At 38.0% G+C, this 72,089-nt stretch overlaps 2 protein-coding genes and 2 long non-coding RNA genes across 6 annotated transcripts; 2 read left to right on the top strand and 2 right to left on the bottom strand.

The window, feature by feature from the left end:
- Positions 1 to 1,885: 1,885 nt before the first annotated feature.
- On the bottom strand, positions 1,886 to 16,797 carry LOC118162829. The gene is made up of 3 exons (XR_004748654.1): positions 16,692 to 16,797; positions 3,444 to 3,583; positions 1,886 to 1,993 (listed from the first exon to the last, which is right to left on the bottom strand). It is a non-coding gene; the product is annotated as an uncharacterized LOC118162829 (long non-coding RNA).
- Positions 16,798 to 20,721: 3,924 nt separating this feature from the next.
- On the top strand, positions 20,722 to 36,018 carry MC2R (melanocortin 2 receptor). Of its 2 annotated transcripts, none has more exons than XM_035319257.1 (3): positions 20,722 to 22,166; positions 29,349 to 29,489; positions 33,759 to 36,018. In XM_035319257.1, the coding sequence occupies exon 3, from the start codon at positions 33,913 to 33,915 to the stop codon at positions 34,870 to 34,872; it is 960 nt and encodes a 319-aa protein (XP_035175148.1). In that variant the 5' UTR covers positions 20,722 to 22,166; positions 29,349 to 29,489; positions 33,759 to 33,912; the 3' UTR covers positions 34,873 to 36,018. The 2 variants fall into 2 exon arrangements, with proteins under 2 accessions (XP_035175148.1, XP_035175149.1); XM_035319258.1 differs by lacking the exon at positions 20,722 to 22,166 and adding an exon at positions 22,440 to 23,075.
- A 21,876-nt stretch (positions 36,019 to 57,894) lies between these two features.
- LOC118162695 lies at positions 57,895 to 58,840 on the top strand. The gene is made up of 2 exons (XR_004748568.1): positions 57,895 to 58,444; positions 58,539 to 58,840. It is a non-coding gene; the product is annotated as an uncharacterized LOC118162695 (long non-coding RNA).
- An 8,037-nt stretch (positions 58,841 to 66,877) lies between these two features.
- On the bottom strand, positions 66,878 to 71,419 carry MC5R (melanocortin 5 receptor). 2 transcript variants are annotated; one of them, XM_035318957.1, is made up of 2 exons: positions 71,207 to 71,419; positions 66,878 to 70,370 (listed from the first exon to the last, which is right to left on the bottom strand). In XM_035318957.1, the coding sequence occupies exon 2, from the start codon at positions 70,286 to 70,288 to the stop codon at positions 69,311 to 69,313; it is 978 nt and encodes a 325-aa protein (XP_035174848.1). In that variant the 5' UTR covers positions 70,289 to 70,370; positions 71,207 to 71,419; the 3' UTR covers positions 66,878 to 69,310. The 2 variants fall into 2 exon arrangements, with proteins under 2 accessions (XP_035174848.1, XP_035174847.1); XM_035318956.1 differs by having other exon boundaries at positions 71,199 to 71,417.
- Positions 71,420 to 72,089: the final 670 nt, after the last annotated feature.

The following is a 72,089-nucleotide window of genomic DNA, read 5'->3' on the forward strand; positions in this document are numbered from 1 at the left end:
AGGTAGCTTCTGAATTCATTCAGAGCCAAACCATTCATTTACAGTCACCCCTGAGCAGGCTTAGTACAAAAGAAGCTTACTACCATGCAATGTACTACAGCGTCTTTTTTTTTCTTTTCATCTTCCTTGATGCTGTATTTCTACTTCCGCTGAAATCAGACCTTAAACAGGTGTTTTCTTCAGAGTAAGATAATGTAAATTGCCCATAAATTGCCATATAAATAAGCCTGGACAAACAAAGTGTAGTGAAAGATGGTCCATCTTTAACCCTTTAATTTACAACTCAATCCCTGATTTCCAGTTCAAGCAAACAAAATGCAGGAAGCAGATGGTATAATCAGAAATGCTATGGAGCATTAGTTGCAGCAAAGGTGCTAGGCAGTCTTAATCTTCATGGTCATCTGCAGGACTAATTGTGTTCTCAGTGAATTGGTAGTATCTACAAGCTATTGTCATGTGAAATTTGCTTTGCTGCCACGTGCCATTATATATGTACTGGGTGCATCAGATATATATAAAAATCTTTCTTTTCTCATGTGCAGAGAGAGGAGGAGGCATTGGTAGGGGGAACCTGGAGCAAACTAAGAAAGGAAAAAAAAATAGCAGAACATTTGGAGATAAACAGAGTGCTGGAATAGTGAATTCATTGGAGAAGGGCTAATCTTGATCATCCCGAGGTGAATGCACATTCACTCTGTCAGCAATCAACAGCAGAAGCTCTGGGAGAACTTTGAACCAAGGCACTACAAAATGAATAAAGTAATCAAAACTGTATCTGAGATTTAATCTGTGGCATAACAGTAAAAATGAGCTTGGTTCCCATGTCTGTTTCTGTTCTGCTATTTAGAAATATTGCTAAAGTATTTCTAAATATTTAAAAAAAAAAAAAAAAAAAGTGATTAACTTGCAAACTTCAGTTTGCCTGTTGCAGATATTAATGAAATCAAAATATGCACCAAGGAAAACATAGGAGTTAGTAAAAATGTACTTATTTCAATTGTGTCATATAATTAAAATAGCAATAAGCTGTTTGGGGGAAATCACTAACATAAATCCCAGAGATGCTAGAAATACTTTGCCTGGCTGATACTCCAAATATGCTTACAGGTGTACTTCATGACCCTGAAAACAAACATCTGCATTTGAACAATTTAATTACATGACATATTGGTAACAGGAACAGATCCTTGAACAGATAAACTTTATAAATTTTATTCTTGAGGTGATCACAGTAAAAATTGGAAGCATATCTAGAATTCGTAAAGTAAGATCTCATGGAAATTGGCTTTCCTGAAACAAAATCCTGTGGGATCCAACAGTTTCTTGTATATTTGTTTTACAGAAAATTATCTCATCACATTTTCAGCAGTTTTCATTTAATTTTGTGAAGAGCGTCCCAGCCACAAGCTGTGAGGTAGTACACATAAATAATTAGAGAAGCAGGTTTACATACTTTTGATTTAAATAAAGTGTCAAAAACTCTTCAAGACTGATGTGTTTGTCAACAAAAACAAATGAAGAGGGGAAAAAGAGAGAGAGAAAGAATCTTGTCCAAGCTCAAGAGAAAACATGATTTGAGACTACCTGTAGGATAATATTTCACTGGACATGTTAGGTTGCAAAGACTTGTTAAGTCTACGTTTGCCCAGAGCAGAAGTGCCCAACATCCTCACTAGTACTGCAAGAACAAGCTGGAGATACAGAATTAGCACTGCACAGTACTGCCATCAAGGCAAGGATAACACTAGTAGGTCCTGCTGTTCACATAGACATAACTTGGCCAGTCTGTAAAGCTTTGTTCTCTCATATTCCAGCATGTATTTCCATGTTTGTTTTCCACTGAGATTAATCAACTGATCACAATTCCTTTATTTTTATGAAAAGAAAAAAAGAAATCAGATTCAACTTTTACTTTTTCTCCATTGCTGCACTTGCACTTATTTTTGCCAGTAGCTACACATCTGCAATTGTTATTGACGGTAGTGCTGGACATCTGCAACATAAATGAGAAAGAGTTTCTCAGAAGACTTAAAATGCCTTTGTGAAATACTATTCCACTATATTTAACACCTGTTCATTTAAACTTGCTGGAAGGATAAATATTGCCCAGAGACATAGCCTGGTTTCTTCTCCTGCTAGTATAGCATTTCTAGCTATATCTTTGAAAAATATTCACAGAGAAGATTAATAGAATTTCTTGCTTGTTCTAGCTAAAGAAAGCATACCCCAAAATATAACACATCCAAGACGCTGATTTCCATTTCTGTCACAGCAAAAGTACAGAATAGATCTGGATCTGCAGGGGATTTTTTTTTTTTCATTTTTCTTTTTTCCTTTTTCTCTTTTTTTGTTTGCTTTTTTATAATTTTTATTTTTTTAATAATGACAGATTTCCTCTTCTATGTGTGAAATTAGTTCATCTGTAGATGTAAGTTTAGTGGAAGTCCTGTAGAGAGTGTTAATGTGATGTAGATTGCTCAGTTTAAATCACTGAGAATTTTTGTATTGAAGGGATGTGTTCATTTTATGTTGCTGAGCATAACTGAAGTTTTTGATGAACGTTTGATTCAATATTAATAAGGGCAGTCTGCATCTTTGTCCCTTGAAGAATAAGAAACTGTTCCCATTGCTGTACTATATGAAAAATTTTACTCATACCAGTACCCTACACCCAAGATTTCTGATTGAGTAAGGCAGTGTTCCTTTGTATAGGGCCAATCTAAACTAGAAAGTGTTGCTGTTAAAGCTATATGAATGTACCTCAGGGGGAAACTACCCTCTGGGGACTCAATTTGTACCTGACATGTTCTGTCATTCTGGGAGATAATTTAATTATCCTGTAGAAAAAATCCCTTTAATGGGTACAAGCAGCTGCTCTATTAAACATATAACAATTCTAGTATAACTATAAATCAGAGACTTTAAAACACAGGTAAGCACTGTGTTCTTAAACAATAATATTTGAAATAATAAATATATAGATAAAAGAGAAAGCATAGACACTAATGCAAAATATTTTTCCTTGTTACAAAAATAATACTTCTATGTTTGCAATTTTTAACAAAATGAAAAGTTTTTTTTGTTTCACAACACCATTCCTGAATATTTTAATCAACATTTTTGTATGTATTATTTAGATAATTTATTTAATATAAGTCCAAAATTGTTTTCCTATGGAATAAAAACACTACATCTGCAGATGAACTGTCCTAATGTCTATGGAATGTAGGGTCTTTCTTTTTTGGGGGGAGAGGGGGACAACATGCATACTAGGAAGGTTTTTTGCTCCATTTTTTGTTCACATTTTAAATAAGCAACTTTGGTGTCATTTTATTCTCGTTTACAAAGAAATCAACTTCTTACTGTGTTCTTACATATATTTACTGCACATAAAGATAATACCTTTTCCCACCATACAGATAACCTCTGTCATATCACCTTACCCTCTTAAACATGAAATGCCATTTACTATGACATTTATAATATCAGGATTTCATTTCTCCTGTACTTGACTGCTCTATCACTTCCAGTAAGTGCACACAAACAGGGACAGCATCATAGCAGAGGGAGTCGTACAAGGAACCTTAGTACTGAGATAAAGAATGAGTAACTTTAACGTGAAAAACTGCACATTAGCTGTTCTAATTAGCAACCAACTAAAATTAACCAGAATACAAGAAGTGGAGTCCCTGGGGAGATGTAGGACAAAACAGCCCATCGCCTCCTGTTTCATCCCAACCCCACGGCCCTTCCTCATGGCCAGACAGAAGACCCACTCCCTTCCTCGCATGACACTGGCTCTGGTGCTGAGTGGGAGTTTACTCAGCAGAGTCAGACCCATAATGTGGAATAAATATATGCATTTTTCAATTGCCAAGTTTGTTTTCTGACAGCATGGTTAGCTGAACCACTTTGGCATAGCAAAGGAGCATCAGGACCAGCAGAAAGCATAAGGAGGCACTGAGGTCAGATGAGGGATTTATTAGCTCAGGCTGCCAGGTATTACTTCATCCCTAAGTGCACTGCCTGCAGAACATACTCATACAGAGCTACTGTCATTTCAGACAAATCAGTCCCTGAAAATGAGCCACTGATAATCTGCTGAGAACATGGAAATAAAGTGCATTGTTAAGGGTACTGCTCTGGCTTCTGGCTGAGAAAACGTAAGCTTAACCTTTACATCATCTCTCTCTGCCTCTGCTCTGTCTTAGGTCCTCCTGAAGAGATCGGTGACAGCAATATTAAGGTCGGTATGAATGAATTATGAATGAAGGTCAGTATATGCCATTCATTCCATGAATGGCATATAAGCACCAACAGAAACAGCAGAAGAAAAAAGAAATAGAAAGCAACTCTGTGAGGATGATACAGATCCTCAGTCCCAGAGCACTAGTACCAGCAGCAAACCGAGGGCCTGTCATTTCTCCACAACCCATATGGCTGCACTCCAACAAGACCTTGTTGCAAACAACTCAGTGGAAGACCCTAGAGCCAGCAGCAGAATGGTGGCAACAAGTTTGCAGCATGTCACACCCTCTTCCTTTCCCTGTACAATAGAAAAAGCAGCTGTGAGCTTACACTTTAAATTTACGTCCCAAACAAGGAAACGAAAGAGGAAATGGGTGGTAACATAGCTTCAGATTTTTGGAAACCAAGGCAAGCAATATTCTGAGGCAAAAGACCACCCTATAACAGCTAATGATTCCTTCAGGGTATATATATATATATATAAATATATATATAAATCTGTTCAAAATCTATCTTATCAAAAGGAGCCAAAGGTACATAGTGAGAACTTTCTTATCAAAAGGAGCCAAAGGTACATAGTGAGAACTTAACAGCCAGTATCCCATCTTCCACAGCTGATCCAGGCCACAGAACTTCAAAACAAATATCTTGGGCCGTGAAAGTATGCAGGGGCAAGGGTTAGCAGTTTCAAAATTGTCTTGGAAAGTTTATACATTCTGGGAATCCCCTTCTACAATGTCTCACACTTAATCTTTCCCTAAAGATCCCAATCTCACAAACAGGTAGATAAGGTTCTGTGTGTTGAAAATGCTGCTGCTACGCAGAGGCCTGCTATGGATTTACTGGTTGCCAGGCCTAAGACAGTCAATTTTAATTTTCAAAATGATTGCTACAAGCAATGTCTAACTGTGATATAATTCAGAAGACTCAGATGGTCTTAAAGGCTTTTGGGGAAAAAAAAAGTTAGTAAATGAAATATGTCTTTAGTTTTGTTACATATAAAACCCAAAAGTGTTACTCTATTTTTAGCAACAGCCAGCAATTTACTCACATTATTGGAACTACATTGCTTCACTAGACCTTGCTCAAGCCCTTTCTTCTGTTAATACTAGTACAACAGGCTCTTTATGTCACAAATGCCAACACAAGTTATCTCAGGAATAATGGTCCTGAGGGGGTCCAATTCTCAGCTGTTGAACCAGCAAGAGTGGAAGTGTTGGACTAGGTCAGGCATAGAAATATGCTGAGAATCTGTGCATGCAGCATGCTGACACAGCCAGCACTCAAAGCAGGAATAAGATGTGTGCTGACCTTTCCAAGGGATGGGTGAGAGGCATCCCAGCCAAAGTGACTGCAACAGGAGATAGGAAGACACCCTGTCTGTGTATTCACCATAGGTGGGCTTCAGCTCCATTAGGCAGACTTCAGTTGCAAAGTCAGACATTTCAGTTTCAGCATTTGCACCACCAGCATTCATCTAAGTGTCTCCATGTTCACTACATTCAGTGGTTTGCCTAACATATTCTCACATGCTGTTCAGCGGTCCACTGGCAGCTATGTTAGGGTGAGCTAAATACCTCTTTAGGTCCCGCTGCGAGTGCTTAAGGGCTTTAGGGCAGGACCTAGCTGCCCAAACATGGGTGCTTGCTACTGTCAGGTATGCCCATCCATGTAGAACTGATGGATGTGATACAGGACCTGTAGCAGTCTGCTTTCTCCTGGAGTTGTAATGGGGGACTTGAAATAATGCTTTACACCACCACCTAGAGCGACACTAGGCACCTCTCTTTAGGTGATTGTTTCCCTTTTTCCCTTTTCCAAGCCTGAGATTGATCCTGATTCTTGCCAAACCTGCACCATCTTATATTTTAAGGGCTATTCTGGAACGAGATACCCATGGAATTAATAATTTATAGAGTTAGGATACATGCTACTGGTTCATGTTAGGATACATGCTACTGGTTCAATGATTGCTCACTAGGAACATCTTCAAAACAATAAGGCACAACAGCAGCCACTGTTTAATATGTTTTTCCTCTTTCTTACAGCTACCTCTGCCTGGTAAGAGAATACTGAAAACTGTAAAGTTGTCTTTCAGACTTGAAGCAGAGTAACAGGTCTCAAACTTTAAAAAACTGCCTAGTCAGTTGACAGCTTCTGCCTCCTTAAGCCAGAAACAGCTGGAGAATGACAACCAGCTAGACCTTGCAATAAAGCAGTGATATCAAAGCTCAGCTTTTTTCCTAGGGGAAGGAAAAAGGCGTCTAGGGACTTGGGCTAGCTGTTAATTTATTCTCTCTTTTTTTTTTTTCTTTTTTTTTTTTCACCTGATGGTTTGAATGGATAACATTCTTATGTAAAACAAAAGCCAAAAGAATGCATTATAAATCATACTGAAAGTTCTTGCTTAGTTAGTAATTTCCGGCCAGGCAGTTGACATTGAAATAATTCCCACAAGCATTTAATCATCAATTTATGGAATTAACAATATATTTAGAAATGATTGTAGGGTTTTCAGGATCAAGAACCAATGCAATTAGATTCAGCACTGTCTTGTATAACTGCTGCCTGACACAGCCTTCAGTGCAGTGATAATGACTTATAGCATGCATCTTCAGCAACCAGTGGAGCAGGAGTTAGCAGTTCAGCTAGCCAGCAGTAAAGTTCACAGGAAATGACAGGGATTAACTGGCACAACAAAGCTAGATATTTTTCAGGTGGGATATATGAGAGCTGCTTCCACATATCAACACCAGTTTGACAACAGTGGTGCTTCCCAGGGAAAATTATTCCCCAGTTCAGTCACAGTATATTTGGAAAAGGGAGATAGATACTTGTTGGATTCCCTTATGTTTTTCTTCGGCTTCTTTAGTTCCTTCTGTTTGTATTTACTTATAATTTTGTTTCCTTTTTTCTTCATCTTTCTTTGGAACAAAGATCAGACCTCTGTGCCACTCTTCTACCATGCAGGTTCCTGTCCAAGAATAGTACCATGTCCATTCTAATAAGAAATAATAAATGTGTTCCAAACAATTGTAATTGTTATTATTTCTGACTTTGAAATGTGGATTTGACCTAGTGATCAAGTCATATATGCTTGAATTTCTATGACCTGCTGGAAACTGTTCTGGAAATTTCCATTGGGGGGGAGGGGGTTAAGAAAAAAATATAAAAATAAAAATAAAAGTAATAGAGCCTGATATCCTGAAATGGTTTGTTGTTGTTGTTGTTGTTTCCTTATCTCTAATTCTGATGTTAGCGTAAATTGCCCCAGTAAACTGCATTGTTTAGGAGTTCATAAACCCTGATCTTAATTTTTAATCTAGTTTTCATCCATTGCTGTTTAACATTAAACACTCACTTCTGCTGCTTAATTGAGTCACAATGGGAGATAATGTGTTTCTGTCGTGGATATGACAACTGTAGACAAGCATCTCTTCTTTATGATTATGTTTCTAGCTAGAAAACCTTCATTTTTTTAACATTGTCTTATAAATTATAGCTTTTAAGTGTTTCAAGGGGCTTGATGCTCACCTATGAATTTTGAATCATTAATTAGTTTACCTTGAAATGTAGATTAAAAAAATGAATAATGGATGTTTTCTGGTGCCAAAACTATACTAACCCTAGCAAATTTCCCAATAATGATTTTACATTTTATAAACAGTCAAAAAAAAAAAAAAAAAAAAAAAAAAAAAAAGTGAAGGCTTTTATTGTATTACATTAACAGGCAGAAGATGAAACAATATTCATTTTCTCTTTACCCTGATATACACTTATGACAAATCATTGACAAACTCTGAAATTAGTAGGCTCAAATTAATTCTTTAAAATATCAAGTAGCAGATAAATGATATGCCATCTGTCATTCTGTCAGAGGTTCTTTTTAGAGTATCATTGTTCAGGAATGAATCATAGAATGAATCATAGAATGGCTTGGGTTGGAAGGGACCTCAAGGATCATCTAGTTTCAACCCCCCTGCCATAGGCAGTAATGCCACCAACTAGATCAGGTTGCTCAGGGCTTCATCTAACCTGGTCTTAAACACCTCCAGGATGGGGCATTCACAGCTTCTCTGGGCAACCTCTTCCAGTGCCTCACCACTATCTGAGTAAAGAATTTCCTTCTAACCTCTAATCTAGAGGTTAGTTTAAAACCATTTATTTTAAAAGCATTCCCCCTTGTCCTATTATTATCTACCCAAGTAAAGAGTCTCTCTCCATCCTTTTTATAAGACTCCTTTAATTACTGAAAGGCTGTGATGAGGTCACACTGGAGTCTTCTCCAGGCTGAACAGCCCCAGCTCTCTCAGCCTTTCTTCGTAGGAGAGGTGCTCCAGCCCCTTGATCATCTTTGTGGCCCTCCTTTGGACCCGCTCTAACAGCTCCACATCCTTTTTGCACTGGGAACCTGGATGCAGGACTCCAAGTGGAGCCTCACAAGGGCAGAGTAGAGGGGAACAATAACCTCCCTCACCCTGCTGGCCACCCCTCTGGTGATGCAGCCCAGGACACAGTTGGCCTTCTGGGCTGCAAGTGCGCGCTGCTGGCTCATGTTGAGCTTTTCATCCACCAGACCCCCCAAGTCCTTCCCCATAGGGCTGCTCTCAGTGAGTTCTTCTCCCAGACTGTACTCATGCCCAGGAATGCCCCAGCCCAGGTGCAGCACCCTGCGTTTAGACTTGGAACCCCAGTATACTCTGAATGAGGTATTGTTTAGTCCTAGAGATTTTTGACCTCCCACTAGGTGGACTGAGCAAAGTTACATGGGAGCCAACACTACTTCACAGGGAAAAACAAAAAAACAAAAAAACAAAAAACATTGAGAAAAACAAACAAACTCCAAAATAACCTGATAGTTTTTGCCACTCAAAATAAGCTGCCTGGACAAAATGCTGTCCATAATTAATGAGAGGCCAATTTTATATTTATGCTTTCAGCTAAACAAAATATGGACAAACATCACTGTGATTTCAGAGGAGCACACTTCCCATTTTCCATATTACAGAATAATTATATGAATAGTTTTGCAAGATTAACATGGCTAGAAACAGTGTTACAGAATTATTATATGATAATATGAAACAGAGTTACAGAATTATTATATGGCAAAAGAACTAGTCCCACACAAAAAATAGAATCAGTGAAAGGGTGCATTTACAGGGTGCTGCAACAGTCTCTCCAAAGCAAAATAGTTCATTGTCCTGTGTTTGCACTTATTTTTTTCTATTTTTTCTTTTATGAAAGGAAAAAGTAGAGTTATTATGAAAAAAGAAAGAAAAAAAAAAAAAGAAAAAAAAAATTGTTCTGTTAGAAACCTAACCTGTCAAAACACAATTTCAACAGAGAATTTTCAACTCATACTATTTTCCATATCACTCTGACTCTAATTGCAACAAAGGAAATTTAATTTACATATGAGGAAAAACCTTCCCCTAGCATTAGGGAAAAGCAACACTGAAAGGAAAGTTGGGACATATCCAAAAGCAAAGGTTTCTTACGAACCTCCTTAGAAGAGCACCTGTAGAAAACAGAATAGGTGAAGGTGTTTCTGCCCTGAAGTCAAGGAATAGCCAAGCTTACCCCTATTTTCTGATTATTTTCTGTAGTTTTATTGAGCTAATCAAACCAACTGCCTAATGCAACTCAGAAGCCTTAATTCTAGCCTTCATACAGCAGACTTCACAAAAGACGGCTATGAAAGGCCTAAGGCTATAAGAACCGTAAGAGACATATAGAGCTATAGAATCATAGAACATCCCAAGTTGGAAGGGACCCATAAGAATCATCAAGTCCAACTCCTGGTACCGCACAGGTCTACCCAAAAGTTTAGACCATGTGACTATGTGCACAGTCCAATCTCTTCTTGAATTCAGACAGGCTCGGTGAAGTGACTACTTCACTCGGGAGCCTGTTCCAGTGTGCAACCACCCTCTCAGTGAGAACCTCCTCCTGATGTTGAGCCTAAACTTCCCCTGCCTCAGCTCAGCCCCGTTCCCGCAGGTCCTATCACTGGTTTTCATGGAGAAAAGTTCTCCTGCCTCTCCACTCCCCCTCATGAGGAAGTTGTAGACCGCGATGAGGTGCCCCCTCAGCCTCCTCTTCTCCAGGCTGAACAGGCCCAGTGACCTCAGCCACTCCTCATAAGTCTTCCCCTCTAGGCCCTTCACCATCTTCGTCGCCCTCCTCTGGACACTCTCCAACAGTTTCATGTCCTTTTTGCACTGTGGTGCCCAGAACTGCGCACAGTACTCGAAGTGAGGCCGCACCAGTGCAGAGTAGAGCAGGACAATCACTTCCCTCGACCGACTAGCAATGCTGTGCTATAATCTGTCACTCTCTTACAATACAGAATGAATGTAGTATTAGGGCAAATTATAGAGGTCTTATGCAAATGAAAAAGTCAGCAATTATCTAATTATATTAATTTTCTAGAGGATTAGTATTCTCCATACTTAACTATTGTGACACTGCCTCAAAGAGCTTTTTTTCTTCTTCTGAACTATTTATATATGTTTACAATGGTACTTTTTATGTATCACAGCTTGACTACTAGATCTGAGAAAGGTAAGGAAAAAAAGGTGATTTTCATTATATATCATGAACATCTCAAGTATCCTGAACTGATTTACCATAATTACACTTAAAGAGAAAAAAAAAAAAAAAAAAAAAGGCATTCTAACATTCTATAAACAAACAGCCTCTGATTTTGATTAAAAGCAATCAATTCACCATAAGCTAATGGCAGGTTTCAGCAGGTGAGAGAAGCACATAGAAGAAGCAGTAGAAGAAGCAGTAGCTTTCTGTTTGCATATTCCACTTTGATTTCATTTGTGCAAAACTTGGACTGAAAGCTAAAAGAGTGGCGAAAAAAGGAAAAATTTCATTCAGTGTCATGTCTCCTCTGTCGATGCTGCAGATACTGTAGCATTGTACACACTTCCTCCCAACCCCACAGCAACAGAAAGCAATCAAAGCGTGTCTCTTTAATCAACACATGAATCTGTTTAGACATTATGGTTTGATTAAACAAATACTGCAATTCCATGACACAATCCAGCAGGGATTCTGACATCTGTAACAAAAATCTGTTTGGCAAAGAACAAGAGTGTATGTAGTGGAGGAGGAAGAAAACTGGTATTATCAGTAACTGCTCCCCATGCAATAATTGTTCACATTTACTACAGCTCAGAGAAATTCCCCAGCTCACCAGATCTGCATAAGAACAACTACTGTGTGAAATGTAAGCCTCTGCTCTTTTGGAATCTTCCAGAGTCTGCACGTACAGTCTTCCATTAATGGTACTGTCACTTTGTCTCAAAGCAATTAATAGAGCAATCAACCCCAAGAAGGGAAGGAGGCAGTTTATGTCAGTAGAAATGCTTTAAAATCTCATTTCACCTACCAAATGCTACATACATGCATCTCAGTTTGTGAGAGGAGGAAGTTATTGCACTTTACTATTTATTTCAGTTGCAACCCAGTCTTGCCACTGTGCACAAGTGCTACCAAAATGCTTGAGAAACAATTTAGACACAAACTAAGTCAAAATAAGTCATTTAATGCAATAAAATAGTACACAATTTTTCATCAAAGTAGCAATTCAGAAGTCAAAATTATTACACATTTGCAGGCTAGTACCTTGGGGAACTATGATTTTTGCAAAAGCAGACATCAACAGGACATAAAAAATATCCCTCAGAAATCCACCTCCAAAGGTCTTTTTGTAGATAGGTAAGAAAGTTATAATAAACACACCCAACTTCACAGATGGGAACTGGAAATATCTAGAATCCTTTTAAAGTAAATATTAATATTAATTTTGTATCCTGTACCTCAAATAGAGACTTAGGGAATGATCAGAGTAGTAATAAGTCTTTTCTTAACAAAAATTTAAGTGAAATGTGTAAAACTGACTTTAGTGCTAGAAGTAGTAAACTGTAATGTATTTACTTCACATCAAGGGCCTGGTACTGCAAACACTGTTTTCCCATCCTTGAGGAAAAAATAAAAATAAAAATAAATATAAATATAAATTGCTATACCAATGGAATTGCCCTGAGAAACCCAGAAGATTAATCCCAGCATGTGGCCATTACATGTAATCTGTTTTTCTATATCCTATTCAAAAGCTCCCAGAAGATTTGGAAAACACGTTTTTAAAATACTGTGCAACTGTAGGTGGTTCGTAGAAGTGACTGCTGCAGAGCAATACGTTGCTAGATTTGCATATTGCATAAGCAGTAGCTCTTGGAGAAATGCCCACTACAAACATGCCTGCAGAGCACTCTAACTCTGGACTCTTCTCTGCGTTGAGTGGGATGAACCCAGGCTCATATCCCCAATGAAATCAGTAGCTAAATACACTTATGAATATGGTGTTTATGGTTAACAACAGTGGTTGGAAAAATAGCTTGTAATTAATCTGGGTTGCTGTGGCCATCCATCCTGGCATCCTGTACAATACAGGCCATAGATCCTCTATGTATTAATTGTTTAAAGTCCAATATTTGTGCTCGAACAAGAATTTTTGTTTTCACATCCATTGTCCCTATTGTTGTTTTTAAAACAAATAAACAAATAAATGGGATCTGAATATGTCCATCTTCAACTTTCAATATTTGTTCCTTGGTCAGATGTTTTTGAATCTCCTACTTGTATTTTCCTATAGGCTGTATTCATATCACCCCTTAACTGCCTCTCTTGTAGTCAGAGTGAATTAACTAGTATCTGGTGTCACATTGTGCTAATAGACTCAACTCTTTGTAGGTAAGGTAAATTTAAAAAATATTTTGCACATATCTTTAGAAGTTGCATGTTTCAGCAAATACTTGACACATAAAACAGATTAGAAAGCAATGCCCATGTGTAGCATTGTGGATCAAATTTCAAAAATATTTGCAAAGCATTACTGTATTCAGGTTTCTTGAGCAAGCCCTGCACCAGCCCTGCTGGTGAGTATCTAATCCAAGGACAGTATGTGTTCTGCTTTCGTACAAGAACCTAACTGTTCCTGGAGGACAGTCTGTAGGTGCGACATGACTTATCTCCCTGTTTTTCATTATAGTTCTTGTAATGCCTTAGAGTTTGCATGCCCTTTGCAATGCTGCTATTAAAAAGTAAGTTTATAAATAGAAAAGAAAATTGCATAATGTATATAAATCATGATCTTGGAAGTATCTTTAAGCCTAGAAAATGAATGGCTATTTCACTTCTTTTTTTTCTATCTATTTCTTGCTGAGCTTCCTGTATATGCCCATTTAACACAGCCTCTTAGTGGGAAAATAAAATAGTTCCCTTGAATCCAGTTGTTAGCAAGTACCACTATTACACACAGATTTTTATTTTATTTTTTTTATTTTTTTTGTAGCTGTGCATAAGCATTTTCAGGAGCATGGATCTCTCACAGATAGTAAAATACAGTCACATACAGTCACTCTTTACTATATCATTATCCTAAAAGGTGATATTTAAAATGATTTCACAGTTCAGATTTAAATAACATTTTTATTAATTATGGACTGCTTATAATTGCCATATTTTGAAATATCTCATTAGCCTTATATTACATAAGCAAATTATTATGACTGCATTATCATTAATAACTCTAAATACAAGTAATTTTCATAGTCTATACACTGCATATATCAAACTGTATAAATCTTTTTTTTTTTCCTTTTACTTTCTGAACTATTCCATCTTTTCAGGCTTAATGTAATTATGCCCCTTCTTTCAGAATAAAAAGCCAGCTATTTTGAGCTCTGTTTAGAGCAAAAAAATAACTAGTAAGCGGACCTGAACTATATAACAGGATAAGATGAAAAGTTAAAGCTCACAAAGTTTGCTGAATAAAAATATTTTCTGATTAAAATGGGGAGAGAGGTAGCCTTCTTTAATTGTAATACATACCATTAGAGATGAAAAATTACAGTCAATGTGCAAGAATTCTGTATTAGCTCTCCAGATCAATGTGATCAATACAGATGTTTTCACTTTCATTTATGATTAGGAGTATATCACATTTTTTGTAATTTAGCTTTTGCTTATAATACCAGTAGGAAAAATCTTATGTTTCTTTAGGGTGATTCAGTTGCACTGCCCATTGCTGGAAAAGGGAGAATGAGAATGGTCTGGTGTCCCTTTTGGACCAGGAACTGCCCCAGATGTGGATGTGTGTCTTGTCTGTTAGGGAATGGGTATGAGAGAATCTCTCTCAGAGCAAGGTGTCTCCAAAACCATGTTTCTTGATTCATGGAAAATTCAGGTAGTTTGGGGTACAAAAGAGAAATTAAATAAATTCCATTTCCAGAGCAGTTATTTCTGGGAAAACTGTGAGGTATCTGCATGTAAGGAGTTTGACTGGTGCAGGCTTCAGCAAAAGTTTTTCAGGGCAGTTTTTCTTTCTCACCCTGCCTTGCAATCTGCATAGAACCCCAACAGGCAAGTTAACAGAAGTTGTACAGACTGCTGTGGCCCTATGTAATGGCAGCCTTGATCAAGAATCATTCCTTCAGACATCCTCACCAACTACAGTGATCATTCCTGTTACAGGATCCTTACCATCCTCTGTAGTTTATAGATAAATAAATACCTGTAAAAATCTGTGCATTTTTTTCATTTGCTACCTATAAATTTTTTTAGTATTGATGACTCATTATGTGTAACCGAGGAAGATTAAAAAACAAGAATCACCACATTTCCAATCTTTGGTTTCTTTGTTGCTTTTTAATTACATTTGGAATAGAGTTCCAAGGGCTGACGAGAGACCATAAACAACAATATTCATTAAACCTCAACAATCTTGCATTTAATTGGAAACAGCCCCTTGAGCAACAAAAAACACCAATGAATGCCACCAAATCACATCAAAGTATCTGCTAGTTATAAGACCACTGGATACGAAGGTGAAACCCTTGACAAAAACAAAAACTACACAGCAAGGAGGCCATTAAGAAAGAAAGGAAAAAAAAAAAAAAAGAAAAGAAAAGAAAAGAAAAAGGAAAAGGAAAAGGAAAACGAAAAGAAAAAGAAAAAGAAAAAGAAAAAGAAACAATGCACAGAGATATAAAGATCCTGCACCCCATAACTGGGCATGACAAAAATTCAAAGACGACTCAGGTGGTAGGTATAGAAGAGGCCAGAACATATTGCCCATTACTGAATGTCTAAAAGAGACCTATACATCAATTTACAAACAAAGATATTTAGATTAGAAACTATTTATAGGCTCTATATTTGTTTAAGCCTCAGATTTATTTATTCCTGGATGCTTAAAAAAGTACAAAATTCCTGGATATTCAAACAGCTTTAAAATGTGAAACCCTTAAAATTTACACTGAAGTTACGGAAGGTATTTCAAAACTCATCAGAAATCCCAAATCATAGGAAAGGCCTAAAAAAAAAGCAAACAAAAAACAAACAAATAAACAAAAAACTCATATGGCTCATTATCCAGCTGAGTGAGGAAAATAATTTACCCCAGCTGATATCATCCAAGGAAAAAAAATGGCTATATTTTTAAATATGCCATTATCCTTGTCTTCCTTGCCCAAAACATTCAACTTCTTCATAAATGAAAAAATCCATATTCTACACAATAAAAGCAGTATGTCTTTCTCACAGGAATAACTCCCACAGGTGATAAACCTGTAGAACTCATGGCAAAAGAAAGCACTGAAGACTAGAAGATTATATGAACACCAAGGAGGACCGGACAACTCCATTAAAAAAGAAAAAAAAAAAAGAAAAAGGAAAAAAGAAAATAATAATAATAATAAAAAAAAAAAAAAAAAAAAAAAAAAAGAAAAAGAAAGCTTACAAAATACCCCGAAGAGAAATCCTGTGAACTGAAACAATTGGAGCCTTGCTCTTAGGGCACCCCCCAGCGTTTACTGTTATGAACAAAATATTTCACCACCTGGACCTCTGGTTTGACCTGAGCTCGCTGTACCTATGTTGTTACATGCCCTCGTGGTGGTGCCACCTCTGAGGTGATTGGTCTCTGCCAGCTGATAGCCCCTGAGAGAAAAACCTGTGGTTGGTACTGAAAACTCTTGTTTCATCATTATCCTCCCATCCCCTTCCCTTTGTGCTCCCTGTTGTAGTCCTCGACAGGGAAGCAGCCCAATAAGCTCCAGAAGCTGGTGTGGTCTCATGCAAGCCCTTTTTAAATGAGCAATAGCAGGTTGCAGTGAAGCAGCCTTAAGGCTCAGGTGCCCGTGCAAGCCCAGTTTCCAGCATAATCCTGTGCAGCCTTTGCTGTTCACAGCAGCTGCACTAAAACTGATAACAAGTCTAAAACTAGCTCTGAGGGGGCTCTATTTCACTGTAAATAGGCCCAAAAAATGGCTAAAAAGCTGCTGTGTGATTCACCCATATGCAAGGGCAACTCAAAAAAAAAAAAAAAAAAAAAAAAAAAAAAAGAGTTAAAACAATTTTTTTACCTCAAGGGCACTGTGCAGGTAAACATGTTGAAGATGGTGGTGTGCAGGCACTGCAGCAGTAGACACCAAGCTAATGTCTGCTTCTTCATTTGCTTTACATTGACTTGGGGGAGGGGGATAGAGTCACTCCCTTTTTCTTTCTTTTGTTGCTTACTGAGTACAAATGACACTTGCAAAGATTAGTATGGGTGAAAAAAAAAAAAAAAAATCAATTTACTGATGCAAAGACTTTCAAGTTTTTGCTCCAAGACTTAATTCGTATACGTGGCCGAGAATGACAAATAAATATAAGAATCTTTTCAATTATACATAACAGATAACCAAACATTGCTTATGGGAAATGTGCTTAGTTGGAATAATAGACAGGTAGATTCAAACTAGATTGAGAACAACATGTGAGTCGTTGTTGATTTTCTGCCACACCAAACTAATAAAGTATTCAATAAAAGCATGCTATTAGTAGTCAAAGTCAATAGTCAATAAAAGCATGCTATTAATTGTCAAAATTAATAGTCAAAGGAAAAAAATACAAATGCCTCAAGAAATGCTCTCTTCCTTCTGTTTCTATCCTGAGCTTAAACCAAAATCTGAATATTAATGCCTTAAAAGAGAAAAAGCAATAGACAAATATGTTAAGGTGGTTATCTCTGTTTTTTTTTTTTTGTTTGTTTGTTTGTTTTTGCACATCAAAAATGGTATGTTACTTCAGTTAGCAGTCTTTCCACACTAAGCAGAATAAGAAAGGTACATAAAACAGCACCTAAAAAATTTCCTGTCTTTAATATTTCAGGGAACCTTCTCCTACTTACACAGGCACTGTATTAGAGGGATTGTAACACTGAGATGTTCATACTCCAGATTTCAGTCTTCCTCTCTCCAGTACTTCCCCTTCAGCTTAACTCTATTGTCAAAGCTTCCAGCATAAAGATAAATCAGCATTTTAAATAACAAATGGCAATACAGGTGGTCAGGTTAACTCCAGCTACAAACCAGGTATTATACGGATGCTGTTTCAGCCTGATACGAAGTCGTCACATACACCATTACCAGCAGTCTTCACAAAAGGAAAAGGAAGTAGGAAAAATAAAATAACTTCAACTAGCATTATCAAAGGATTGCACTCTTCCTCCTTCCCACCTCCTTCTCGGTACTAGCAAAAGACAGGCTGCTGCTCTTGCCCTCACATGGTCCCACTGAGGGCCCTGGGGCTCCAGTTTTTCTGAGAAAGAAGAAAAGTGAAACAGCTGAAACAACACCTCAATCTCTGATTCCTCAGCTAGACTTTTCAATAACCTGACTAATGATTTTACTGTGTAAAGTCTTTTAGTAATACTTATCCCTGTCATTACACATATTCATCTGCATGTTTTCATTTCCTAGCATAAATTAGAGACACTCAATAGAATATTCCCTTACATGAAACATATTTTTGCTAACCTTAGTGTGATGCATGTTTTACAATTAAGCAATAAAATACAGCTTTTCACCAGACAACAAAAGATGTTTTCAATAATGGAAAATTGTATGGAAATCATTTATCAAATGCCTCCTCTAGGTTTTTTTGTTTGGTTGGTTTTGTTTTTGTTTTTGTTTTAGTTTTTGGCTACAATTTCCCCCCAGAAGTTCCATAAAGGGAGAAAGCAGGGAAAGCAAACAGTAATTAGGAGAGAAAAAAGGTAAGATGATCCTAGACAGCCAATCACACTTAGAACATATACCCCTTTGGATGAATTTTATTGGCACTTTTGAAGAAATCAATAAAATAATATTGCAAGAAATAATCTTTCAGTATGACTTAAATTCCCTTGGCATACTATTGATTGAATATACTGAACATCCACAGAAAAAGCTTCATTCATCTTGCATACCAGTATTTGAGGAGTGGTGTCTGACCATTCCACTATCTGTGTGAAAACTGTCTTTCAAGGCAGAAGCAATGCCAGCTTCACATTTTAAAGCTATTCTAATCTTTCACATGAAATAGCAATATTATACATAAAACACTTGCTACAATACAACACAAAAATAACAAAGGCAAGTATTTTAAAAATTGGTATATGTTAACAGTAAAATAGATCATGTATCTGTAATTAACCCCGATGTGTGCTGAATCTAATGCAGTCCATAATTATGTCGTTGTCAGTTTTAACAAAATGTTATATACAATTCATTTTAGAAACATTGAAATGGGTAAAAAAAAATAAAAATTCTACTGCATGAATACACAGGAGGCATTTGAAATGAAAAGCCATTTAGATCCACAGTGCACTCTTGTGACATTTGAGCTGACAAAATTATCTGCCACTCTAAATGCAGGCTGTGGACTGGTCTTTACCGCAGAGGGATGTTAGAGAATCAGGAAACTAGGTCTCATTTTTAGTCTGAATGAGAGCACGATTACATATCCACCCTTACCTCCTCTCACCTTCTTTTATTACTCTTTCCACCACAGAGAGGGTGTTGTTCTCTCACCTTCAGGCTGCTGGTTCCCAACTTTGCCCTCTCCCATGCCTCATCAAGCAAGGGCACACAAGCTAGGAGGTCTCCTCTTTCTTTTACCCTCAGTCCAGTACACTAGGTACAGCTACTTAGTGCAAGAAAATAACACCGCTACATTTGATATTGCTGCATGTATTTATGATTAATGACAAATCAAGCTTCCCAGAGTGCTCAGCTGTGAGGTGCTGTCAACCAAGCAAGAGGTGATGGCTGGAGGCAAAAGTACAACAGTACTGAACCTCAGGCTTCTTTCTCTCACCCAAATTCATCCAAAAATTCCCTACTAGCATTTTAATACCACCTGTTATAAATAAACAAAATAAAACATGCTAACATCTGAAAAAAAAAAATAGCTTAAATCTTTCCTGTTGAAGATTTGTTTGACCATATGGCACTGCCTCAGTGATAAATTCACTACCAGCATGCCTCCAGAAATTCCTTAAAACTTAATTTTATATCATATTTGCCAAGTTAAAAAAAAAAAAAAGAACAAGTTTTTACAAATATTAGATTATCAACAATAAAAATGCAAATATTCACATATCCTTAATTTACAAGCCAATGACAATTAAGCTGCCTTCTGCTTAAGAAAAATCTGTTTTCCTGCTAATGTCTTCTCTAGAAATCTGTCCTCAAAAGATTATTTTTTGTTTTCTGATGATGGAGTAACTTAATAGTTTCCTTTTCTCCAAAGCTCCAAGTGATAAGACATTTTGCATGGCATGCTGAGAACGCTGTAGAATGCCATAGTTGATCTGTTGCCTTTCTACTACATGGAAAAATTGTGTAGACTGTGGAAATAGCACTTGTGCCTTTCTTTGCACATCTGAAGTCCCAGTTTTCATGTACTCCTCTTCCGGTCAGCATCACTGATGATGTCTTCTCCTTGAAAGCTCAGTTTATTGACAGAGCTATTAATTGCTACAGTTTCTGTATCTCTTCGTCTCTTCACATGTTGTGAAAACACTCTGTTTCCTGGTGTGCTCTCCAGAATTGAAACACAGCGGGATGAAAACAAACACATTATGAGTATTAAATTGGCTATAGTTTTGTAAGTGCAGAACTGGTAAAATCATTGTGAGATGATTTTCAGGTGATGATGTCTTTCTCTAATTACTTTGCATTGTCAGCCTTCAAACTAGAACTGTTTGATATCATAGCTCAATAGATAGAAATAATATATTTTATGCAGTGTGATAACACAGATTCACTTTTTATTACATGAAATTCTAGCTGTTTTTATTATAATTCATCATAGTACATTTGTTTTACATAGTAATATTTTATAGGAACAACATTGAAAAACTCTTGGCCCCTCTCTGATATGTTCTTTACTTTTTACACATTTTCCCATTACAAAACAAACAGAATTAACATTAGAAAAAACTGATCTTCCTAAAATCATAGAGTATTATGTTAAGGTAGATTTTTTTAAAGTAGTAGTTCAATTTATTTCTCAGCTCTGAGCCTCTGATCCCCTCTCTAGATGCTCACAGTACCCTCCAGAATCAATCTCTGAATACAAACCTCACTATTGCCATTAGTGCTTGTAGAAACATTCACTGAAAATTTAACCATAACATCATACATTTCTGCTGAGCAGCAGAGAGCCTATACAGACAGGTTAAAAGTACAGTAAATCCAGATGAATCTCTTTACTGCTGCAGCTTTTTACTTAATGTGCCTCCTGGAGGCTGAAAATAGTATTAGCTGCAGCTGGAACCAAAGGCACAATGTTGTCCCTTGCACACCCATGACCCCAGCTCTGTTGGGCTGGTAGGAATACCATTCTCATTACATCTGAGCACAGATATATGAAATATTAGTAGAGGCATACTACAGTGTTAGCATAATGCAGTCTGAAGAAGACTTCTCTAAGAGCCTTCTGCTCTTCTCAAAAGCTTTACAATAATAACACAATCAAAGGTCGTAGCATGTTCCCAATTCTTTTTAATAACCTGGTAAAACACCAGCATCCAATGAAATCAATGTAGAGCTGTCTTTGTTGACATCAAGTACCTTCTGACTTTCTAGACTTAAATAAAAGTAAAAATTGAATTTCTGTATTGTACATGGCCATAAACATAATTATTATGAATTCTGACTCTTCATTTTCAAAGTGGACAAGATCCAAATTAAATTGTTGCATAGGGCTGAGTGAAGAGGCTCTGTGCCTCCAGTGTGCCTCTCTGCAGCTGAAATAAAATGTAAGCACAGATTTACAGACTTTTTTTTATTAGTTGTTTACTACACTTTATGATATCAACATTTTTGTGCATGCAATACACTAGATTGCATATTGAACTTTTAGTCTAGGAAATAAATTTACAGCACAAAAAGAAGTGAAGACTTTCCACAACTAACTTCCAAGGCACTAACAAGTGTCTTCGGGTGCAAATAGTGCAAAGCACCTGAATGAGGGCCATCTGACATGATACAGGATGAGTGTTTCTGAAGCTAGTTCTCAGGAGCAAACAGCACAGGTGATTTTGGAAGAAGCTATTCAAATGATAGGCAGGGCAGGGGAAAAGAAATCAAAGAAAATATTCTGTACTCCTGTTACACAGTTGTGTTGACTGTGTCTTATTCTCCCATGTCATGCACACTTTCACTAATAATTTTCTTCATGTATTACAATTTCACTCAATAGGTCCAAATGTTCTAAAGAAATGGAATATTACAAGCAAAGATGAAAATTGTGTGCCATGGAGGGTGGAAAATGAGAGTAAGGTTTTTCTTTTTTCCTCCCTGGAAAAATGGAAGATTCTGGAGTATAGTGATGTATTCTGTTTGTTAAAGTTTTTTGTTTGTTTGTTTGTTTGTTGGTTTGTTTTTTCTTCATGTTCCTTCCCCTTGGATGTGATGCTAAAGATTTTCACCTCCAATTTTTATGTGCCAGGGACCCACGTGACTCTCACTGGAGCTGTCAGACTGCCAATTACAGACAGTTTGAATTTTCACCAGTCCTGCACAGAGGTGAATGAAAACCTCTGTTCCTAAGAATGAATTTACCTCTTCTATAAGGTTTGAGCTTTTGTTCACTTCCCTGGCAGCAATCAAATTTTCTTTGTTTATACTGTTAAGAATATGATTCTGCTTTTGGGCATTGCTGTCTCCAATCTCTATTTAATAGATCCAAATGTGAAGTCTTTCCCTAAGGAAAAAACACAGTAGTAACTTATTTATCCCCACCCCCAGTTTATTTCAGTAACAGGGACTGCCACCTCTTTAGGAAATATTGTTAAAGCTCAGTATATATATATATATATTTAACCTTCATGACCTTAATTACAGTTCCCTGTCGCAATCTGTTAATTTTGTCCAGTCTGGTACAGCTGGGTGTGGGTGCTTTCAACCAACACTTTCTCTACCTTGTTAACTTTTCATTTGTGCTACCAGTCATGTCTTTGGTAGAGGTCTTAGACTGAAAAGCAAACACAGTGACAATCTTCTTGATGGGCAGCAAACATCCTATGACATCTCGATCAAGTACCAGAGAATTTAAACACTATTTATACTATGGAACATGGTCTTTTTTGTGAATAGACTCTTTGATTTGCAGTCTCACAAATATTAGGAGGGAATCTTATAAGATATGGGCTGGTGAAAGATTAATTCTGTTGAAACACAGAGCATTTTCCCTTTGCCTTGTGCAACTTTACTTTCTTTTTTTTTTTTTTGTATAAAAATTCTCTGAGAAAGTGGATGATTTATTTTAAAAGGACCCTAATTCAAGGTTATACCAATGAGATAACTGTCTTTCACTTTGATTTAGATGTTCCAGGCTTTCCTTTACGCAAATACTATGTTGGCTTCATTTCCTTTATAAGTAATCTTGCTCCCAGCATTACCAGCACACTGGCTCTCAAGTTGTTTCACAAGCAGGTAAGTGGGAGCTTACTAAATCTATCTAAAACTCAGGAAGCCTGCTTGGATAAAGAAATGAAAGATGCAATATTATTCATGTAATGAAGTTCCATATTTGTAATCAACATCGTTCATTTTGCAATATTATTCTCTAACATAAAATTTCAGAAGTGGTTTTGTTCTGTTTTTTTTGTTTGTTTGTTTGTTTGTTTTGTTGTTGTTGTTGTTGTTTTTTCCCTCTTTTGTGAAGCTTGAGTAAGATTTTCCTCTTTACAACTTGAGGTTAAGCTACAGAGTAGGAAAGCTTCCATTGACATGTTTCTTATCTTCTGGATACTGCTTTTCTCAATTCAACTCATTTTTTTCACTCCATCAGCCAGAAGTCACACATCTCTTTCTAACTGGTCATAAATGAGTCTTCTTGGATCTGGACTGGAAATAATGCAAGGAGTCCTACTCCTGCTAGTTACAGCTTTCCAACATTCACTCAGCTGCAGAAAGACCAAATTCTGTTTTCACTTAGTCTCATGCAGGTATTGAGCAATTCCAACAATCTCCCTGATATTATTACAGATTTTCAGCAGTATAACTGACAGAAGACTGAACTTCAATGCACTCTGACTGCCAAAACTCTTAGATATTTAACCCTGTGTTAGTCTGCAGCACACAGCTGAGGAAGGCAGAGCATAGCTTAAGTTTGTCTTTGAAGGAGTTTTGAAGGAAAACCTGGACAGAGTAAATGCCTATATTTAACATACATTATTGCAGATACCTGAGTTAACAGTTATTCTTCTGCTGTCCTTGTAACTTTTTTTTTTTTTTAGACTATAAGCAGAAGCCAAGTGACACCACACATACGCACATATATACACTTAGTTCTGTGATACCTGTGCAGAAATGGAAATTCTTGTTTATCATAGCACCATTCCCATGGAGCTCCAGATTCTAATGCATGGAAAAGATAAACAACACCTAATCTGGGACATCTTTCTAAACTTCTCACACCTTTCCAGAAGAGAGTTCAGATAACAGCGCTCCTTTTTAAATGAGACTTTGGCTACTTCTGCCCATAGGAGAAGTTGCATCAGCACTGGATGCCAACACACAATCAGACTGAAGCTTCATGTGGCCACTGCTCCAAAACAATCAGATTTTTGTGGGCTTGCAAAATTGGGGTTTGACTCTCCCCATATTTGTTCTCTTATCCATTACTTCTCCCTCCCAAACAGACAAGCATGAAGACAGCTCTTAAAAGCAGCATCTCAAAGAGATATTTTCTTCACTCTGCACCCATCATATAGGTTTCCCAGAGAAAGTAATCACCTGTTGAATTAATTTTTAATCACTGTATTTTCATTATTTTTACTTTTTAGCATAAAGATATGTAAGTATATTAGTTCTGTGGCAAGATAAAAAGCACAACAGTATTTTTAAGTAGCTCCCAGGAAAGAAAATCTTGTTTCTTTCATGCATTTTCTCTCAGTAAGACATACATGGGTTTACAAGATGCTTAATTCCTCCTTAAACAGGAGTGAATGCAGTGTAAATCCACACTCTTGTATTCTGTCATTTAAAAATACAAAATATTTTTCTAGTAGCACTATCTATTTTAATCATTGCTTTATTTGCAAGACAGAGAAAAAGATGGATGGCTCCTAAAAAAACACCTTGGAGAACAGCTCTCTGTAGAATAGAAATACAGAACTTCTCTTTCAAGAAATGGTTAATGCTTTGTTGTATAGGAGATTTCCTTCACGTGTGTTGATAACAACATCTTTGTGATGGCACTATTGCTGACAAACTTAATGATTTACTGGAAAGAGTAAGAACAGAGCAGTGGCCTCAGAAATGTCACTTGAAGGCCTCTTGATTGATCTTTACAACGATCCCAGAGAACTACTTGTCCTGTATTCAAATTCACTACTATTTTTCATTCCTTGTAGAAAGTTATTGTTATACATAGGCTTAAAATTCATTTATTCTGGAAGTAAATAAGAAATAATAGTGTAATAAAAGCGGCCTGTAAAGTCTGAAGCACAGTAACTAATGCTTCAAAAAGAAACATGATTCACCCTACTACAATCTTAATAAAGAAACATATATTCAGGTGGTGTGGATCATTGTAACTTGTCACCAAATCACTCCAGTGGATTGACACTGATGTACTAGAGTGAAGAATGTTACCCAATGCTACAAGTGCATCATTTCCAAAGCAATTACCTGCACCAGAAGCATCAAGGGTTTTTGTTGTTGTTGTTGTTTTTTTGTTTTTTTCCATAGGTAGCTTATGTTGTTACGAATTATGATAGACATATTTTTTCTTTAAAAGATAAAACAATTTTAAAACAATTTAAAACAATTTTTAAATGTTAAATTTTAAAAAGAAATAGTGGCTTCATAGAGAGTGGTACTCCATGTGTTTCCAAAAATAATAAACTCTCATGATCACATCTACTGTCCAGCTGCAAAAATGGGAAAACCTTCACTGAATTTCATTTACTTCTCTTCTAGCTGTGTATTAAATGACTTGTAAATATTCCCCTCCCAGCACATTATGTTGTGTGTACTGATGGGAAGGTCCCTCCAAAGTACAAGTACTGGACAAGGAAAAAAACACAGTCACTAGCATATTCAAGCAATGAAAACCTTGATTTTGTACAAGTTTTATTTTTTCTCTCATTTGTTTACTCATTCTCAATAAATTGCCCATACACTTGATAGGAGGAGGGTTATTTCTACTAATGATCTTGTGGGCATTTTCCTTTTTTGCCTCATGGCAAGGAAAATATTTGTATATAACCACCAACATTTTATATATATTTTTTTAATTCTAGATACTTGAGATAACAGCATTGCTTACAGTCTCAGCAATTCTATGTGAAAAATAGTGCCTAAAGGAGTTAATCAATTAGGAAACATTTCCTGACTTTTCAGCTTTAATTTATTTTTCCCACTGTCATTTTAATGGTCTTTCTCATTTCCCTCATAAATATATTAAATAATTCCTTTTTCTTTCTACTGCAAAGATTTTAAACATATTGAGATCTCAGTCCATCTTTTCTTAAGCATTTTTATTTTTTTTTGTTTACAGCATCTTTGCTGAAATACCCAGGGCTTCCATAATGTTTTGAATGAGGCTGCATGCACTGTATGCAGAGAAATAGTCCTGGCCAATACAGTTTTTGCATAGCCTAGATGCATTTTTTGTTGTTGGCAGCAAAGTTATGGCATATCATATATACCTAAAAGTTTAAATATGAATGAGGAAATTTGTTTCCTGAAGTGACATTTCTTTTTATTCAGAATACAAAGATGTAGTTGTATTATTTCAAAGCTGATCATATGGGGAAAAGGAAACGATGTATCAGTAAGAATTAAACATGTCTTTTAGATTTTCTTCATCTGTATTCTTTGCAAAGGCCTTCAGTCTTTCCAGTTTCCAATCCAGTCAGAAAATTCCTTTGTACAGTTTTGAAAGTCAGGAAAATACAAATTATATAGAATTCTGTTCAGCATATACGTATATATCTGACACTTAAAATTCCAACAAGACTGATTTACAGCCTAATTTCACTCTAGAAATTCTTCTTATAAGCAAGCCACCGTAATAACTGTATAAGAAAAATTTTGCTAGTAATTAGTCCAGTTAGCATATGTGTATGCTTTAGGTACAACAATATTTTTTCTGTATTTAGTTTGTATGTTTGTACATTTCCTTTTTATTGTATCATTGCTGTCTCTTATGTCTATCAGTGTAAAGTTATTTCTATTAAAGTATTTGACATTGAAGTCATATGGAACATATTCCTTATTCTGATGCAGTAAATCTCCAAGACACATATATAACAAACATTTATCTAGGTCTGATGCCAGTTCATGAAAATGAAGTTAGGCTACATGTATTGTCCTGGGAACATGTGAGAAAGCAAGACTAGCTGTAATCAGCCATTAATATCTACTTTGTTGAACACTAGAGGGAGATCAAAGCAAAAGAATAAATGATCTAACAGCCTGTGGTTGTTAATTGGACTTGTTCATAAAATTTCAACTGATGATAAGATATCATCAATATCTTATATCAATATCTCAATTAATATATTCTGTATATAAAAAAAAAATCATATGAGACATATACTTCAATGAGAAGATTGAGATTTCAGCAGCTGCAAGATGAAACATAAGCACACAGTCCATTTGTCTTACTGCTCTCTGAACACACAGGACTTTGTTCTTGTATGTGCCTGCAGCAGCAAGCAGGGGGGAATTATTTTTCTACCTTCATCAGAGAGAGTTCTTCTCGTCCGACCTAAAGGTAAGCAACCAAGTCTGCTCACAGTCAGAACAGGATGGAAATTGATGCTGTCACTCTTTCACAATCATAACTTCCGTTTTGTTCAGTGTTTGCTGAACAAAGTTTGTAACATAAAATGTCTTTTAAAATGCAGGTATTTATTAGTTTTGTGTAAAAGAAAGTTATCAAATGCACACTTTTCTACTGTCCCGGTTACTGTTGGGAAATGCTAAGATTTTCCATAGAATTCCCAAAGGAAGGGCCTGTAGGGAGTTGAATAATTTCCTTAAAGGAAGGATCTGGTTTATCAGGCCCTAGCAGAGAAGACACTCTGGCATCTGAGCTTCAAAACCAAGGAACTATTCATGCTGCAACCTGCGCAAAACCTGTTATACTGCTAGGGATGCCTGAGCTAGATGCAGACAGCAAGGTGTTGGGACTGGTTATTGCAAAAAAGAGTTCACAGTGAGGTAGGCCACCTGAGTATTGTCACTGAGCACCACACTCCTACTGCTCCACCTCCTACACATGGTAATACACGTGTATGCACACCAAGAAATGCTATTGTTATTTAGGGAAGAAAAGGATTGTCTGGGCTCAAGGGAGATGACAGAAGTGAAAAGCAGGAGCAGAGAAAAGTGGAGGTGGGAGGGGAGAGGTGGAACTTGGTCTTTCATCACAGCAAGCTGCTACGGTGGCTCAGGGTTTGTTGTGAAACCATAACCACTCAACGTCACCAGTCATCTCTTCTCTATACAGAAAAAAAAAAAAAAAAAAAAAAAAAAAAAGAATGCTCCCTGTTTTGCTTCACAGCTCAGTTCAAAAAGAGCAATATTTATCCATTATTAATAACAAAACTGTGAAACCACCCACAAACTTCTTGTTTACAGTGCTCCTTATGCGTGACATCTGGGAGAGAAAAGTTTGCCTCTGCTGCTGCACTGCAGCACCAACACATCACATATTCTCGGTAGGTTCGGAAGCTCACGTAGGTCAGGCACTCACAGGAAGAACTGTGCTGTCATTAAAGTTAATCAACAGTTTCTCAGATGTTTCCTGCACACCTTGGGCCTGCCCAATAAATACTAAAACCCAGGCCATGCAAGGAAACTATTTCTTTCAAGAGTTTAAAAATAATAGAAGTTGTAGCTGAGAATGTTTACATATGATCTACTGCTGTTTCATTAAGCAGACATAGGGTTGATTTTTGTGTGTGTTTTTTTGTTTTGTTTTGTTTTGTTGTTTTTTGTTTGTTTTTGATTTTTCTTTTATTCAGGCTATGCTGAGATACTTTAATCATGGTCACCTAGAAGTCAGTAAAATACTTTAAATGCTTTGAATCAGACAGTAACCCTTTCTTCAGCTATGGCAAGAAAAGCTATTAGACCATAAAATCATAGAATCATTAAGGGTGGAAAAGACCTCCAAGATCATCTGGTCCAAATAGAGCATAGCCTTTAGGAATCAGTAAACATCATAGCATATTTCTCTGGCACAGTTACTTTAAACATATGTAAAGAACCGTGCAATGTTATTTGTTGCAAAACGAATGACAGAGTCGGACTCTGTGTGCTGTTCTTTTTTACTTACTTCTTGTTCAGGGCTAAGCACATCTGGTAGACAAAAGGAAATACCCATTAGAAAGTGTAGGGAACAGCTTGTCCTCATAGCTTGCCTTCTGATATTAGGCACAGTCCCCTTCATCACCATGAAAGCCATTTCTTACCTAATGAAGGAAACAAAACAAACAAACAAACAAAATGTTGGTCCTTCATTTGCTTTAAACACTGCATCTCCACATCAATGTTTTTAAGGGGCATGTTACTGTCTTTAATGCTTTGTACATAAGAAAAAGCTGTAAACAAGCAGAAAGGTAGATATCCATTGATTTATTTCAAATGTATTTTGACATAAAATTTTAATGGCTTGAACTGAAGTCACTGAAGATGTATATGGCTCCCATCCATGGACAAGCACATGACTCATACTGTTATTTTCAGAAAAAGAAAGCAACACCAGGCAGCGTAACCAGACACACACTCCTTGTCCAACCACCTCCACAAAGGATTGATGTTCCTCTATGACCAAGTTCTAGAAGGAGAACCATGCTGAACAGCTTTCCAGGTGCCCTGATGCCCAAGGTACTTTTACTTAAGCCAATGAGAGTTTAAACACCAGACAGCTTTCAGTATGAAATGCTTGAGATAAAGACATCAGTAGACAGTTGTTAACACCTTAAAGATTTTTATTATTTTTTTAATTGAGAAAAGACCATAGTATTTTAAGTGAAAAAAAAAATACCTCTGTATATACTGAATGAATTGTGAGGTATACTTTAGGTACTGTGTCTGAAACATATCACACTTGTTCTTTTCCATTCCTAATAAACGACTTAAGAAAAAAAAAAAAAAAAAAAAAAAAAAAAAGTCAAAACATAGAAACATGGTGAATTTATATATTTCATGGTTCTAGAAACAAATCATTGCATCTACATAATTGGCCAGTTATCTAAGCTGCATGTGGAGTTCAAAAGCTGGAGAACAATCAATACCCTTTCAATTTTCAGTTACCACCATCTGTTTAGAGAGCAAATACAGATGGGGTGTCTCCAATAAGGAGAGCTATGGTTTTCTAGTAACGAAGAGGGGGCAAAGAAATCTGTGAAATGATACAGTATTTAAAGTATGCAGTATATTCTCATTATGGTTTACAGCTGAAATTACGCTTATTGTTATTACTACTGACCAGACCAGTTTACTTAACATGTTGAGATTGAATTAAATGCATTGAAGAAAGTGCTTTATTTATTTATTCAATGAATAATTGTTTATACAATTAAAAAAAAAAAAAATCAGCTGCAGACCTGGTTACTCCCAGACCTTTCAGGTGCTAAGTCACTGCATTTCTATTGCACAGAAAATTGAATTTTTGTTATCAGTAGGCACTGGACACACAGGAAAGAATTATGCATTTTGCCCAAGGCTAATCCTGTACAGTGCTGAGACTGCCCAACATCCACTGAGGTTTTCTCAGCATTGTCTTAAGTTGAAGTACTGGTGCTGGCTCCTAGCTGTGCAATATATACAGTGCAAACATGTTTTGCAAGTGTCAGAGTGTTGTAAAGAGCTAAGCCATAATCACAGTGAATGAATATAATTGACAGATAATCCAAAATATTTGTTTCATATGTTTCTACAATACTGTCAGTATATTTTCCAGTCCTGGCTTCTAGTCCTTCAGTTCCCTGCTTCATGTTGCTTTAGGTAACTAAAAACTAAATAAAAATTGCTGGTAATATTATAGATGTATAAATTTTAGTAACTTCAGTATTGTTGCCGGCTTATTGACCATTAGCCTAGCTCAGACGACTGCTACTTTCTAGATAAAAAATGTTTCTGACTATCCAATATGACTGAGTTGTTGAATTTTCCCTCCAGGACCCAATTTAAGCATGTGAAGAAAAGGCCTGAGGTTTTTGTTGGTTTTGTGATACTTATCATTCAATTTGTAAATATGTTTCAAACTTAAAGGGCCTTTTTTATATTTATTGCTTTTTATTCTTTAATGCTTTTGCTTCAATCAGGGAAAATTATTATTGGATTGTGAATGACCTCAAGAAAGGGAAAATCCACATAGTTCAGCCACTGATGGGGAAAAAAAGATTATCTTATAAGTATAGCACTCTTTTATTCTTAAATTGCTGTGTCCTATTTTTAACAATTCTGACATGTAAGCACTAGCTGTGAGAAGTTGATTCTGCAGATACCTGCAAAAGATAAACCTGAGCTCTACCAGAGACTGATGATGGTGAATGAAATGAATCCTCTCTCCGGACAATACAATGATGTGGCAAACTGACAAGGCATTGACAGTGAAGAGGAAGTCGGTTGCATCCAAGCAGTCTCTGGTAGTGCAACCAACACAGGAAGGTGAACTATTTTCACCTGATCACATAGTTTGGTGTGAAATGACCTTGGCTCTAATTTCAGCTGCCTGTAGAAATACACATCTAAGTACCAAGATATTCCTGTGTCTTCCTTTTTTGTCAGCTTTTAGGACACACTGAGGTTACCAATCATGTTCACAACAGCTTTATGTCCTGTAGGTACTCTGTCTATCCTATGCTGCTCAGAAGTGTTAAACGACTTTACACACTGTCCAGTAGATTTGTAGAGGCAAATGAATCCCATAAATGTGGGACTTAGTTCAGAGGTATGATCAAAATATGCATTGTGTAGATCAAGCACTGGATTTACTATCCATGTACAACACTGTATATACATAGATGTTTCTGTCTGGGAAGTCTCAGACAGAAACAGTGTGACTATTTACTGCACTGAAGCATCAGACCAGGAGATAATTGGTAACATCCTTCATGGAGTCCTAGTAAAATAGTCTGCAATAGCATCATATGCATGCTGGCATGACAATCTCTAAAAGAGGAATGTCTTTTTCTGGTTTTCTATTAATTGCCTGAAAACAACATTAAGTTGTTTGTAATGTAATCATTCAGTTTGCCGTAACTGCTCACAAGCCTTTACAAGATCTCTTCACTAACAAAGTGCTGCACTCAACATCAAGTTATTGTAAACTTAACAATTTCTGTATTTGTAAAAAGCAGCAAATATAATGTATCATGCCATTCATAATGTCTTATTGTTTCTGTCAAGGAGCCATAATGTGGTGACTTCAGCAATATGATATATCAGTAAAGTAGCATTAATGAAAAAGTGTCCTGAGAGAATAGGGATGTAACAAAGGCATTTTTGCCAACTGATTTTTCCTGCTTAAATCCTATTGAAATGAAACTGTGTTTGGAGTATCCATGTTGACTTTCTATTAAGAGTGAAAACTAAGTTGTTAAACAAATTGCTAGATTATAAAACATAAAACTTAACTAGGACAGTAGCTCTAGGTGAGAATAGGAAAATCATACCAATACAAAGACGTTGCTGAGTCTCTTGCACATGCTGACAGATGTTGACCTAATCATCTTTGGGAATGTCCACATGTGCTTCAGTGAAATGCACTAAATTTATTCTACTACAGAGCTTTTGTTTTCAAATAAGTATGGGTACTCACTTGAATGCTTTCTTTAAAGAGAGCTAATAGCTTCCTTCAATCAAGTTCATATTTTCTGGTGGTCCAGGTCTCAGCACTCTTCACCACACATGAAGCACCTTGCTGGCTATCTCAGCAGATGATATTAGCAAACCCAGGTCACAAGCCTGTTATTCCTTAAAATGTCACTAAACACAGTCATCTGTATTATAGCTGATCACATTCAAGCAGTATTTCAGCTATGTCACTTACAGATAGGCACCATCACTTAGAGAGAACGTTGCATACAAAGTAGTTAAAACTTTTGACTTCGTCCTTTGAAAGGGTATCGTGGCATTTGGTAACCCTGACTATGAACAAATGTCCAAATGCACTTCAAGACCTGTTGTTAGGAAAGTGCCAAATATTTAAAGGCTGTTTTGAGCTTAGAAAATGGGGAGAATATACCAGGTCTTAAAAAGGGGGTCATTCCAAATAGCAACTGTATCTGTGCATCACAAATGGTTTCACAAATAAAAAATTACAAGATAAAATGAGTTTTATTGTCTATGAGTAATATCTGAGCCAAATTAATATCATATGCATTTGCACCTTAATGAACAGCCCAAAAAGTCTCATCTTTTGGAAAGATTCCCATACGCTTTCACATAATTTAGATCAGGATCACTACAGAGAAAAAAAAAAAAAAACTCATCTCAATGCTTATATAAAACATTTGTTCTTTTAGATAGTTGTAAATACAGCCAATAAAAGATTTTCATTTAAATTTTAGTCTGCATTAGAAATATGTCCAAATCAAAAGAATGTTTCAATTTGCAGGAAAAGGCAGCTTCTAGCTAGTATCTAACATGCTTCTGAAAAAACATAAATATTTACAAATGTTCACATCTAAATTAAGGGCATTTTGTTTCACTATCAACAGTGTGGTGGTAAATATGTTACTGCTCTGGACAACAGCTTATCTTGGCATTAGTCTCATTCGTATCTAATAATACTGCAAATCTTGTGAGAAATGCCAGACTTTCTCAAAACAAACAGCTGGCCTGTAAAGACTGCCAAATTCTTGAAGTCTGTGAAATCAGTTTCAGTAAACATGGGATGTTCATTAGTAAAGAAAACTATACTATACTATATTTTTAAAAACTTCTTTGAAGCTAACAGAGAATTTACACTTCATTTTCCTCCAAGACACTGTAAAGCTTGGAGCCACTCATTTTATCCAAATCAACTTTGCCTCTCTCAGACGATGATATATGTTCATTCCACTCCAATAGCTGATATTTCAAATGCTGATTTTTGACATGGCATTTTTCTTCTTGATGTTTATGCTTCTATGTGTTTTATTGTAGGAGAAATACAAAATATTTCAGTTAAGTCTTCAAATTGCACTAGTTGAAGGAGAAAGCTTTCGTCAAAAGAAGGATGGTCTGACTGACAGGTCAGCTTCTGAGTAAAGCCAAGCCTGAGAAACAACAATCCAGAATCTTTCCACAAACAGAAGAAATGAGCACTGAGAGACCTTCAAATCTAATCAAACACCTAGGGCAGACAAGTATTCCTTCCCTTGAAAATACAAGCGATTTTTCCTTAAATGTCACTGACTGTACCCAGATCGTTGTGCCAGAGGAAGTTTTTTTCACAGTTGCTGCTGCTGGCATATTGGAAAATCTGCTTGTCCTTATTGCTGTCATCAGAAATAAGAATTTGCACTTGCCCATGTACTTCTTCATTTGTAGTTTAGCCATTTCAGACATGTTAGGTAGCTTGTACAAAACTCTGGAGAACATCTTTATTATCTTGTGCAAAATGGGGTACCTGACACGTCGTGGGGACTTTGAGAAGAAGCTGGATGATGCCATGGATTCCATGTTCATTCTGTCTTTACTGGGGTCAATTTTCAGCTTGTTAGCTATTGCAGCAGACAGATATATCACTATTTTCTATGCTTTGCGGTACCATAATATCATGACACTACGAAGGGCTTTGATCATCTTGGCAATCATTTGGACGTTCTGTGCTGGCAGTAGCATTGCCATTGCCCTCTTCTCCTATGAAGCAGCTACAGTCATTCCCTTCACTATCCTGTTCCCTTTAATGATGTTTTTTATACTGTGCCTCTATGTCCATATGTTCCTCCTTGCTCGATCTCATGCTAAAAAGATCGCCTCACTGCCCACCAGTGCAGTCCATCAGAGAACTAACATGAAAGGAGCCATTACACTGACTATTTTCCTTGGAGTCTTCCTTTGCTGTTGGGCCCCCTTTGTTCTTCATATCCTTTTAGCAAGGTTTTGCCCACATAATCCTTATTGTGCCTGCTACATGTCCATATTCCATGTGAATGGGACCCTCATAATGTGCAATGCGATCATTGACCCTATGATTTTTGCATTCCGAAGCCCAGAATTACGGAGTACATTTAGGAAGATGTTCTGCTGTGCCAGGTATAACTGGAACAGGTAGACACTAAACAAAAAATAAAAATAATTAAAAAAAAAAAAATTACTGAACCACTCTCTCTGCGGGCACTGCGCAAAGCAAACTCATGGTTAAAAATACTAAAAGTGATGCCCAAAGTAATATTATGCTTGTAAAATGCTGCCAGTGATTTCAAGAGGTCTACCAAAGAATACCTATGAGTTAAGTATGCACATAAGTCTTTGCCAACCAAACACACAGAAATATTACTAATTAAGTTAATTCTGCTCATAATTTTCATGCAACAGTCTAAAAATAACTGTAACAACTATCTTCTGTCATTTCAGAAAAACTCAAATATAAATCCTCTGCAAGTATTGTGTAACCCAACAGATTAGTTTATGCCAACTCATTCTGTATCAGTAATTTCAAATTAAGGTGTATACTACTCTAAAATTCTGTTGTTTAAATCACAAATAAATGAATACTTGTTTCTGAACTTCACATTTATAAAAATGTCTGTGATAAAGCAGAAAATATGGACATGCGTATAGACTTTGCTGGCAAAGTGAACTCATTACTTTGTTCTTTAACATCTATTCTCCTCAAAATCATGCAATTAGTATGATCTAAGTGTCAAAAAAAAAAAAAAAAAAAAAAAGTTTGGGAGTGTGAGTCCATGTGAAGTGATTTTGGTTTAAAAGTTATTCTTAGTGACTGAAGAGTTTTTTCCAACATAAAAACATTCTGGTAGGAAATTATTTTGAAAAGGTTTTGAATTTTAAAACACCAAAGCCAGGTCTGGACTAGCAAAGAGAATTGCTGGCCATGCCAGCTCCCCACTAGAAGTCCCTGGGCCAGCTTCCTTTAATAAAATAACAGGTTTCACAGACAGTAAAAGAACTTTGATAAAGCCATAGTTTTCTAAACATGCCACAACAAGGAATTCAAAAGTAAAACACCAGACAGATAATTCAAAGACCTCCAAGGAAGTCAACCACCTGGATGAGGAACCAGCTAGGCAATCTGGAAGGATGCTACAAAACAGTTTGTAATTTGCAAAATCCTAGTGAGGAAATTTTGAGTTGTCCTTGCCAAAGTAATACTAAACTTCCAAAATTGTAAGGCAGAATAGCTTTCACAGCAAAATATCCTAAAGCAGTCCAGAGCATATGGTAAGGAATTAACCTCCGATTAATTCCGTAGAGTTATTCAGCTGTGCCAGAAACAGAATATTTAGTAAGAGACAGCCATGAAACTGAGGAAGGCATGAACAGGAAGGAGAGGAAAAGAGAAAATCTAATAGAATTCATAGATAAATAGAAGAATTTAATCTTCTGATACACTAGTAAAAACAGGAATTTCAAGATATATGGAATATGGACCAAAGCACAAGTATTCAGGGAGACTTAGGCTCACAGATAAAGACGTAAGAAAGGAACCAATACACCTGAAAGCCTCTCCAGAATTAAGCAAATAAAATATCTAAAGTGAGATATGGGATACTAAAATGAAAAAAAAATAAAAATAAAAATAAAAAATAAACCTATATATTTGTTACAGAAAATCATTTGTCAATAAAATGCAAGTTCAGAAAGAAGTTCAACTATAGTCAAATTTCATTCTAATAAGAAATTATTTTCTTTCCATCAAAAGCAGAACAAATGTATATCTGCACAGCAAGAAATGACTGTTAGAACATAATAAATAATTATTAATAATAAAATAAAAATAATAAAAATAATAATTATACAACATTAAAGACTATAAAAAGAGACTTACAGTACCATAATAGCCTGTATACACAGTTGATGAACTTCATAATGATAAAAAATATTAGAAAGAAAATAATGATTCAGGCAGACCTTACGTTAAATCTGCAACACAGGAAATATCTACAAAATGCACTTCCCAGTCAGTCCCAGGCCCTGTCCAGCACCTCTCAAACAGCCTGTGCTGGACACAAACTGCTCACCAAGCAGCTGGGCTCACTTCTTGACCTAAGAGCCTATGGGTATCTAAGATAAGACTTTAAGATACAAAATCAGTCCTACAAGAACACCTTTCATCCCATTCCTCTTTGCTGCACTTCAAGGGCTGAACAAAGTGGCCTCCAGTAATCCAGAACCTGTTTGCCCTTTGTCAAACTGTCCCATCCTTCACAATGCCACCTCCAAGCCTCCAGCCACTTTTAACCTGCAGAACATGGGCTGGAAAGTACATGAGCTCTCAACGTGTCCTGCCTGAAAAACATTTTCACTGTCCTTTCTGCCCCACAAATCTTCTCTTAGTAATACAAAAGACAGAGTAGAAATGGCCTTGCATTTCAGAAACTATCCTATATCCTATGCATTTGCCATAAACTGAAATCTGTGGCAGAATATTAGATCTCAAGATGAGTCTAAAAATTACATAAAATAGTATACAATTTTTTCTCTCTCACTTTGCACTAATTCTGTTGAACTGACGCATTCATTTGAAAATATTTCATTTCTGGGGAAGCAGAATCAGAAAGAGCATAAAACAATCTTGAATAAAAAAATAAAAATTAAAAAAAAAATTATAAAAAAACTTCCTTAGACAGATTTTCCTTTTCAAGTTTATCGGTTCTTGTTGCATGTCACCATATGGGTAAATCTCCGGATGTTACTTCCTAGTTGGCTGTAAATTTGGCTTGCATTTTAGTAGTTGAGCAGTCTCTAAGAAAACAGTTTCTCTGTTACACATCTTGATATCTCTATATACTTCCCTGTGTTGGTCTTTGAACAGATTCTTTAAGCCATGATTTGTGAAGCCTTCATTGTCTTGTACTGAAGTTGCTCTTGAAACTCTTATAATATTAATGTATAACTGTGAACACTTCTTAGGTTATGTGATTTTCCTTCATCTGCCCAGTGTTAATTTACAAGTATTTGGGAACCAGAACTGTACCTTAACTTTGAGAGAAATAAGTACATCTTGGATATCACCAGAAACTAATAAGCCTAGAAGGAAAAACGCTGGTGCCTGGAAGATCTTGTCTCTTCAAATCATAAGCAGTACTACAATTGATGTTTCATACAGAAGTGCCCAGAGAACTTCTCATGCCTGCGGCAAAAAAAACTTTTCCTGGTCACTTACTGCAAAACCAGAAGCTCCTCCTCTGTTTCTGTTGTTTTTTTGAACTGAACTTTATGTTCAGGAACAAAGTGAACAAATCTGATAAAGGCACCCAGGGGAATTAATTCCACTGAAGCAGTTGGTATGCCAGTGAGGGACAGACTTGCATAGCAGTTTAATTTTGTTCACAAAAGAGCAATAAAAATATAGTTTAACAACTGTAAGAAAAATCCTGCTTTCTTGAATTATGATCCTGGGCAAGACTTTCAGAAAAATAGGCATCTTGAACTCTTATTAGCAGAACATTATTTCATTTTTTCAAAAATATGTAAGTACTTGAAAAAGAAGTTTGCATTGAAGTGCAGAGAACCATCAGAGGCTAGCAATACTTATTTATAATATTTGTTTATAGTAAGAGTTACAAGGCCAATGTTAGCCTACTCTTTTTTAAAATCCCAGGCAGGAAACTTCACAATCAGTCAGCTAAAATTACAGGTGACAGGAAAACAAACAAACAAACAAACAAAGTATCTATTTATTGCAAGACCTAATATTGCTTGTAATAGTACTGAATTGTGATTATGTTCACAACCTTCCTAACTTAGTTGGTCTTTTCGATTTTTTTAGCCTTGTAGGCTTGGAAATAAAAATTTCAGTATTACACATCCACATTTCAAACTAATGCTTTCTTAAAAAGTCTTTTTGAGTCAGTTTGAACTAAACTCTTCAAACAATACATCTGTTCAAACAATTTATTCCCCAAAGAGGCATATTTCATTCTGTCAACATAATTACAGCAGATAGCCATCTATGAAGACATTAGATGTTCATCATTCAATAGCACTTTGATACAGCTTTGTTTGAAGTGTCACTTTTACAGAAGATGCAATGCCATTGTGAACTTCTGATTCAAAGAGGATGTCTTACGATATAAGTCTGGAGAAATGAGCAGGATTATTTTTAAAAATAATAATAATAAAAAAAATTCATATCCACTTGAAAGTAGCTTCTTTTTTCCTTGCAAATCCCCTCAAATTACTGCTATAACACTAAGATCATATTTTTGAACTGTCACCCATAGTCTAATGACTATTAGTTTGCAAGTAATTCTGGTTAAACCAGCTGGAGCACAAGTGTCTAGTGAGTAATAACAATTCTCTATTTATTTCCATAGCTATTTATATATGAAGACCATGAGATGGGTTTGTTACACCACTTTGTGCTTCAGCAGCACCTTCACAGTATCATTTAGTACAACTTAAGCCCTTCAAATGTTCTGCCCAAACCTCATATGAACCACCTCAATAAATAATAATAATAATAATAATTTTTAATAAAGTACCCAGAAACCATTTGCTAACAGGAGTTACTCTGCTGGCAACTTTACATCCACTGACACCCTGTTTGAGGTTGGAGCAGATAGAGAACCTGGCCTGGGCAGATACCTGTATTGACAATTTAGCTGTAATGTCAGATGCATGTTTTATGTAGATAAACAAACAAATATTTTATCAATGTTGGTGTACAGAAGGGTTTCCAGAATAAAAACACAGGGCCCCAGCCCACATGCCCAGGCCTGGGACCTCACATCACCCCCAGGGCCATCACCTCCTGCCCCAGCAACACTGCAGCAGGGCCAACCTCCAGTTCCCCACAGCCCTGCCCTGCCTGGCGGTAGCCCCTTCCCAGCCAAGTCCAGCCACAGGCCCATGCCCAGTCCTGTCCTCGGCCCTGCCCGGTGCCCAGGGCTAGGTCTGCCCCAGTGCCCCCTGCTGCCCCCGTGCCTCCAGATGCCCTGCTCTTGGTGGGACAGTTGTACTGAGACTGGCTGCCAGGACCTGCCCTGAGGGACCTGGGGGAGCTCCAAGCCCTCACTGCACCCTGACTAAGCTCTTAGTTGCGAAAAAGCAGTCATCTGTAAATTTACAGATCTTGCCTGCCCTGACCTCATCCACCCTAACACTACACACAGTTTGGCAAGATCCAGCACACCCAATGCATGAGCCAGCCCCACAGAGGAGCCTTTGCAGCATGCTGTGAGAGCTTTCAGCTCCACAAGGAGCGTTGGTGCCAGGGTAATGCTGAGTAGTTCAATACAATCTCTAAAGACAGAAAGAAATATCTCCTCAGCTCCTTTGAAATCTTATCACATTAGTTATTCTGGTTAATTGTCCCTTTCTGACAACTTAAATTTGGAATCACTTTTTGGTGGCATTGAAAGTCTAGGATAGATGTCTTCCAACCTAGCTTCACAGTTTCCAACACTGCTACAGCTACTCACTTTCAAATTAATTGATAATACCCGCCATACTAAGTATGCATTCAAGTTTTCACTTTAATTTTAAAAAATGATTTACAGACTCTGCTTCACTGGTGTACTGTTTTAGTCTAACAGTCTACAGCCTTACATTTTCATTTACCTGAGAAATGAAACCACAGCCAAGCAATTCGGGTAATCACATCATCTGGTCCAACAGCTACATTTGTCTCAACTGCCAGTCTGTTCAATAAGGAAAAAAAGGAAGAGAGAATAAAAAGCTCTTCATCCTGACACAGAGCAGTCCATGTCAGAGAGCAAGCCAAGAAGAACTGATGGAGACCTCAGGTCTCTCATCTGTGCTTAGCTTCCTCTCAGATTACAGCAGAGCCTTCAAAAGAGGGGGAAATTTGGATGAAAGGCAGCTACTGCTCCTGGATGATAAGGCAGATGAAAGAAACACAGCCTTGCAAGTGAGAGCTGGCTGGTTAATAAGGGGTTGAAATTGGCAGCGCTTCCTATTAGAGGAGTTGGCACCAGGGTTTGTTAGAAGTCTGGGAATAGGCCCAAGTAATAGAGTCATTGAGAAATACTCCTTTTTAAAAAATAATGGAGTTAAATGAACTATATCAATTGTTCAGTATTTTTCTGTACATAGGGGTCTTTACTGAAGGCTTTTTCTGGGAGACTCAGGAGTATTTGGACCATGAGAAAGCTTATTGGGCAGAGAAGACCTTGGTCCCTGGGCTCCCAGGCTGTGACTCTTGCCAGCAAAGGCAGGGCCAGGCTAGGAGGAAACAGGACAGTTCAGAGACCCTGGTGGGGAGAAAAAAATGTCTAGGATTGGGTGGGACAGCATGGAACAGAGAAAGAAATGAGCAGAGAGGACATGGGCATCTTGCAATGCCTGGGAACAACCCTAGGCACCAGTACATGCTGGGGGCTACCCAGCTGGAAAGCAGCTCTGAAGAAAAGGACCTGGGGGTCTTGCTGGACACCAAGTTGAATACAAGCTCTCCATGTACCCTTGTCTCAAAGAAAACTTATTCTGGGCTGTCTTAGGCAAAGTATTGCCAGCAGGTCATGGAATGTGATCCTTCCCCTCTGTTCAGCACTGGTGAGGCCACACCTGGAGTACTATGTCCACTTCTGGGCTCCCCTGTATGTGAGAGACATTTTATTTAGTGAATCTCAACCTGAAGCATCCTTAGTGCTCTTAAACTGACATGAAAATGCTAATTAGGCTAACTGACAAATACATCATAGATTATGATGTTATTCTGTGTTCTGTGCATAAACTTTCATTTGATCATCCACTTACCTGAAAACATTGGGATAAACTCAAAAAATCTCTCATCCCATTTTATGGGAGTAAATTTTGCAGGTACACTTGGTTTTGTGTGCTGAGCACCATCTGCCAGCTTTCTGCCATCAGATGGTGAAAACTGGAGGAAAACTCCTCTGACTGTTTGAAGACGATCTGAATTAAACAGAGGGGTGGTAGTAAAATGTCCTTAGAGGTCACCACTATTGCCTTTATAGTGTCAAATATCTTGAACACTCAAGAATAACTCTTTATACTGAAAATGGTTAGCAGTAGCTTTTTATAACAAAGTAATTTGTGACAGTTGCTTACAAGTGTTCAAAATGATCTATACTTTTATTGCTGGTTTAACTGTTGCTCAAACTCAAAACCTGCAATATTTCTAGAACCAACTTCAGTCTTGGCATGTCAAAGACAAGATCTTCAAGCAGTACTCACACAAAATATAGAAAAGAGGCAGAACTGACATAGCTTGTGAAGCAGTTATTTCTGTTTAGTATATTAATGCGGGAACTGTAGTACCACATGGCAAGTAGAGCACTTGCCTCGGAAATCCCAGTGAAGAGGTGGCTAATAGTGAAAAATTATCTTGAGGATCATCCACTGCTACTGCTGCCCAAGAAGAAGGACATCAGTGGTGGCAACAATTAGGAGTGCCTGGTGCCTGGAAGGAATTGGCAAGGCTGGAACTGATTTACCTATATCTCTTGGCTCTTCCCAGTGTCATGCTACAAAGGAGTTGAATGTATCTTCACAGATATACAGACAGATATACTTTCTTTATATTACTTTCTTCATCAAGGCTTTTTCAACTCAGCCACAGAAGACTCCAGTGTCAGTCCTGCATCCATTTAACTTAGTACCCAAAGACTTAGATTGCATTTCCTGTGTTATCAATTTGGATAGTTCCCTGTCAGTCTTCAAGAGGCATTTAAGGCCACTTAATAACATGCTTTAACTTTTGGTTAGCTGAGAAGTGGTCAGGCAGTTGGATTTGATGAGTTTTCTAGGTCCCTTCCAACTTTTTCCAGGAGTTCTGTGACTCTAGGCTGCTGATGTACTTCACTTAAAAAAAAAAAAAAAAAAAAAAAAGGAAAGGAGTTCCTTAGGAAGGCTAAACTACAAGTCCTACAGGTAAAAGAGAGACCAAAATCCATCTTTATGTACTTTTAGAGGGGTGGTTTAAACATTAGGCAATTACATGAAGATGTACAACCAAGACAATGACAGCATTTTCCAAGAATGGTATCTATTACACAGTACCTTCAAAAAGGAAGGGGCTGATCACTTGCTCCTGCAAGGGAAATTCAGTATGTAGTTCCATACCTCACAAGCTGATTTTAGTCCTCCCTCATCACTGTGCTCAATACTTCTACCCTATTTTGAGACACCTGCTCAAACCTATACCTAAGCAGTGCTCTGGATTCCAATCCAGAAAAGAGTATAAAAAAACTACATAGCCCCAATGTCCACCTGCAATCTCACCTGCAAAACAAATTTCTGAAAAGTGTGAGCAATCCTGATTCCCCCTTATTACAAGAAAGAACCAGTTAGAAAGTAGTTTATTTTTGTAAAGAGGCTCTCTCCATTACACTAAGTCTGTAATGGAGAATTTATCCCCTGGAAAAGTCAGATAAACTTAACTTTACTGAATGATCTCATAATGCCTGCAGTTAGCATCCTAAGTGCACAGAGTTTCAGTCCTGAAAGAAAGTGATAGGAACTGAGGGAAAAACAAAAGATCTTCTGATTTAAGTAAGTCTGCTCTACCAGCCCTTCTGGCTATCCTGATGACAAAGCCTCCTCCACAAGGAATATGATTTACCAACTGTCAGTGTTGTGAAACAAATGCCTAGAATAAGAGTCAGAAATGGCATCTGGTGGTTCAGAAGTGCATCTGTTCTGTTAATGATACTTTCAAAACAGTATTTTTGTGTCACAGATGAAGCTGTATGGAAATGAAAGTGTTGTTTTTAAATCAGTTTAATTTTTCTCACACTGATTTCCAGCTGAGATGCACTTATTTATTTATTTATTTTGTCCATTGGCAAATCTCTTCAATAAATATCTGTGCAGCTCTGCTTAATAAGTTCTGGAGATATACAATTGAGCTGTTTTGTGTACCTGACCAGTTACCAACTTTTCCTCAGCAGACTGTAAGACAGATTGTCCGGCCCATGACCTCAGGTGCCCAAAGCAGAGCTTTATTCATACAAGACAGAAGAGCAGCCAGTAGAAGAGGCCTTTCCTACAGATTAGTTATCTGGTATTTGCTAGCACCTGCAGCTTGCTGGGCGATGCCCTCCCAGGTTCTAAAAGTGGGCAAAAGAATCCATGCTCACCAAAATGCACAAGCCCCTGCAGCTAAGCATGGCAGCTACTGACCAGTAGGCAGCTACAGCTGAGTGAGTGACAAAGTGACAAAGAGCACCTGCAAAGAGCAAGTGAGTGACAAAGAGCAATAGCATAAGAGTTGCCTGCAAATGTAACCTTAGAGAAAGTAAAGCCAAAGAAACCAGCTGATGCATTTTAGTAGTGCATTCTAGCAACAGTAGAAATGGTGTTATGACCATCAAGAAAAAAATGTCAAGTACCACTGTGCCAAGGCCCCATGGTTTGTGAAAAGCTTCTTCTCACAGTATTCTCATAATATTCAAGTAATAAGAAATGAGAAGGGAGTAAAGATAAAATATTAGGAATTAAATTTAAAACACCATATAATTCAGTAGTGGTAAAAGAGGATAATAATTCCAACATTTCTGCTTAAAGCCTAGCAATGTATGAATTATGAAATGCACACTTATTTTTGAGATGTTTATTTTTTGAAGGACATTCTAATATATATTGCAGCTTGCATTTTCTGTAATCCTTTTTATCCCTCAACATTAGAGACATTTTGCTGCCCTTTAAAAATCATTATTTCAAGAATCATAGTGTACGCTTTCAGTACCTGCTCTTTGCTGCTAAATCTTCACTCCTTTTCTCGTGGCCCACTCAGCACTTTTTTTCAACTAGCTGCAAGATGATGCCTTAGTATTACTCTTTTAGACTAGTTACCTCAGAGTATTTTTTTATATGACATTACTTGAGTTCATTGCAATAGTGAGATACAGGGAAAGTCCCATGATTCAGTAACACAGAAACACATTGAGGAGCATGGAGGCTGTATTTTGACCATGTGGAGGAAATGTTCTCATAACAGGAGTAAAAGCTCCCTCATGCTTTCCTCCATAACAGCCAAGGAGGGCCAGACTAATAGTAATATCTTCAAGGATATACCAGGAATAGCTGCAGAACAGTTCATCCTATCCTCACCATTGCAGCTGAAGGACCCCAAGAGCTAGAAACTCAGTGCTATCAACATATGCACCCACCAGCTCTCCACAGCTGAAAATTTGTTCTTTAAGTGAATTAGTACATGAAATTAAAAGGCAAGATCCTAATTAGTTGGACAGGAAAGACTGTATCAGGTTACCTGCCAGAATGCAACCAGCTTCCATTTCTGAGGAGGGGGGAGAGAAAGCAGGAAGCCAGCCACCAGCCAGTATTGCAGGGAGTGAAAAAAACAACTGTGAGTCAAAACGCAGACAGTTCATCCCTGCAGGAAAGAAGCTAAAGGTAGAAAAATATCCCTACAACAAACACAGCAGTGAATTAATTAGTTTTAGTACTTTGTGGTGTAAACTGACCTCTGTGTGGGTGTTTATGGGATTTTGGTTCTTGTTTAAACCACAGGAGCCTTCAAATAAGATTGTTCTTTTTCTTAACTCTTTGGCTTTGACTCTTTTGTTTTTATCAAAGAGATACAACAAGAGTAGTGGATTTACTGTGTGGAATTTAACAGCCTGTACACTAGCTTCCCTAAAGGAATACTAGCATCCCTTCAGTGGAGAACTGCTGTAGCAAAACATAATGTCGAGAGTAAAGAACACATACTTTAAATAAACTTCCAAATATATGTTTCCATGGGAGCAAAATAGCTATAATATATGGAAGGACTGTATCCACACTTCAGCCATCGTGTCCTCCCCTTTCCCTGGCCACATCTTGCTGTCTGCATTTTAAGTGTCTGTGTACATGTTCAATATTCAGATGTTTGTCCCCAGATGACTTAAAGTAAGTTCATGAAGTATCTTTGACATGTTCTACAGACCATTTGACAAGTACTACATTACGAGAACCAGTTTCATATGCTTGAAATAGAATTTTGCTCACTCCTGAGGATGAGTAGGGCAACACCTGAGAAAAACAGTCTACAGCTGTTTTTCTCAGAAGAAAAAGGGATTCATCCACACGCCAGAAATTTTTCTTAGAGCAAACATCAGAGTGAAGAAATGAAAGTAGAGGCTGTTTTAAGATTGAGGAAAAGGGAAATTTATAATCCATCAGGATAAGAGGAAGAACTGACAAGGACCACCACATCTCTTCTCCTGATGCACAACTTGGTTAAGTCTATCCTTAGCTTTCCAGCTCATGACCTTTGGATCTGTATACAGACGCCTGTTGTTCAGTGCCCTTTTTGTTCTAGGAAAAATGGCTTTCCCAACTATAGTTCCCAGCTGGTTGCACAAGTTTCCTATAAAAGAATTGAACTATTACAGCAGTATGGTGTTTTATGTCCCTTAGGAGAGGTCAAAAGTTGCTGTGCCAAAGGGGGTGAATGAGAAGAGGCAGAAGGACACAATCCCATGCAGAACCTGCTCTGAACAGAGGCTCTCAAAGGAACCTGTTACAGAGAGCAATCCTCATGCCTTCATTTAAAGAGAGTGAGCTGTCTCTGCCCTGAAAACTAGTGAAAGGAAATCTTGGGTGACTTCAGCATAGAATCATATGCATATCATAGCATATCACTAGTCATCACACAGATTTGTCTCCATGAGACTGGCGGAGTTTTTAAACCTAGTATTCTTTGTTATCAACAGTCTGTACATATCTGTGATGCAGGATAAATTTCCACAGATCTGTTTGTACAAGAGGGAAAAATAGGAAAATAAGCAATAGCCACCCTAAAATTTTGATCCAGTGGTTCAAGTGTGTTTCACAGCCTGTTAGCATTTAGCTCATTAACATATAGCACTTGTCAGATGAGTAAATAAAAGAATATATAGATAAATAGATAATAATGTTATATCCTTATTATTCTCCTTAGCTACTTTAGAAGCAAAGTTAGCCACTCAGTACAGAAGTCTCTGAGATGGAAGTTGTCTGACAAGAAAAAAAATATATTTTGGGGGGAAGGACAAACAAAAACAGTCTGAATTAATGAGGCCTATATGATCAAAGCACAAAGAACAATGACTATTCCCACAAACAAGTATACATGAAGGGGTGGTGGTTTCCAATCAGGATAGGAGCTTCATGTCCTTGTTTTTAGTATACGATAGAGGAGAAACAAAACCAGAATTACTGTTGCCATCTACGGCACTGATGAGGTCTAAAACCTTAATGATAGAGGGAAACCTCTAAAAAAATCTGAAGCACTGATTCAAATGGAGGGAAAAATGTAGAAGTGTAGAATCAGATGCTTCTTACTACTAACTGTAACGGTAGTTTTTTTCTTACAGGGACTTGGTGAATGTAATGAACAATATTACTAAAGAAGATGGCTTTCATGTTAGTGCCAGAGAACTGCAGTCTAAGGAAAGGGCCAAAATGTCTCAAAATGGAAGTATACAGCTATGTCTTTTATTTCCCACCTCATTGGTAGATTTTTTTTATCTGTCAGACTGTAAGTGACTTGCTACGTCTTTTCACCTCTTGAACAGGCAGGACAGTTTCACAGTCAGTTACTGTAGTCACTGGTTTTAGCAGCATTGGCTTCTCTGGATGGAAAAAGCACCCATTTTACAGTTGAAGGTAAGCACAGTATAATTTTATGCATTCAGCCATGTCAGGAGCTGTTGACTTAAAGCCAAGGGAAAGATTACTGAAAGAAACCTCTAGAATATTTTGCAGACAATTCGCTATTTTGTCTGACCTCTGAAAGATCCACTTATCAAAAACTCATGCATCTTACAGAGAAAAAAAAAAAAAAAAAAAAAAAAAAAAGCAATTACATTAATTAACCGAGGAACAATATTAGAATCTCTGTTAAAGGGAGGAACGTATTCTAAACTCTTCTTAAACACACATCCCAGAGTGGCTTGTTAACAGATGCATAACATCTAGGGGAGATCTCACCTAGGGAAGCAGCCTTTTTTATTTTTCAGAGAAAGATTTATTAAATCTACCTAAATCCAAGGCCATAGGAAAACAGTAGGTTTTCCACTTCCTTTTTGCCATGTCAACTGAAGAAAAAACTATTTCTCTACCTGGTCATCTCAGATTGAACCTAAGTATTTACATACTGATTATCACCATGGCAGCTATATTCATCGTATTTTTCTTCACTTTCCCAGCCACTGTAGCTTTTGTTTTGACAAATAGTGTTAATAAAAATAAAAATTGCTCAAAAAAAACTTTGTGTCTTCTATACAATTTTACCTGTTTCTCAGCTAATTAAAACAGCATTCTGAAAGGAAATTACTTTTCTTTCAAAAAATACTCACTGATTTTATTTTAAAAAGATTATGGGAATGCTAAAATATTTCGATCAGAACCAGTCCAAAAACTGTAAATGTTACTTGAGACAATAAATGGAAAAAAAAAAAAAAAAAAAAAAAAAAGAACATTTTGATAATGTGAAGGCAGCTATCTTGGGGACAAAGGTTGGTAACTGCAGTCCTTTCCATCACTAGTAGTTGCATAACTAAAGATTTTGAAAGAGAGTAGGAAAAAAAGAAACAACACCTAATGTTACTGCCAAAAAAGAAAGGGGAAAAAAAAAAAAGCCTAAAATTACAGAGACAGAGTGAATAGTTACTAATTAGTCCCTTACCCAGATACAGATAAATATCTGTATTTCAGGGAAACAGGTTACAGCTTCTTTTTATTATTATTATAATTACAGTGACTAATTGAGGATTCACGCACAGAGTCTGTTTGTAGGCAATAGAATAAATACATGCAGTGAGCTCCAGAGAGATGACGGCAAAGGAGAAATAGTAAGCAGGCAGCTGGGAATGTCATGTATTTCACCCTAGCAGAGTGTTTGGCATGGTACCTTGCTGCTGGCTGATGACCAATTTTCTCATTAGAAGATTTGTTTTGTTTAGGCACAACAGCATAAATAAAGGTAATGTATTGTGTTTTCTGGTCCATGTTTGCCTTCCCATTTCTTCCCACTCCAGCCCAAATAAACAGTACATCCCAGACAGTACCTATTCCTCTAACTCTTACTTTTGGACTACCAGTGAGATTTTCTCCCAGTAAAACCAAGCTTTCTGACCTTCACAAACACTTGCTCAATGGGGGACAAGAAATTGTGTGCAGTTGATAGATGGTTCCTTTCTTTCTCCATGGACAGACTTGTCAGTGTAGTGGATCTACCTAACATAGCTAGAATGTTCCATATGAGTCCACTCTTTCTTGTCCACACAAAGCCAAGCTCAGAGTAGAGCCCAGAGTAAGAATAATCTTTAGTATCTTAATTCCTTGTGCCATTTCTACTTGCTGGTTTGAATCTTCTAAACCAGTGACTTACATGGTATAATCTTCTTGTGCTCTCTAGATCATAAGGAACTTACATCACCAATAGCTATCCATGCAGTAGCTGTCCATATGCACTCACATGTGAAATGACATATGCCACAGGTGCAAATTTAGTCATTCTGTTTCAACCCCATTCTTATTGATAGATGTTCTTATGTAGTATCTCAGCACATAAAACCAGAATTCCATGCTTACAACACCTGATCAACATGTGGAAAAGGTTATAACACTCTCCCATCTACAGGGAAGCAGGGAAGAAAACAGCATGCTGAGACACCACTATGCTAAGATAGGAAAACCCTTCCCAGGCAGACTTCCTCTCCCAGTTTGTCATCTGCCAGTGTCTGACTGTATCATTTCAAGTTTTGCATGTCTAGGAGGAGTTAATCCACCAGAACTTACAACTTTCAAACTTTCTAATATAAATTGGTTATTAACTCTGTGTTCTTTTAAACTGCTATAAGCAGTTTTGCACTTTTTGAAAGCTGAGGTGCCTGTCAAGGCTTCCTGGGGATCAGAAGAAGAATCATGATATTGTTTCTCCTGGGACTGATAGAAAGTGGAACACAAACAAACTTCTCTCACCAGCAGCTGAAGCACAGGCTTGCTCCTCCCATCCATTTCCTTTTCCCCAGAAAAGTTAATACAAGTTGATACTGTCTGTTGCTGGATTCTGCCACAATTGCTAACCTTAGAAATCTCTGTCCATGTCAACTGAGGTCTCAGTGATTTTACTTCACTATCAGGCTTAGAAGCCCTGCTTTTTTCCCTGTCTAATGAGATGAGAGACCTGGTAGGTAAGAAGTGGTGCAGTTCAGCAGGCTTGCTTGGAAAGAAGAATGGACAAATGCCAGCTGAGGAAAGATAGATTAATTTCCAAGAAAAGGTAGGAAACTGTGGCATTTGTAAGTGTAAAGTCAGCACAACAACTCAAGATCAGATTGATTGCAGTAACCTGACCACAACTGTGAATAAACTCACAGTGATGAGCTGTGATCAGCTAATAACCTCTAAATCCATGTAGCCCCCCTGAATTGTCATAAGCTTGCACAAAACCAATTCAAAGTATTAAAAAATAATAATATAAATAAATAAATAAATAAATAAATAAAAAGTGATAAAGAACTTGGCAAGCACAGTAAGGGTTGCCAAATAAGAAAGTTGTGGAAAAGTCAGCCAGTCTCTCAGCCTGTGCTGGGATGCGACCTGCAGCTATGCTTGCCATAGATACCCTAATTAAGAGATAACTTAGTTTTAAAAACATGTAGAGTTCTGATGTTGTAAGTATGTAATCCTAATTGACCTTGTCATAACAGGACAATGAAATGAAGAGAAGCAGAAAAGGGAACCAGTTCATTTACAATGTTGCCTCCATCCTTCCATGAAAGTTAAGTCAACCCAGTCAACACATTAACATCTCTGCTTCTCCCTGAACTTCTTGAATCATCTTTGACAGCTTCACCTTTAATCACAGAGCTGTCACTTGGATTGCTCAAGCTGATCAAAACTGCTTGAGGGAATCTTCCTCCTTTTCACCTTGCCAACAGAACAAGTGGGAATGCAAAGTCTGAATAAACTCCAGTGTCATACCTTCAGAATAACATGGGTCACCTGAGAACTGTGAAGTGCCTCTGTCAGTGTTTTAGTCTTGTGGCTGTGAGATTGTATTCAGCTTTGCATCTACCTATTTCTATGTCTGTATAATCCCCTTACCTCCAACTGCACAACAAAGGCTTTGATTAGAACAGAAACTCCTTTTTGACGCAGAGTGCCACAAAGAGCCAGAGAATTTGGCAGAGTTTTGCGACATATGCTCTCAGTGCCCTGCGATATTTAGACCTGCAGCAGCATCATTTGCTTTAGGAAATTTTTCTTTCACAATTTTGTTTGGAATTAGATCTTCAGAGGACCATAGTGACACCTGGAGTTCATGCATTGCACATTTCTAAGTAGAAGGGCAAGGCTGTTGTTTTTACAAAACACTCTTCTACCTCTGCCAATTATGAGTCAATCTTGTTCTATTCTAAGTAGTCAGTGTCAAGAAATGATATTTAACTATAGAAAATATGAGTAATTTAAAAAAAAAAAAAAAAAAGAACAAGAAGGAGAAGGAGAAAGAGAAGGAGAAGAACAAAAGAACAAGAAATTCTCAGCAACTACTACGAGTAAAACTGAAATAAGAAAATAACATGAACAGAAGATGGACATTTAGTTTCTTAAAATACCTAAAAGACCTTAAAATAAGAGAATACATGAAAAAATGTGTCATTAACTTTCAATCCAGAATTAGTCTCCCAGGGTCCTCCTTTGCTTTTAAAATTGGAATTTCAACCTTTAAGCTATCTATGACCTTTCCATGTGTATTTTTTGTACATACGATATTGCTGCGTAGTAGAATTGTACTGCTTTCCAAATAGAGCAGTAAAATATGTTAAAACACACTCAGAAAGGGGCAGAGTTATGGCTAAGTTTGTATACAGAACTTCGAGGGTTTTATATTTTGTGCTTATACATAAACATACTGTTGTTACAAATGAATGCTTCTTGAAGAATGCATTACACAGGAGAGAGCAAAAATTCTTTTTGTTTTTATGAACAATGCTTGCTCACTTTTTTTGTTCTAACTTCTGCCTCTGCTATATAGAAACAATTAACACTTAGCTGAAGTGAGCTTGCAGGAAAATTCACTGAGTGAAAGTGGAGAAGCAGGATGTACATTCTTGTTTTGGCTCCCACTCCTGTATCTCATTTTCAGCCAGGACATTGAGAACAGTCAAGGGCCTATACTTCCTAATTTGTCAAGTGAAAGAAGCTCAGATTTCTGGGACAAGACACTCAAATGCTCACGCAGAAAAGAATTAAATACTATCATCTTTTTCCCGTGACCCTTAAGAGACTTGACATTAATACAGTTCAGGCAATCTAGCAGGATCAACACTGGAACAACATGCATTTTTGCAAATTTGGATTAAGATATATTGGCAGAACTCCACAGCAATGCAGATATGATCACTGCTATCTAAAATCTTACCACATTCTTCTATAGCACCATTCCTTTTCAAAGTTGCCATTTGTAGGAAATTATATATATCATTATGTCCTCTTGGGAATTATTTTACAGATATTAGCTACTCACTGAAACAGAATTATTCAAAAGAAACAGATAGGCTTCATGTTTTGACTCTGTTTCCAGTCTTTAAAGAAAGGTTGATCTTTGTTGCATAATCTCTCTCTCCAAGTAAGTCTCCTAGATTCTTCCCTCGTAGCACCAAAGCAATGAAAAATCAAGTAACACCACCTCTCGCCTAATGTAAAAAGAGATACCATAGGAATAAGCCTGAATACATTAAAAACTTTGTAATCCATTCCTTTAGAACTAAAAAGCTTTGGATCAATTTAAAAATTAAATCCCAACTGGCTTCATTGGGCCTGTCATTATTGATTTTTCTAAGGATTTTTCAAATGCATTTGCAGATGAACAGCACTTCCCCATCTGTATTCCTGCAGAAGAGCTGTCTTACACACACACACACAGAAACCTCTCTAAGCTCAAAAGGTTCAGAAATACTGTTTTCTGCATATAAGACAGTTACTGGATGGAAATTTTTTATTCCTGATAATTACATAAGAAAGTAATTCAACATGACAGTTTGAGCCTCTCTTATTGGTATTTTGAATCATCACTTGGGTATGTAAAGTTAACACTCAAATTGAAAGTTCAAGTCTGTAAGAAGAGATCCAAGTGTTTTTCCTTTTGACAGCTGTTGTTCAGATGTTTGGATGGCTATTCTGATGTTCAAATAAAGCTTTTCAGTTATGAGAGTGCTTATTTTAACACAGGATGAGTTATAGCAATATAGTCTTAACTCCTGCAGAAGGAGCAAGCTGCTACATGAAACCCAATCATTTGGCCAGCTACAGCTGAAATAATTTTGTATCTTGCAGAACTGGTGAAAAACTAGCAAGTGCATTTAGAGAAAATAGTAGAAACATTTAGCCCACATAAAATATCAACTTTATTTAAAGAGAAAATCTTTTAAATAAAGCAATTCCTTCCTTTCCCATTCTTTTTTAATCTTTTCTTCCCAATAACATTGATTAAAAAAAAAAAAAAAAAAAAAAAAAAAAAGTGAGGCTTTGTAAAAGTATGTTTGAAGCTGAAATTTTAGTGGAAATTATATTAAAAAACCACCTTTTATCCCTTTTCAAGAAAGTCTTTTGCAGAACTTTTCTGTACTTCTAAAGCAAAGTAATTCTGTAGAAGTGTGTTCATTTCAATGGCATTCAAATGGGAATCCTGAAGCCAAAATGTTCCTGGTCACTTTGGAGGTGTGGAGGAAATGACAGGCAGAGTGTAGGACCATAAGCCCAAAACCTTAAGCATTCTCTTTAAAAATAACCAAAGAAGGGGATAGGGGAAAGAGGAAAGTGTTAAAGAGGAAGGAATAAAGATAAGAGGGAAAAGGGGAAAGGGGAAAGGGGAAAAGAGAAAGTGAAAAGTCTTTAGCAAGTCTTGTATCCTGGGAGTCTCTCTGAAGGTGCCACTTCAACAGACACCTGTGCCTGCACTGGCTTTGCCAACCCATTCAGAGAGTGTGCACCTCTGTGTAATTCTTGTCCATCCCCTCTGACTTCTTTCACCGGCTGTTATGCCCCCATTGCCTTAATCCCATTCTTTGTTCATTATTTCTCAGACAGACTATGTAACTGACTCTTTCCTTCTTCATGCTTAAACCAATCCATCTACTTCTTAATACAATGTTGGTTTTCTCTGTTTGGAAATGATTCCAGTGTATTAGATTCCCTGCTAATTAAGAGCTCAGAGAATACTTATGAGGTTGGTAAATCCCGAAAAGCTGCTTTCCAAAGCAAGAAGGCAACACGAACCTTAGAGGAGAAAAAAGCTTCTGAGCAAGTCTGTGTAAAACAATTACATTGTTTTAAATTCACTGTGAGCCTGCCCCATATATAGTAGCACAAGAGGCTGGCAGAGATAGCAGAAAGACCTGTATTGTTTTCTCTAGTCATGAAAGTTCTTTGATTACTATTTGAAATGTATTAAAACCTTAAGTCCCAGTTATCCCTACTCCTACGCTGGTTCATTGGTGGTTATGGTTTGTGTGTGAACTACTCTGTGTTTGCCCAGAAAAGCTGTGGATGCCCCATCCCTGGAGGTGTTCAAGGCCAGGCTGCATGGGGCCCTGGCAAACCTGACCTAGTGAGTGGCAACCCTGCCTATGGCAGAGGGTTGAAACTAGCTGATCTTTAAGGTCCCTTCCAGCCCAAGCTATTCTATGATTCTATGGTAACACATAAAGCAGGAAGGTGAAGACTGCAATAATAGTATTTACTGAATTATCTTTATTACAATCTTAATCCTGATCCCACTTTCCAGGCCAACTAGCCCAGTAGCACCAGATGGATAAAGGGGAGCCCTGGGAGGACAGCCTTCAGCTCAGTGCTCTTGAGCTCCTTGCTTGGCCATAACTGGGCAGAATTAATTTCCACATGACTCAACATTAGGAAATAAGGCAGTACTTCTGGTGTCCCTCCTCTGACACAAGCAGAGAATGCAAGAATACGGACTTGATTGGAACAAGAGAGAAAAGTCAGTCACAGTTTTTTCCTTTGTCTTGTTGGAATTGTGCAGGTGCCTATGGTCAGGTTACAAAGGAGGAGAAAAATCATGCTTCATATGCAATTGACCCCCAAGTTCTTGAACTGGAATACACAGAATGAGATATAGTATGTGGCACATCCCTTGGCATGATCTAAGTAATCTGCCTCTTCATCTCTTCATTTGAAAAGGCCATTGCACTCCCTAGAAATCTGTTGTTAGATTAACATGAGTGTTTTCAGATATTTTATGTCTAATGGTGTTCTGCAGCTGAGAATGTCTTCAAAAAAATTCCTACCCCGCATTAACTGCATTTCCACTCACTTTTATTTTGAGAAAACAGTCTGAGGCATAATGGTTATTTTCATTGATTCTCTTTTAAGTCCATTTGGGAAAAAATATATCTATTTCACACTGTAGTTAGAATTTTAAAGAAATAGACATAAGGAGGAAGAATATCCCCAGTGTCCACGGTGATGACTGGCTTTTATTTTGTTGCCAAACCATAGGCTATCTAATGATGTATGTAACATGAAGATCAGCATAATTCCATTCACAGAATCACAGAATTTCTAGGTTGGAAGAGACCTCAAGATCATCGAGTCCAACCTCTAACCTAACACTAACAGTCCCCACTAAACCATATCCCTAAGCTCTACATCAAAACGTCTTTTGAAGACTTCCAGGGATGGTGACTCCACCACCTCCCTGGGCAGCCTGTTCCAATGCCTCACAACCCTTTCAGTAAAGAAGCTCTTCCTAACATCTAACCTAAAACTCCCCTGGCGCAACTTTAGCCCATTCCCCCTCGTCCTGTCACCAGGCACGTGGGAGAATAGACCAACCCCCACCTCGCTACAGCCTCCTTTAAGGTATCTGTAGAGAGCGATAAGGTCGCCCCTGAGCCTCCTCTTCTCCAGGCTGAATAAGCCCAGCTCCTTCAGCCTCTCCTCGTAGGACTTGTTCTCCAGGCCCCTCACCAGCTTCGTCGCCCTTCTTTGGACCCGCTCAAGCACCTCGATGTCCTTCTTGTAGCGAGGGGCCCAAAACTGAACACAGTACTCGAGGTGCGGCCTCACCAGAGCCGAGTACAGGGGGACGATCACCTCCCTAGCCCTGCTGGTCACACTATTTCTGATACAAGCTAGGATGCCGTTGGCCTTCTTGGCCACCTGAGCACACTGCTGGCTCATATTCAGCCGACTGTCCACTATCACTCCCAGGTCCTTCTCCGCCTGGCAGCTCTCCAACCACTCATCTCCCAGCCTGTAGCTCTGCTTGGGGTTATTACGCCCCAGGTGCAGGACCCGGCACTTGGCCTTGTTAAACTTCATGCAGTTGACCTCAGCCCATCGGTGCAGCCTATCCAGATCCTCCTGCAGAGCCTTCCTACCCTCGAGCAGATCGACACATGCACCTAACTTCATAACATCATAACAGTTAATCAAGCCCTTTAAAGTTCTCCCTGTCTTTCATCTTGCTTAGAAGAAAAAAAAAAAAAAAAAAAAAAAAAAAAAAAAAAAAAAAAGAATCATCAGAGGACATCTGGAACATGGTTCTTCCTTCCAAACATCCCTGCCTGCTGCATAAAGAATGATGTTTTTATAGGTTTGCCAATCAACTTTTTAGCCAGATTGTATCACACCACCCCTCATGGCTCTATCCCGTGCCAAAGCAACAAATGCAAGGTGTTGGTAGGTCCTAAAGCCCCTGCAATCCCCGCTGTGCACACAGTCTGCATCAGGGTAGCTCAAAACTGGTTTATGAGGAGCCATTAAAAATAAATAAATAAATAAAAATAAGTAAATAAAAACTTGCACTCTAAAAGTAAAGTATCTTTACTAGCCAGTAAAGATATCTGTTTTAAAATAATTCTTAACCAGCTAGATTATGGGGCTATTAAAAAGATATCTGGCCATCAAATACATTCATTTTAAACATTAATTTCTACTCAAACCAAGTAAAATGCTAAACAGACATTTGAAAACTTCAGAACTTCTCTAGAACCCATAATTCATCATTAGTACTTATCCTAAAGAAGTCACCCGTCATAACCAGGAACTATTCTATTATTGAAGTTTTACAGTGTTATTTATACAGTTTACCATCCTGATGGCTGAATGGATGTCTAAAATGACAGTGTACCCTTTTTCTTGAGGAAATTTAAAAATTAACATGGGCAGGCATTAATTTGTGGTGTTTTGTATTACTCCCATGCATGTTACCTCCTCCAAAGTTTTTAATTCATCACTACCTATACTAAATATTTTGGAGGCAGCAAAAATACACAGGTAACCAAAGCTCTGGATGATTGGAGATGCAATTAGCAGAATTAATACAAAACTAAATAAGGTTAATCATTGCTGGTTCAAATAAGATTAAATAATTCCAGGAAATTAACTAGTGAATGAAAAGTGTCATGCCACTGCTAGATCTGGATAAATTATTCCATGAGCTTCATTCATTTTTCTGTTTTGTTGCCTTTTTTTTTTTTTTTTAATCAATACATTATTCCTTTAAAGCTGTATGAGGGTATTCCACTGTTCATGCTGTTCAAATGTAATGTGATTTCTCAATTCATGTGCTAAAATTCATATAGCTCTGATGTTCCAGTCTTAACCTGGTCTCATGAAAGCTTCTAGCATGCAACATATAATTGTAGGCAAATTTCTTTTGGTCCATATTGATTTACCCCTCAAGATGAACAGTTACGATTGTTCACTAGCTTTCTTGGGAAAGATTGCTTTCCATGAAACAATTCATATATATATATATATATATATATATTAATACAATCAACCAATCTATCATATTAAAGACCATAAAATATTCATTCTGTGATTTCTGCATCAAAATTATTGAGTTGTTAATACCACAATATTACCAACTCAGTTTCAGCAAGTTCTTGCTACAACTGTTTTCACAGCCTCACGACCCATTATGTTAAGACAACAGCGGCACCAAAACTCACATTTCTACATGCCTTGTGAAAAATTTACTCCATTGACAGTATCTACACTGTCCTTTTAGTTATGTCTTCTTGCTTAATTCTAGCTCCAAAATAGAATATGTGCACAGCATATGAAGAAGGGCAGAGATTAATGATACTTTGCAAAAATAAATATCTTAATGAGTCAGCTAGGATCATTAGGCACTCGAATCTGTCAAGTACAGAACACTGACAAAATGATCCAGCTCAACATTTCACTCAGAGTACATCCACCCCTTGCAATGGGCCACAGTGCAGACATTTCTGAAGCAGCCCTAAACACACTGGTGCCAAGACTGTTGGAAGGGTAACAGGCCTTGACATTGCTGTCAGCCATTGGCTGGTACAACTAGCCCAAACACAACACCACATTTAGGTGGCTAGATTACCTGGGAACCTCAGTTCAATCTTTGTGGCATATTTTGTTTTGTTCCGCAGAGATATTGAGTCTAGTCGTGGGATCTGTAGCATCTTCCTGTTGCATCCAGAGTCACCACCAAATGTGCTAAACAGTCCTACAACTTCGGGAAGAGAGTTTGCACTTGCAAAGAGCAGCCTGTTCTCATGTATTTGCTTGACTTGTAGACTAAATCAAGAGTGCTGCCATAAAGTTAATGAACAGCAAGTGCCAGCCAGCTACAGAATTTTTCAAAGGAAACCCTGCAAACTAAAAAAGATGCCCTCAAACCATCTGACTGCAGAGAGACTACGGGGATTTTAGACCAGATGGCTAAATATACAGTGAGTAATCAAAGACAGCAACCTTAGTAAAACTAAGGCATTTTTAAAAGCTTTACTTTTTTCATCCATCTCTGATTTTCTTTTTTTCCCACAGGAGGAACTCATTTTAAATATAGTCTGTTTCTGCAGTGCAGAGGAATGTTGCTGCAGAAAACACAAACAGTGCTTACCACTGGCTGCTGTGGAAGTCCGTAGTTACTTAAGGAAAAATTCTTATCTTAATGCTACTAGCCTGGAGCAATAGATTGGTGAAAGAGCAAAACTGGAAAGCTGCAACAAAAAGAAGTACCTCGCCTGCAGCACAAGCAATACAAAACAGAGGCAGAGGGTCACTGACAGTTTGTCAGCAATAGCCCTAATACCCCTAACAAACTGAGAGCCAAATCTGCCTTATCAAATAGAAAGGATTTTTAAGTGATTCTTACTCTATACAAGAAAAATAATTTCCATTCTTTAAAAAATCCTCCTCTTGGTTCTTACAAATACCACAAGTTTGGACAGAATATTACATTAAAAATACGGATCTCACTAGCTAACCTCCTATTTTTATGTGTTTGTACATTTCAAGAAAAAGAAATGGTTTTTCCTATTCTAGCTTCCCTTTTTAAGGAGAATTTTCTAACTCCCTCAGAAAATAATGGGAAAATTAACACAAGCTTCTGTCCCATTTGTCCTTGTCTTGGTTTTGTTTTTGCCAAGTTTAGACCACTTGAGTGCACAGTCCAATCACTTCTTAAATTCAGACAGGCTTGGTGCAGTGACTACTTCCCTGGGGAGTCTGTTCCAGTGTTCAACCAAAGTTTGCCAAGTGCTCTTAAACAATTTGAGAAATCCTCCAGACATTTTTGTGTCCTGCAAGTCATTGTGTTGCACTCACTATCATCAGCCCATGCTTTAGCAGTGTATTGATTTATTCAAGCTCCATTCATTGTAGTGATCACAGCTGCAGCTTCAGACTTTCTTATGTTGTAAAGAGGTTCAGGACCTGTTACAAACATGCCACTCATAGACCATCAGCCAGAGCCCAGTAAGGAGGAAAAAAAAAAAAGGGTGGGTGGGGGGGGGGAATATACTCAATCATCTTTATTGAGATAACAACCTCAGCAGCAAACACTGCACTGGTATCAAAGTGCTTCCTCCTGAGCCCTCATTGTGTCTGGGCTCCAGGGGAGAGGAGGAAGAGGCAGGGCTGGAGACCTGCTTTTTCTGCTGCCTGCAGACAGTAGGAAGAGGCAGGTGGTAGCAGGAGATGCCCTGCCTGTCCTGCAGCCCAGCAAGGACTCCAGAGTCACAGCCATTACTGCAGCACAGGGCACAACCCTTTTTTCTCATCTGTGCTACAGGAGGAAATTAAGCTTGGGAATATCATACTGCCCCATGTGACACTGTGGATGTCTTTTTTGTGTCTTGAAGCTCAGTTCTTCAGACTGTGTGATGACTTCAGGGCAGTACCATTTAACACCAAAGAAGCCAAATCAATATCTTTTTAGCTCCACTTTCAAAAACAACTCACTTCTAGCTCAGGGTGAAGCTATGCTTCTGCAAGAAGTCTCACAGCAGTGGTTTGAGATTTCATTCATTAGTGTTTGCAAAATACTTTGAGATTCTCAGAAGGGAGATGCTACTGAATTCTAAATATCTGTTTAATTAGCTCTGTTCAGAAGTTATTTTACCCAGCCAAGCTGAAAGATCAAAAATATCATAGAAACTGCAGAAGGTAACAAAACACAAATCAGTCTGGAGGTGGTTAACTACTTCCCCATTTCTCCATGAAGAGGGCTCATTATATCTCCTTCAAAGTGCATGACCACCCGGTCCCCATGGATAGCCTCCTCCCGGGCCTGGGGTGGGGGTGGTGGGGCCACCTCTGCTCTGAGGTGGTGGTGACCTGGGACAAGGTCTGTGAGCTGCCTCTGTGGGGCCCCTCCTCCTCTCATGGGGGTTGTACTGTAGGGGTGCCTGTGTCACACCACCTCCTTGCTGGTCTGGCCCCTCACCTATCCATTTGGCCAGGCATATCCCCAACCCCATCCCCACAGCCCTGCCTGGACATCCCAGGTCTGTGCCTAGCACTGGAGCTTGGAAATATTCAGCTCCTGCTGCCACAGCTGAGCCAGGTGCTGCCTCTCACCAGACAGAAGCTTAGGGGTTGATTGTGAGCAGTAATTGCTCTTCTTTACCCCATTTCCTTTTTTTTTTTTTTTTTTTTTTTTTAAAACAAATCAGTCATTCAAGAGGCAAAGTCAACAGGCTGCTCTTTCTTGCAGTCCAGATTTTCCCACCTTATCAACCCCATTACTTCACCACAGATTTCCTTCATTATTATTAGCCATATTCTCATCAGTGGATGCTTTTTTCACAGCACTAACAAGCCTGATTCATAGTGCTTGACTGGCCTTTGTTAATTCAGCAAAGTTTTAAGGTAAGTGTAATGTCAGGTGTCCGCCCCCCCTGGATTTGCACTCCAGTTCTCGCCAGAGCATTAAACCTTTTTCATTATTCCATCCAGTTATTTATTACCCTCTTTATAAATTCAGTACAATTTTCTAACTGACATTTTCAACGAAAGGTCATCTGAAATACACATGGTGTTCCTTGTATTGCCTGCCTTCCCTTCTAAAGGTCCACCAGAGCTAATGTTGTACTTGTCATCTATTTACTCGTTACGTTGTGCAATAGGCCTTTGATCCCCCGCTCATCTGCCTGCCAGGGCTATCTCCCATGAGGGAGCTCTGGGGTGTCTCTCCTATTTTCCATTCCCTTCTAATCAAGCTGGACATGTGTTCAGTATCCCGCCCCCCTCCAAATACAAGCTCAACGTATTGCTTAAAATGCCATGGCTCAGATCAGTTATTAGTCACACGTGGCAGGAGTGCCAGGTACGTGGCCAACAAAACCAAGGGGCTGAATGAGAAGCCAGGAGCCTAAAGGCACCTGTCACTTGTTGAGCCTAAAATCCCTCCACCTCCTAGTCTACTGGAAGCTGAGCACCTCTGCTTTAAGTGGATACTTCTAGAGGCTGCAGACCACAAGTCCCATCTTAAAAGTAAAGGTAATCAAAATTCACCAAAAAAATAAAATAAAATAAAATAAAATAAAATAAAAATAAAAAGGTGTTTCTCTCTTTCACTGGAGGCTCGGAGATTGTCAGACTTTCCCACAGTGTAAGTGTAACTAAAATTGCAGGCTACACACCAAATACCATTTTTTTCTTCACAAAGTTTTCCTTCCAAAAGCCACCTCCAGATGCCCCTTTTCATAGTGAAAACCTGAATATTTAGCAGCTTTGCCATGAGATGAAACACCTGGACTTCATTCAATGACTTACCTCCTGCTTCTTCATTTTTAATGCACTGTATGCAGGGACATGAACTGTCATTGGAACTGCACTTCAAAACCAAGTGATTCATCTCTTTCCTCTGACATTTGAAAGAAGGGCTTTTTAAGCACCTGCTTTACAAACTGTGATTACCCAGCAGGGCACTTAAGCCCAGGAGAGGCTGAAGGTTTAAACCACCTGTCCCCAGTGGTTTAGGGACCTTCCCTGTGAGGTGACTTTGCTGAGATTCCCTTGGTCAGAGCCCCGGATCCTGCAGGCCACCTTCTGGAGACCTGACCCAAAATGAAGAATGCAAGCTCATAACTTCCACCTGTGGATGGGACTGAGGGGCTAATAACAGTAAAAGCACCTGAACTTGGCCACTCAGTATCATGGAGCCCACATTCAACTCAAGCAGCAAGCCCTTTCCTGACAGAAATTTGCACCAAAACCCATGAACTTGTATCTGTAAATCCAGCCATCAAGTAGAAATAAATGTACTTGCTGACACACTGTTTTTCCACCAATGGTTCAAATATTGTTTCTTTCCAGAGGAGGAAGGAGCTAGAGAGCTATCACATCCTGAATTCCTGCTATACATCTCTGTGAAGAGAAGTCTCATATAGACTTCAGTGGAATGGGATCCATTTATACCTGGTGAGGATCTCACAGAGACTTTCGGTCAGGTTTCCAGTGCTTGCTGACTTTCTTCCTCTGAAACTGAATTTGGCATTAGTTCTACCACGACATTTTTTCATACAGCCCAGTCCTCAAAGCAGGAAAAGGCAATCCATCCTCATCCTCTGTAAGAGTGAGCTGTGAACACAGATTGAAAATGCTTGCTCCCAGGCTCTACCACCTATACGACCACCTTATAAGCAGAGAGCAGGAAGTCTCTCTTTACTATACCCAGAGCTCTTTATGTCCTCTGGGGAGAACTTTGGGGAAAGAGCTACTTTTGGTTTCATTGATGTATCTCAGCGCTGAGGTCAGTGTTGTCAGCACTAATAATTATGTTGCTGTAGATTTAAAATCAAGGTAAAGTACAGGAACATTTCCTTCTAACCTTTGAAAAAAAAAAAAATATCCTGGACATATTCCACTAACTATAAAGGACACAAGGAAACTGTGAAGCAGAAATAGTATATTCATTATGAAATGCTGGGGTACAGAAATTCAGAGATTTTGGTCCTTATTCAAAATCCATGTAAAGCGTCCCAGAAAACAGTTCAGGGGAGAGCTAAGACAAATGAAAGACATAATACAAAAATGATAGGTATTCCTAGGGTCATCTTTTCAGGGTGGGTGAAGCAGGCACTAATTTTCTGTGCAAGATACAAATGCCAATGAAAAAGTCAACTTGCAGACAACAAACTCATTATTTCATTATTTGCCAAAAGTAACTTTCCTGTTAAAAAAAAAAAAAAAGGCAAACTGGGGAGAAAAAATAATCCATTTTTGTGTTTTATTTTGTTGTTGCTAATTAAGGTGTTCATGCAGCAGGCCATCAAAACAACTCACTTGATACCTATGAAAATCATCTGGAACCAGCATACAAAGCTTATAGGTCCAATTCTTGACGTTCTTTAATCAGGCATAACACCAGCCTAATTGAAAGGAAAGGAGTGACAAATCACCATCTGGAGACAGCTGTGCAAATGAGGTTCTTACCACCCTGTTCAAAGAAATGATGGGTTTCCAGACAAAGTTTGAGTCTGGACTGGGGGTCCCTGATCCTCTGTCACCCAAAGCATGGCCTGGACATGCTGCAAGCCCCTTCCAGCCACTGTGGCCGGGCTTAACTCCCAGCAGAAGTGGGGGAGGTGGAAGCTGTGTGTCTCAGATGAGTTCTGTTACAGAGCTGGGACACAGCCAAAGCGTGTACTCGGGCCCAGAAACACAGAAGCACTCTTAAGCTCCATATTTTCAGCATATGCTTTATATGCTGATATATGGCTGAAGCTTTAGCCATTGAAAATATAAGCTTACTTGGAGAACAGAGAGCAGATGTTCCCGTGAGCACTTGCAGGGAGGTAATTCATTAGAGATCCTGCCATTTTCTGAATTATGAAGCGTGCCATGCTATATGAAAGTATATTCCTAAATACTGATAAGAAAAGAACAGAAAACAAAACATGCAGCATCATTTGACAGTGCATAAATCTATTGTTCACCTATATCTGGGTTATACAGTCATTTGGTCTCCTCCAAGTCAGAAGAATGTAGCAGATCTGGGAAAACAACATAAGAACAACAAGATATAAAATACCAGGAGAAAGTACATAGGCCAGGATCCTTGGCTGGAAAAGAGAGACTTTATAGGTGGATATGAGAGAGTAGGATGATGAATGGCATAGGTAAATTGAATGGGGACCTGTTATTTCTCTTCCTTACAGCATAAAGATTCAGGGGAATTGAAGAAATCTCCAAACAGATGTTTTAAAAGAGAAGGAGAAAAAGAAAGGGGGGGGGGGGGGGAACTTCCACATAAAATATCTAAACTGCAAAAGTTAGTGATGAGTATAAAGAGATCCAAAAGCGATTAGATAAATTCATATAAGAAACACTCAGAGAGAGCTACCAGTCACAGAGCTATAAGCCCCAGCCATAGAAGTTCCTAAACCATAGTTTGCTGGAAGATAAGAGGTTTATCTTGCACATATCCAGCTTTTGTATAACTGCCCTAAACAGCTGCTGTTTGTTTTGATGGAGACCCTTCACCCTCAGCACTCAGTACAGCCAGTCACACATTTTTAGGGGTTTTTAGACAAGCAGCTAAAGAAGAAACTGTCCTAGGGATAGTACTTAAGGACCATAAGATTTTTAATTTCACTGGGTCTTCGGTGTGGCAGGCACTGAGGGAACTCTTTGTTCTGACACACTGATTCACTGTAATTTTCAAAATCTCAGGATGCAAAAAGCACTTGAGTTTTTTTTTCTTTGTCTTCAGATTTATATTTCTGCTAGTTTATTCACAGCTGGAGGAAATATTTGAGAAAAAAGATGCAAATTGGAAAGCAGTGTAAAAAATAACTGGATGAGAAAGAGCAGAAAGGTTAGGGGAAAAGTAGAAATTATACATCCTCATATATATTTCATTTTTTAATGTTGATTGTGACTGTAGTCTATATTTAGGAGTAGGACCTCATACATACATAGGCATGTATGCAATTATAGACACGCCTCAGATTCTCCTTTTCCATCCTGTATGAAGACCCAGCCAGATCCAAGATGCACATAGCTCAAGTTGCAAGGCATAATGACAGAAACAGAGAAAGCACATCTTGCCTGGAGAAAACCTAGCACAGAAACTTATGCAGGCGATTCCATCTCTGCCTGCATGACTGTCTATCTCTGATGTGGGGATCGCCATTTCCACATCCCCGTTCCCTGATTTGTTCACTCACCTCACCTGACAAGAAGGGCACTGTGCAAGCAAAGTGACAAGAAGGGCATTGTGCAAGCAAAGCATGGCTGAAGACTGGGACTGTCCATTGCAAAACCTGTATACCGTAGTGGTCACCATGAGCTTGTCTTCTGTGCAAGAAGCTGACCAGCAGGAAAAGAAGGATTTACTACAAGAGAAAAAGGAGAACTCCAACCAAGGCTTTGGAAACAAAACAGAATCCTTTGAGGTTTTAGAGAGCGGGCTGTGGGAGAAGGTTGGCTGCATTCCCACGGATGCATATAGTTTTTCTGCCTTCATAAAGTTTGTATGTGCAGGAAATTCCGGTGATTTCTGAACTCCTTTTGCCCAGGATTCCTGACAAATACAACTGCAGTCTCCAGAGAGTCACTTGGAGAAGGTGTTTCTAAGAGGAAAAGCGTAAGCAGCAGGAAGCTCCCAAAATGGAACTGGGCTCTGGTTGCACACAGGGCACAGGCAGGTCAGTCATAAGGCTGAGAGCAGTCATCACTCCCAGCTCAGATGCAGAGACAGCAGTACTCAGTAGCGAGAGCCCTTTGTGACAGAACGGCGCCCATTTGGGAAGCTGGGTTGGCCCAGGTTTTGATAGCCTAAGCAGAAGGATCATAAAACCCCCTCTTTACTCCTCAGCTAAGACTGTACCATGTTACAGGAGATGACAAGGCTCTTGGAAAGCTATTTTTTCCATGTACTTTAGAGTGGCCTTGGCCTAGAGAAAAGATTCAGGTTTTCCTAATGCTAGTATAGGAGCATGAAGGATATGGGATTATGCAGACAACACTGTTTTTAGCAAAAAACAGTCATCCTCTTCAGTCTACTGAAGCAAGCAAAACTTAGATCAACATTAGAAGTACCTCAGTGTAAGCTGGGGAAAGAGTAATTTGCCTACCAACAACCCCACTCTGCATTATTTTGGGGAACAAAGGTATTATTATTATTTTTAAAAAAATAAAGTAGTGATACACACTCTAGAAGCAGTGAAGTGTTTGGTCATCAAATCAGTAGCGGGCAAAGGAAGTTGGTTTTGAAGCTCTGGGATAGAAATAGTGCGATCTGAACCTCTTTCCAATGACTGATAACAAACCATAAATATCTGGCAGCATAAGAAGAGCAATACCATTATCTGTAGGAACATGGTGCAACAACATGAAGCTAGAAGCTATTTTTTTTCATGTCTGTCCTCTGACAGCAACTTTCATACATAAACTGTGCTTGCTTCTATCAGAATGCTTAGTGTTTTCCAAGAAGTGAAAGCATGCTAAAACATTGCTTTCATTCTCTAGTTAAGTAGGAGGAAGAAACCAATTAAAATATGCCATGGCCTCACATGTGTTTGATATACATTTCTATACTGTAAACAGTTTTGTTTGTTTGTTTTGTTTTGTTTTTCCCAGAAACTAGCCTGTTCTTGAAAATGCTTTCATTTACCCCTTACACTTGCACAGTTCCCACCTGTAAAGCTTATACTTGGGATATGATGCTGACACCTATAGGAACATAGGTATGAGTGTAACCACATATATAATGAGTGTAACCACATATATGAGCCTATACTCTTTCAGAATGTGTTTTTTTAGCAAGGCACTTGTTTAAATTGAGAAGTGAAAGCCTAGAATGCAATATCCCTTCTGTGAATAAACTACGAAGTATAGCAGACATGTTAACAATGAATAACCAGCAATAGTGGGTTTTCCAACAATCCAGTTTAATAATTTCTTCATATGTCTGAGTTTTTACATCAAATAAATTTCCAAGACAAAAAAAAAAAAAAAAAAAAAAAAAGGTAATATACAGTTCAAGAAAATACCCAAAGCCATTACAGTTTTGGCTTCCTATTTCTTGATTTACAGTTATGTACAAGAATGTCTTATTTGTAATAACCAGTGAAGATTTAATGATTTATTTACAATGTCAGCTGGTCCCTTTTGCTATGCGGTTGAATTGTCTCATTTTTGATATTTACATTCATAGTAGCAGGAGACCATTTCCAAGTCCCATTTATGGATAAGGTTAAGAGGTGGACTGAAGCAAGGCAAGATTCTTACTACCAACAACAAACGTACCTCTGAAATCCCATTTTTATATAAAACTGAAGGAAGAATCCAGCACCAAGTGCACTGATATAACCATTATATTGACAGTCAACATAAAGCGTCTCCACTGAGAATAATATTCCCACTCATTTCAGAGGGAGATATGTGCAAGCTGTAGGCAGTATATATTTCAAGCTGCAGCAGACAAAATGTACAACTGTGGTGGTAAAGAGGTGCCCTACTTATCCTGCCAGAGACCTCCAAAGCAAATGAAGACATAGAGTATGTTACCTTTTTAAATATGTGAGGAGAATATTTCAAAGTTCTTACACAGGAGATTAAGTTGGGAGAGAAAAAAATAATAATAATAAATAATCATAATACACAAGCTGTTTCATAGAACCACAAAATATCTCAGATCAGAAGGAGCCAGGGAAGGTCATCTGAACGAAATAATTCAAAGCAGGGCCAAGGTCAAAGTTAGAGTTAGAGCGGGTTGCTCAGAGCTGTGTCCAGTAAAGTTCTGAGTATCTCCAAGGATGGATATTATGCAACCATTGGGTACCCATTCTCATGTTTGACAACCCTTATGGTAAAAAAGATGTTCATAACGCCTAATGAGAATTTTCTACCTTAGAAGGATAATCTAAGGTCCACTGAGTCAATCATAGTCTTTCTATTGACAAAGACACTTTTAGAGCACCCCTAGATCAAGTATAATAAGGATTATTCTTTCAACTTTCTGAAAGAAATAATTCATTTTTTTAAAGCTGTTTTGTTATATCTAGTCAGGATTGTATATCACTGCTTGAAATATTTTCCTAGTACATATCTCAGTGCAGGATATGTATCCATTGGCATTAAGAAATCAATACCACAGTCACACTTCCTTCATCTGTGACAAATCCAATACTTTGCACATCACAGAGCTGTTGCAGAACAGCATGCTTATGAGAGCATGACGAGATGTGAACTGCTCACACACAATGCATGAGGGGCTTCACCTCTGAATCATTTCAGCAAAGACAAAAACAGTTTGCCTGGAGAGCAAAAGTTAGTACTCCATATTATAGCTACACGTGCCTGGGTTTTTGAGAACCGTGTTTTGCCAATGCCTGCTACCCTCCTGATCATCAGACTTGATATGTCTCTCCCAGCTTGAAAAATGCAATCTACAGCACAGCTTCCTCCAATAACAAAAGCTACTCCAAGCTGAAATGCTTTTCTAATGTCTATACAAAGGCAGCCACTCGTTCTGTCATTCTTTCTCAACAAAAGCATTATATTTCAAGTTAGAGGCTGTGTGCCCTTTACTTTCCCAGCCCTGGTGAATGAGCAAAACAAACTAGAATCAGTCTTCATATTCAGGTTTAAAATCAGGCTATGGTACATCTTCCCACAGACACAGTGATAAGAACACATAGAGTCAGATATGACAACACTGTGCGCATCCTGGGAAATCTTGTGGGAACAATTTCCTCTTACATGATACACATTTTATGACAGTAACAGTCATGACTACAATATAAGATTGCTGATACGTGCATATTTATTGATCATAACTGTGTTGAGTGAGGTATGTGATCCTTGATAATTGGAGCTACTTCTCTGATTTTATGCCTTTAGAAGAAAATATCCCCCATAAAAAATTAAAAAGTGTTAATTCTGGTCATCAAATAAGTCATGCTGTATGTAGAGAGACAAAGAATATTGAGAGAAACACATACTGAGAAGCTGATGGGCTCATTTACATGGCAAGTCACATTTGCCACATTTGGTAAAAAGAAAAATAAGGCTTTCCCTGTGCAATCCTCTTATAAGATCCAGAGTCTTCTGTAGGGTAAATGAGGTTCAAAATATTCTTTCTCCCCTTGATGTAGATGCACAGAGTAGCTCCTACCACCAGTGCCAGAGGTGCGTGGAGGGCAAGAAAGGTCAAATCACATTTTAAAAAAATAATAATTCTGATTGCCACAGAAATCATTACAGCTGAATAGAGGAAGATATTCCATAGGCCTTTTAGCAGAATAACAAGGTGCAGCACGATGTTGCAATTCAGTACTCTTCCCTGGTTTGGTTTTGTTTTGCTAATATTTGTTTGATAATCTACATGCCATTCTCAGGCTATAGCAACAAATGATCTCTTTGAAGGTCTTCCTCATTTCCTGGCTACGAAAGGCATAGATCAAGGGATCAATCACTGAGTTGCACATAATGAGAATGAGGTACATGTTGAAGTGAGACATGAAGCAAACACAGTAGAGGTTTTGAGGGCAGGAGATCATCAGGATGAGATGGAGGAAGAATGGAGCCCAGCAAACGATGAAGATGCCAAGAAGCATAGTCAGAGTGATGGCTCCCTTCATACTGGTTCTTTGATGGACAGAGTTGTACCCAGGCAAAGCAGCTATTTTCTTCACATGAGTACGAGCCAGGAGGAACATATGGATATACAGTGAAACCATGAGGAACAACATGGTAAAAAACATAGTGATGAGACAAATTATAACATAAGTTGATTCATAATAAAGAATGAAGATAATGCCACAGCCCGTGCAAAAGGTCCAGATGCATGCAATGATAAGCCCTGACCTTTTCACTGTCATGATGTTGTGGTAACGCAGGGCATAGAAGATGGTGATATATCTGTCTATTGCTATAGCCAGCAAACTGCACATGGAAGCCACTACAGATATGCAGATCATTGAATCAAAGACATTGTCTATATGACGGACAAAGGTATCTTCCATAATAATATGCCTATTGTTTATTAAGTATATTGTTATAGTCTCCCACGCATTAGACACACTAACCAGCATATCAGCCACTGCTAAACTGCAAACAAAAAAATACATGGGTGAATGCAAGTTCTTGTTCTTAACTATTGCACATATCACTAAGATATTTTCAAGGAGGCTTACAATGCCCAGAGTGAGGAACACCTCAGCTGCAATGACCACTTGCTCACATGGTGATGACTTGCTCTTGACAGTAGGCACAGTAAAGTTGCTGCCAAAGGCACTCAGGTTTAGTTCAGAAACATACAGTTGAGAGGACGTGTTCATCTCTGGAAGCAAACACGTTCTGTTCTCTCTGAGGGACTTGCCAAGGAGTGTGGTAAATGCATTTTCCAAAAGTCAAAAGACCCTGCCAAAAAAAATACAGCATGACAAGAACAGGCAGAAGTTGACAAAACAAATATCAACCATTTCTACGTAATTTGGCTTGTACACATCCTGCCTCGTCCACACCGTATTCCTTTAGTGATTCTAAATTAACCTCCAAATGGCTCAGAGTCTTTCTACTCATCCTTACTGGGAAATTAAAACCACAAAATAATGAAGAGATTCGTGCACTCTTCCTTCACATTTTTGTTTATCCTATTTGGTCTCCCAGAAGTGAGCACAATATCCTGGAAATTCTGCTGAACACAAAACAACAGTTTTCAGAGCTTGAGTTCTCAGAACCCAGAAACGTAGGAGAATAGAGTGTTAGGTTGAGCAGAACCTGCTCACTTGAATATAATATATAGAAGTTGAATTACTGCCACAATTAAGAATTTAACATTTTCAGTAAAAAATGTACACGTTTCCTGACCTTTGTACTTTTTAAGTTTGCACGATCTGTGTTATAAACAGCTTGTCTGTGCGATACTGACATGCTCATTTTAGCATAGTATTAAGCCACTAACCAAGGCAAATCCATACATTCCAGGATAGAGTGAGGCTGCAGAATTTGTAGGGGGAAATTCTGTCAGAGAAATAAGTTTTCTATTCCAGAATGTAACTATTTTATTCAATGCTCCTTTGGTAATGAGAATATTCAGGGCAAGCTGTAAGCCATCAGATTCTTAATAAGGGGACTTAAAGCTAATTGTCAGTGACTTGTTGCAAGTAAAATTCAAAGCTTCTCAAGCTAAATCATTTTCAGTTTTTAAAAGTAACTTTTTTATTTGCAATCAAGAATTAACTGTACCTATTTACCAGCGCTGCTCCTTCAGCTAGTCTTCCTCTTCATCACCCACAATCTTCCCTCCAGAGAGCAGAAGTTTCGTTCCCTCCTCACCCAACATCTGGGGCAGGGGACTCCTTGGTGGGAACAGATGACATTATAGAACAAAAGGAATGAGTATATCCATAGAGTCAAGGCTGACCATGTATAAATTACTTACTGTGCAACTGCCTTTTTATAGTCTCCGAGCAATAATGACTTCAGTACTCAGACTGTGGCTCCTCCTCCCCTTTGCCCTGCTGAACTTCTCTTTTCACAGATTTTGTTAGCAAAGGCTTGGGTTTTTACCACCATCTAGTGGTTTTCAAGCGTCTTTCTTTTTAACTCAACAATGATTGTGATCTAAACTTGAGGATGAGCTTTTTAAAATTATTGCTTTCTAGTGTATCCTTTACAGAAAATGATATTAAAGAGGAAAATGCTTTAGGCATTCTCCTTTCCAAAAGCATCTCTTATATGTGTGGGTTTTTGTTGTTGTTTTCTCTGCTTTTGCTAGTTCTTGCCAACAATAACTTCATATTTCAGAAGAGGTAAGAATAGAAAACCATTATTAAGGTGGAAGGGTTATTATTCTTATAAATACTTGTCTTATATCCACAGTTATAATTTTACAAGCATACGAAGCACACCATCACAAAACTCAGAAGAGAGCATACAGTCAACCCTCTCACACCACTAACAGAAGAAAAAGGAATTTCTGTGAAACAGACAAAATAATAATAATAATAAATTAATAAACAACTACATCCTGGTCCCCTTGCTATAATAGAGATTTTGATGCAGTTGAGGAGGAGTACACACTACTATACTGGGAACCAGGGCTCCCTGAGATGGATTTGAACTCCCCCAGGATTC

Source organism: Oxyura jamaicensis, chromosome 2 (genome assembly GCF_011077185.1).
Source record: "Oxyura jamaicensis isolate SHBP4307 breed ruddy duck chromosome 2, BPBGC_Ojam_1.0, whole genome shotgun sequence".
NCBI classification, from domain to species: domain Eukaryota; kingdom Metazoa; phylum Chordata; class Aves; order Anseriformes; family Anatidae; genus Oxyura; species Oxyura jamaicensis.

Bases quoted from the DNA above. Each gene is read 5' to 3' on its own strand.
- MC2R (XM_035319257.1), top strand. From the start codon at position 33,913: ATGAGCACTGAGAGACCTTCAAATCTAATCAAACACCTAGGGCAGACA.
- MC5R (XM_035318957.1), bottom strand. From the start codon at position 70,288: ATGAACACGTCCTCTCAACTGTATGTTTCTGAACTAAACCTGAGTGCC.